At 44.3% G+C, this 72,089-nt stretch overlaps 2 protein-coding genes across 4 annotated transcripts; both read left to right on the top strand.

Annotated features, from left to right (window-relative positions):
* Positions 1-43,540: 43,540 nt before the first annotated feature.
* Positions 43,541-51,144, top strand: LOC136522420 (serine/threonine-protein phosphatase 7 long form homolog). 3 transcript variants are annotated; one of them, XM_066516238.1, is made up of 10 exons: positions 43,541-45,491; positions 45,570-46,359; positions 46,442-46,728; positions 46,799-47,063; positions 47,148-47,421; positions 47,498-48,012; positions 49,097-49,600; positions 50,175-50,321; positions 50,489-50,596; positions 50,758-51,144. In XM_066516238.1, exons 1-10 carry the CDS (start codon positions 45,232-45,234, stop codon positions 50,803-50,805), a joined length of 3,198 nt encoding a protein of 1,065 aa, XP_066372335.1. In that variant the 5' UTR covers positions 43,541-45,231; the 3' UTR covers positions 50,806-51,144. The 3 variants fall into 3 exon arrangements, 2 of the variants coding, with proteins under 2 accessions (XP_066372335.1, XP_066372336.1); XR_010775888.1 differs by lacking the exon at positions 50,758-51,144 and having other exon boundaries at positions 50,197-50,321; XM_066516239.1 differs by lacking the exons at positions 50,489-50,596; positions 50,758-51,144 and having other exon boundaries at positions 50,186-50,322.
* Positions 51,145-51,604: 460 nt separating this feature from the next.
* On the top strand, positions 51,605-53,818 carry LOC136524797 (phenylalanine--tRNA ligase beta subunit, cytoplasmic-like). The gene is made up of 7 exons (XM_066518042.1): positions 51,605-51,848; positions 51,923-51,956; positions 52,054-52,142; positions 52,246-52,375; positions 53,050-53,165; positions 53,268-53,334; positions 53,471-53,818. The coding sequence occupies exons 1-7, from the start codon at positions 51,697-51,699 to the stop codon at positions 53,651-53,653; spliced, it is 771 nt and encodes a 256-aa protein (XP_066374139.1). The 5' UTR covers positions 51,605-51,696; the 3' UTR covers positions 53,654-53,818.
* The last annotated feature ends 18,271 nt before the right edge of the window (positions 53,819-72,089 follow it).

Genomic DNA, 72,089 nt, shown 5'->3' with positions numbered 1-72,089 from the left:
TTTGATTCTACAAGGGAGAGCGACAACGGTCGTGGGAGACCGTGTTCCCTTCCTCGTAGAATCGGAGCTCTTCCTTGACCAAGTACGGTGCCGTCCGGTGGAGAAATGCTCGCCGAGATGATCACGTAAGCAAGTTCAACTAGTACGGATGGTTATTTATTCACATGTCCCGATATCGTCGCAGTAGTCCGTCAATCACCGTACTTTTTATTTTAACTTTTTATGAAATGAAAAACTTAAAAAATAGTTAGAAAATTATAGAAAATCCATACTAGTTGAACTAGCGGACCGTGTTCATGTCGGCGAGCATGTTCTCTGCCGAACGGTAACGAACGTCAAGGAGGAGCTTTGATTCTACGAGGGAGAGCGGCAACGGTCGTGGAAGACCGTGTTCCCTTCCTCGTAGAATCGGAGCTCTTCCGTGGCAAGTACGGTGCCGTCCGGTGGAGAAATGCTCGCCAAGATGATCACGTAAGCAAATTCAACTAGTACGGATGGTTATTTATTCACATGTCTCGATATCGTCGCAGTAGTCTGTCAATCACCGTACTTTTTATTTTAAATTTTTATGAAATGAAAAACTTAGAAAATAGTTAGAAAATTATAGAAAATCCGTACTAGTTGAACTAGCGGACCGTGTTCATGTCGGCGAGCATGTTCTCTGCCGAACGGTAATTAACGTCAAGGAGGAGCTTTGATTCTACGAGGGAGAGCGACAACGGTCGTGGAAGACCGTGTTCCCTTTCTCGTAGAATCGGAGCTCTTCCTTGACCAAGTACGGTGCCGTCCGGTGGAGAAATGCTCGCCGAGATGATCACGTAAGCAAGTTCAACTAGTACGGATGGTTATTTATTCACATGTCCCGATATCATCATAGTAGTTTGTCAATCACCGTACTTTTTATTTTAACTTTTTATGAAATAAAAAACTTAGAAAATAGTTAGAAAATTATAGAAAATCCGTACTAGTTGAACTAGCGGACCGTGTTCATTTCGGCGAGCATGTTCTCTGCCGAGCAGTAACGGACGTCAAGGAGGAGCTTTGATTCTATGAGGGAGAGCGGCAACGATCGTGGAAGACCGTGTTCTCTTCCTCGTAGAATTGGAGCTCTTCCGTGGCCAACTACGGTGCCGTCCGGTGGAGAAATGGTCACCGAGATGATCACGTAAGCAAGGTCAACTAGTACGGATGGTTATTTATTCACACGTCCTAATATCGTCGCAGTAGTCTGTCAATCACCGTACCCAAACGTAGTATATATATAAATATAAACGATAATCGATTGTTATGTGTGTACACTCCCATTCTTCTGTTAATTTGCGGAAATATCATGTGAATTACTTACCTGCCGCAGTAAAAGAAGAGAACACAATGACCATTAAAAATATCATTGTTTAGAGATATAGATAATTTTATAGTTTCTTAATTTTATTTGTTTATAAAATGAGAAATTTATAGTGTATTAAAAAAATGAGTTTAGAGAGTACATGGCAACTGCTTCCGGGTCCTCGGCCTCTCATGGGTTTCCAAAGCGACTTAGGCCAGGCCTCCCTCTCATTCCATGCGGCAAGTGTCGTGATGAGACGAAGATTGTGATGGAGTACCGAGTGAAGAAGGAGGGTCCCAACAAGGATCGTATCTTCTACAAGTGTTCGGATCACAATGTGAGTTATTTTATCGTATTTAATGATTATGGTTAGTTTATACCTATTTTCATGATGGTTGTGATTAAAGTTCTAATTTTTTGTTTTAATTTTAGTGGGATGGCAGTGGACGATGTTCAGGCTTCTACTGGGAGGAAGAGTATGTTGAACTCGTGCAAAAATATCTTGCACAACAGGCAGATACGGCGGCTAATGAGGCAGTGATCCAGCCGAAGAAGCCCAAAGATGTTGCACAATCGGGGGATCTGTCTGTTTTAGTTGAGATTGGTCGCGAAATCCTTATGCTCCTGAAATATATTTTAGCTTTAGTTCTTTTAGTGGTAGTTGGGATTGTCTACATTGTAGCGATGCTTTCATAAATTTGTACTTTTTGTGGTGGCACACATATTGTATAAATAATTAATTATGATCTAGGTTTTAATATAGTATTTATGTCATATAATACAGATGAGTCGGCATTGGATGTACAATGCTGATCGCCGCTCCCAAGAGTTCATTGACGGCGTGCATTCTTTGTTATGTGCGGCCGAGGCAAACAAACGCGACGGTTTTATGTGCTGCCCATGTGCCATATGTAAGAATACGGTGGAATATCCTTGCTCAAAGACTCTTCATTCACACTTGTTCAAGTCGGGTTTCATGTCAAACTATATTTGTTGGACGAAGCACGGAGAAACCGGTGTTGTAATAGAAGAAGGTGAAGAAGAACAATGGGACGACAATGATATTATTCCCGATGGTGCGTGCTTCAATGATACTGCAATGGGAGAAGTTGAAGAAGAGGTAGCCGCAGAAGATGATCAGGCTGATGATCTTTGTCAGGTCATTTGTGACGCACAAAGAGAATATGAAAGTGAAAAGGAGAAGATCAAGTTCGAGCGGATGCTAGAAGATCACAAGAAATTGTTGTACCCAACTTGTGATGCAGGGCAGAAAAAGTTGGGAACCACACTAGAATTGCTGCAATGGAAGGCAAAGAATGGTGTATCTGACAAGGGATTTGGAGAGTTACTAAAAATCCAAAAAAAGATGCTTCCGAAGGACAATGAATTGCCCGCCACTACCTACGAAGCAAAACAAGTTGTCTGTCCTATGGGGCTAGAAATCGAGAAGATACATGCATGTCCTAATGACTGCATCATGTACCGTGGCAAAGAGTACGAGAAATTGGATGCATGCCCGCTATGTCATGCATCGCGGTATAAGATCAGGCGAGATGACCCTGGTGATGTTGAGGGCGAACGTCCGCGGAAGAAAATCCCTGCCAAGGTTATGTGGTATGCTCCTATAATACCATGCTTGAAACGTCTGTTCAGAAACAAAGAACATGTAAAATTGTTGCGATGGCACAAAGAAGACCGTAAGGTAGATAATATGTTGAGACACCCTGCTGATGGGTCCCAGTGGAGAGCAATCGACAGAGAATTCCCGGAGTTTGCAAATGACGCAAGAAACTTAAGGTTTGCTTTAAGTACAGATGGTATCAATCCTTTTGGAGAGCAGAACAGTAGTCATAGCACTTGGCCTGTTACTCTAAGTATCTACAACATTCTTCCTTGGTTATGCATGAAGCGGAAGTTCATTATGATGCCTGTGCTCATCCAAAGCCCGAAGCAACCTGGCAATGACATCGATGTGTACCTAAGACCACTTATTAATGAACTTCTCATTTTGTGGAATAAAGAAGGTGTACGTGTGTGGGATGAGTACAAACAGAAACACTTTGATTTGCGAGCATTGTTGTTCGTAACAATCAATGATTGGCCTGTTCTAAGTAATCTTTCAGGACAGTCAAACAAGGGATATAATGCATGCACACACTACTTCGGTGATATTAGAGGTGTATTCTTGAAAAAATGTCGAAAGATCGTGTACCTTGGCCATCGTCGATTTCTTCCTGCAAATCACCCCGTAAGAAAAAAAAAGGCAAGCATTTTAAAGGGAAGGCAGACCACCTGACCAAGCCTCGCAACCGAACCGGTGAGGATGTACTCGATATGGTCAATGATGTGAAAGTCGTCTTTGGAAAAGGACATGGAAGCCAACCTATTCTAAACGACGCTAATGGTCACGCACCCATGTGGAAGAAGAAGTCCATATTTTGGGACCTACCCTATTGGCAAGTCCTAGAGGTCTGCAGCTCGATCGACGTGATGCACCTAACGAAGAATCTTTGTGTGAACCTGCTAGGCTTCATGTGTGTGTATGGAAAGCCTAAGGACACATTTGAAGCACGACAGGACCTGCGTTGTTTGAGAGAAAGAGACAACCTGCATCCAGAGAAGACAGATGATGGACGCCATTACTTACGTCCTGCTAGCTACACTCTAAGCAAAGAGGAGAAGGAAATCATGTTTGAATGCTTAAACAACATTAAGGTACCATCTGGATTCTCCTCGAATATAAAGGGTATTATAAATGTGCCAGAGAAGAAATTCTGTAACTTAAAGTCCCATGACTGTCACGTTCTCATGACGCAATTACTTCTAGTTGCATTAAGAGGAATTCTACCTCCAAATGTACGTCTAGCCACCATGAAGCTATGTGCATTCCTCAATGTAATTTCTCAGAAGGCAATTGATCCAACTGATCTAGCTAAACTATAGAATGATGTGGTTCAATGTCTCGTCAGCTTTGAGTTGGTGTTCCCTCATTCCTTCTTTGATATCATGACACACCTCCTAGTTCACCTAGTCAAGGAGATTTTCATTCTCAGTCCTGTGTTCCTACACAACATGTTCCCCTTAGAGAGATTCATGGGAGCCCTGAAGAAATATATTCACAACTGTGCTCGCCCAGAAGGAAGCATCGCCAAGGGCTATGGAACAGAAGAGGTCATTGAGTTCTGTGTTGACTTTATTCCCGACCTTGACTCGATTGGTGTTCCTGAATCGAGACATGAGGGGAGACTAAGCGGAAAGGGGACACTAGGGAGGAAAACATATATTGGTACGGATGATGATTATTTCAATAAAGCGCACTACATAGTTTTATAGAACTCCTCTTTGGTAGATCCGTATATTGAGACACACAAGGATCTCTTATGATCCGAGTTTCTAGGAAAGACTGAAGCTTGGATTACGCGTAAGCACATGGAAACTTTTGGCGGTTGGTTGCGAAAAAAATATCAAGGTGATGAGAGCATCCATGAGTAACTATATTTATTGGCTATGCAACCATCATGGCATATCGTCACATACAAAGGGTATGAGATAAATGGGAACATATTCTACATAGTAGCCCAAGATAAAAGGAGTACCAACCAAAACAGTGGTGTCCACATAGATGCCACAAACCCGAATGGGAATAAGCAGACATATTATGGACGCATAGATAAAATATGGGAACTAGAATATGCACCTACTTTCAAGATCCCATTGTTCAAGTGCCAATGGGTCAAGGTGACCGGAGACGGGGTAACAGTAGACAACGAGTATGGAATGACAATAGTAGACCTTAGTAATATTGGGTACAAAGACGAACCATTCGTCCTTGCCAAGGATGTGAATCAGGTGTTCAATGTCAATGATATGTCCACCAAACCAAAAAGAGGGAAAAACGATAATGACTCAACTAAAGAGCCAAAGCGCCACATAGTTCTTTCAGGGAAAAGAGTCATCGTGGGAATTGAGGACAAGTCGGACATGTCAGAAGATTATGAAAAGGATGACCGAATTCCACCCTTCAAAGTGAACAAAGACCCTAGCATCTTGGTAAATGATGAGGACACTCCATGGTTACGACGCGATCATAACCAAGGGACATACGTAAAGAAGAAGTTCACTACTGTGCCCACTTGATGATATAGTGATTTAATATAGTGTGTTTGAGATATTGTGTAATAATTGTGAATTCAGATGTTTATTATGTCATGTTTCAAATTAAATCAATGTTTGATTTGGTGGGATTTCTCTCTCAAAAAGGTAAATTAGGATATTGAGTGATGAAAAATTAAAATATTAACGTTAAAATGATGTGAAAACAAATTTCCTGTCCAAAACCAATAGTTTTAATAATTATAATTAAACACTACATTTTTGCATTAACGAAATAATATATATTAGTTACATTATGTTTTATAATTGTAACATAAAATAAAAAAAGTTAGGTTATAGATTTTTCCTATGTGCAATAAAGAAAAAGAAAATCCATATTTTTAACAAAATAATTTTATGCCTTTTATTTAATTTACTATGTATTTAACAAAAACTATTACATTTCTATTGTATTTAACAAGACTATTGCTTAAAACAGGCGGGAAACGAAACTGCAGGCCACCTTTACGCCGGCCCGGCTCACGTCGTCGTCGTTAGCACGCCGGCCCACCTCATGTCATCGTCATCAGCACAACGGCCACCGCGCCGACACGTATATATACATCATTTGTATTCATATGCATGTATATATACGTCGCGGAGCACCGCCGCCCTCGTTCGCCCATGCATTTCTTTGTACGGCGGAGCACCGCCGCCCTCGTTCACCCATATGTATAGACATATATACGGCGGAGTGGAGCACCGCCACTCTTGTCACACCACCCTCTCTCGCGGCCTAGTCGATCAACATTCGTATTATCGTTATCGTTAACTCTAAACAATCACACCAGGGCGAACCACGCTGTTGATGTCACCGACGTGGTTCGCCCTAGTCACCGACGCAGTTCGCCCTCAGCCGTTTATGTATAGCCCTAATTCGCCCTAGTACCGACGCAGTTCGCCCTAGTGTGGCGAATTGCATCCATGATCGAGGGGCAAGATTTAATAATGCATATTGTTCGTAGATTTTACGCATGTAAGCAAAGATTTGACGTACTATATATTGGTTTTGTTTTTTGAAGCTAGATGGCCGACCCGAGAAACATGGATGAGGAGGAGTTGATGATGAATTTGATCAACACTGGCACTCAAGTTGCCGGCGATGATGGTGCTAAAAATAACGTGCAAGAGGATGCAAATGACGGGAGTCAGTACTTAGCTCTTGAACAAAATGAGCAACAACATATTGGCCAAGTATATATTTTTTATTATTAGCTATATATATTATCATATGTCTTATGTGTGCTCATGACATTAAAAATAATGTTTATGTTTTGTAGCCCTCTGGATCGACATCAACAACTACAATGAAGAGTAAAAATGTTTGAGGTCCCAAAAAGCCATTAGAGGGCCGCTTCATCATCTCAGAGTTCAATATGGATACAGGAGAACCGGGGGGGACGAATAAAATGAAATTCGTGCACCACTGTGGTTACCTTGTATGGGACCGGCTCCCGATCAGTACCCGCGAATGGAAGAAGAAGACCAATGTTCCTCATATCAGTTTTGTCTCCGATCGTGACAAGATATTAATTTGGAAAGATGTCTTGGTACATTTCACGCTCCAAAGAGATGATTATGATGATATAATAGATGGTGATGAATTGAAGGAGCGAGTTAGGGATTGGGCAATGAAGAAGATGGCCACCCAGTTTCAGACTTGGAAGAAACACCTATACACGACGTATGTCAAGAAGAACATAGCACCAAATTTTACTATCCCAGGCCCGATCTCAAAGCAGAGGCCCTATTGAGATGAGTTTGTACAGTACAAGACTTTGGAAGAGGGTGTGAGTCGGGTGATAAAGAACCAACGTAATACCCAACAGAAGACATACCACCATAACTTGGGATCAGGTGGCTACCCGACTGCCATTAAGAAGTGGAACAAAATGGAAGTAGACCTTCTTGGCAAGGGTATCAGACCAGAATCACTCGAGTGGGGAGAACGTGCAAAGAATTGTTTTTTCACTCATAGGGGAACACTGGACTAGGAGATAGGGAAGTGCGTTTATGGTGCAAGACTGCAAGAAGCAGCAGAAAGATTGTTTTATGCTCAGAGAGCTACTGCTAGTGGTGCGTTCAGGCCCAACAGAGAGAAGAATGAGCTGACATATGCCATCAGGACTGTTGAACATGGTGGCCGAACTAGAGGCAAAGGAAGTGTCTCGTGGGAGCATGGATTCCCTCAGGACAGACCTTCCTATAGAAGTCGCCAGAGAAAGAAGGAAGAAGAGGCACAGCGGCTCCAGAGGTTGGAGGAAGCGATGCGTGAAGCACAGGAGCGGGAAAAAACCTTGAAGCGAGAATGCAGGAGGAAATCAGAAGGCAAGTGCAAATAGCAGTGAGTGCAAGCAAGTAGGCATCAGAGCCAGGAATCAACATTAGCCAATCTGTTCAGTTGAAAAGCAGCTGCGATTCCACGGAGATACCAAATCAAGGGGACATAGGACTTCGCTTCCCTGTGGATGACATCACTGAACCTTGTACATCGTGTGAGCTACACATTCCGAAGGGGAATTCCACAATCAAGGTGGCTATCGGTCTTGTTAATCCTATCGACCGAACCAAGACACCAAGGATTCATGGGAATATAATCCAAGAAGGATATGCTACCATCTCGATAGATAAAGCTGAAAAAGGTTTTAGTAATTTGCCTCTTGACATTCCTGGAGGTGACAGTGAGAAGACTCTAGGAGAAGCGGAGAAGACATTCATTCTATGGCGCAAGCGCTACATCATCATTCCAGGGATGTCGGCTCCACCTCCTCCTGAACTACCTCACCATAGGTACGTGCGGATGAAAACACTACATCATTAATTTGTATTGGCTTAAATAATTAACAATCTGCTCATAATAATATGTCATTTCTTTTTTTTGTAGCAGATCCTCCCCCAACCTAAATCCAATTGTTCAATCGCCAGATCATCATAGTGCTCTGTACGATGACATTGTGTTGGAAGGCGAGGCTACATCTACACCATCTCCAAGGAGGTCTCCAACGCCGCAGCCGCCACCTCCAAGGAGGTCTCCAACGCCGCTGCCAACACCTCCAAGGAGGTCTCCAACGCCCCCCCCCCCCCCCCCCCCGCCTACCAAGAAGCCTAGCAAGAGGCCAGCCCCGCAAACGAAGAACCAGTCCCCGCCGACAAAGAAAGCCACCATGAAACCAAGGGCTATTCCCAAAATAATATCTGAAGAAGGAACTGATGCATATAAAAAAGATATGTCTAGATTCTATGACAAACTTAAAAAGAATCAAGAAGCAAGGAGAAACTCGGAGAAACCGTACTTCTTCGTAGCTCCAGATATTCTAAGAAAAAGGGTGTCTTCTTACCAGCAACAATAGCGGGAATCTCGTAAGCCGTTCAAATCAACATTGCCGGACTATGACCGCACTCTCACCAAGTCAATTGAGGCGGCACAGAAAAAGAAGCGGGCAAGGAAAGGAGTTGCCCAACTCGGACAACAAGCGCACCAATCAGTCCCCCCGCTAGTTGTTGGTAATGAATATGGTTCGAATTTAGGATTAATACATCAGGCAAACATACCTCCGGATGTCGATTTGGATCACCTTGGTGAATTTATTGATGAGATTGGTCTCGACCTTTACCAGATGTTTGGTGATGGAAATATTGAGAGTGCGGCGGAGGTTGATATTTGGAAGAAAAAATTTGTACTAGGCCAGAGTCTATACAACCCTCAAGCCTTATCTGATCTGGGGACGCAAATGTACCTGCTAAACAAGTGATACATGCAGGCATCTACCGGTAGAGACTTCTGCGTTGGTGTCAGAATTAGAGACGAACATTGGTTCCGTGGCGATGATGTTATGTATGTTGACTTTGCAGAATTTCATCAACTGTGCCACCTGACCTCTCTGGACGAAGTTATCATTAGCTGCTATTGCCTGTAAGTAATAATTCTTTTGATCTATTATTAAACTCATCATATGTGTGTATATGCATATAAATTATCCTAACAAGTACTATGTATATGCATATTTACAATGACAGAGCTCAGAAAGGAAGGCTGCAATTAAATTTATTTTGTTGATCCCCATATAGTATTCAAAGACCCAGTTACTCCAAAGACTAATTGGAAGTCTGAGTCAGAGAGTAACCTCATGAACTTCTTAGTGAACCAACACCACAAGAAGGATACTCTTTCCCTACAACTTCAAGTGAGTGTTAATAATGTCGATCATCCTTAATGGCTCATATGTTGATTCTAGTTAATTAATGAGTGTTATGCGTTATATCCTATAAACACATGCAGCAATCACTGGATATTGATGGACATCGATCTGGTGAAAAGTCACTTGATAATCTATGACTCGATGAGAAAACCACAACAAGACTACCAAGATATGATAGATATTATCTAGAGGTAATTTTGGTATCTCTAGCAACTATATATACACACAAACATGATGATTAACTATATCTGATGACGTGGCAAATTTTTTATTGGGCAGTGTTTGGAAAACCTTTATTGAGAAGCAACACATGGGAAAATGCAAAGCGCCACTGAATGTAATCCCTTTGAAAGTAAGTCCCCTAAATCGCATCATCTTTATTAATTAAACATATAGTTTTCACCGGATCACCAGATTGGATGACAAATCTTTTTCTCGTAAAGTGGTGTCTGAGGCAGGAACAGGGGAACAACTACTGTGGTTACTATGTTTGCAAGTTTATCAAGGTGGTCTCCCAAAAAACTCCTACAGAGAGACTCAAAGTACGTTAAAAATACACTATATATTCATTTAATTATTATTATTGATTGTGTTACTATGTCTTTATATATATATGTACATATATTAATTTATTTTCCTTTAATTCAAACCTGTAGACTCGATGGTTGGAGGAAAAGGTCATACGGCAAGACCAAATCAAAGCAATTCAAGAGTCTATAGCCGGATTTTTTAATGAGCAGGTCATCGATTCCAAGGGCGAGTTCTACTTCGACCCAACACTGCCATGGAAGCCAAGCTAGAGGATGAGAGAAAACTTGTTATATCACAACAACTGTAATGCAATCTTTTTGTAATATATGCACATGAAATAATATAATGTAAAATACACATGCATGCATGCATGTAAATATATATATATATGATATATATATATATATATATATATATATATATGTATATATATATATATATATATATATATATATATATATATATATATATATTTCTATGCTTGAATTGTGTGATTTAATACGTTCATTGTGCTTGAACCGAAACATACTATACGCGCGTATAAATGTATAATTAGCAGCGTACGATACGACTTCGAAAACCTATTTTGAAAAGAAAACAAAAAAATGAAAAGAAAAGAAAAAAGAAAAAAAAAACCTTTAGTCCCGGTTTATATTACCAACCGGGACTAAAGGTGCCGGCCACCGTGGCATGTCAGGAGGCACCTTTAGTCCCGGTTGGTGTTACCCACCGGGACTAAAGGTCCTCCTTTAGTCCCGGTTCCTGACCCGGGACTAAAGGACCCCCTTTAGTTCCGGATGCTTGCTCCCGGGTGGGGAATCGGGACTAGAGGGGGTTCCCCACCGGGAGTAAAGCTCTGTTCTCTACCAATGTTTGTTTCGCTAATGAAGTAAATTACGTTAATATTATTTCTCTCCTGCCACATTCGATATATTTCACCTGCGTGCTGTTGGCCACACGAGTGACGACTGAAGTTTCAGCACTGCCGATGATTGTATGGTTTGTAGGATTAGAACAAATTACGTAACTGACCAAATAATCAAAATCTAGTTTTGTTACCGCTACAAAACATTCCTAGAGATAGAGTCACTTGCATGTGTTGGACCTACATGTTCTTGCATCGGTTTTAGTTAAAATTTGGCAAGGTAGCGAAAGAATTTAGTAAAGAAACTAATGCAAATTAGATCAAATTGCAATATGATAGTACTGCAAAACAAATAACATAATATAGATGCCTTGTATTTTTTAATAGATTGAAAATAGTAATTGCATTTGCATTTTGTGGTGGTGGCGTGGATAGATTGCACAAAGAGATTGAGGGATGATGTGGTATTTAGTATAGAAGATAGCTTGCATGTCGAGATAAAAATATATCGGGGTTTATTTTTTAAAAATATATAGATATAGATATAGATATAATTGATATAGATATAGATATACTCCCTCCATCCTGTAATATAGTGCATTCTAGCATTTAAAATTTATCCTTAAATACAATGCATTCTAGAGGACAAAAACCAATTTTACATTAAATATTTTCCATTTATCAACCAATCACCATTAATTATGTTGATAATAGCGTCTGATTAGGAAATAAAATGAGGGTACATGCGTCTTTTATGTTCTCTCTTAATTTGTCTTAAAATTCCTAGAATACACTATATTACAGGATAGAGGGAGTAGATATAGATATAGATATAGATATAGATATAGATATAGATATAGATATAGATATAGATACCAAGTGTCCGCTAATCTCCTATATATATTCAAGTGGTAGAGCCAGGAAAGTTAGGAAGAAGGTGCTAGACAAGAGAAGAGGTGGTGCACATTGATTTACCAAGGTTAGTCCTATTTTTCTCTTAGAAATACCTAGGTTCTATTCTATAGGCAAGACTAGCTGGTGTTGGAGCCAGGTAGCACCAGTTAGTTGGATCGTTCACTGGTCTGTACTAAGGCACACTTGTGTTGGTCACTGGATTACCAAGCTAGACTGGCCTTTGTATCAATTAGTTGGTGAATTCGAGCATATCAAGTGCACATATTGCTCCTAAAATATTGGAAGGGATGGAGGTTGTGTGATAAAAGAAGCCTTACACGTGATAAGTCATAACTCACGTAAATTTCTGCACAAATTATGTGCATATATATTTTTCTATGATTCAAACCCAGGACTTCTACCTCTATGCATAGAGCCTATACCATGTGTCCATGTCTGGTTAGAAGAGAGAGATGCTATTCTTTTTACTTTAGATCTCCAAACTTTGCATAGAGCAAGTGTATTTGGCACTTAACAGATTATATTTGAAATAAAATTTGTCAAGTAAAAAGTTACAGATCTCACCACTGGTACAGAACAAAGCTTTCCTCCTGGTGGGGAACCCCCTCTAGTCCCGGTTCCCCACCCGGGAGCAAGCATCTGGGACTAAAGGGGGATCCTTTAGTCCCGGGTCAGGAACCGGGATTAAAGGGGGACTTTTAGTCCCGGTGGGTAACACCAACCGGGACTAAAGGTCCTCTCAGCTTTAAAAAAAAATCCCTTCCACCGCTGCGTTCCGTGAGATTCGAACCCAAGACCTCATGCATTGCCTCGCGCGTAGCTTACCACCCCACCTACACAACACATCTAACAAAGGATGGGATGCTTCCCTTTTGAACTAACCCATCGGGAGACCTTTAGTCCCGGTTGGTATTACCAACCGGGACTAAAGGGTCCTTTAGTCCGGGTTGGTGTTACCAACCGGGACTAAAGGTTAGAGACTTTTAGTCCCGGTTGGTGGCTCCAACCGGGAGTAAAGGTCCACCTTTAGTCCCGGTTGGTGTCTCCAACCAGGACTAAAGGTCCCCTGCCACTGTGCCGAGCACAGTAGCCATTGGGCAGGGACCTTTAGTCCCGGTTGGAGACACCAACCGGGACTAAAGGTCTCTCTAGTCCCGGGCACAAAAAATACCGGGACTAGAGCCCATTTTGACCTCGGATGAAAGGTATGTTCTCTACTAGTGCACAGAGCACTATATATAACTTTAATACCCTGAATATTTTTAGAAAAAATAAAATATGAGAGATTCTATAAATATTTTTTTGCGAGAACAACTGGGATGACCCCAATTGGTATTCTAAATTTATTTATAAAAGAAATGGAGTGTTTATATGTGTATAGAAGCATAAAGCCTCCCTTCCCCAAAAAAACACAGAAGTACATAATTTTTAACAAATATTTGGACTTCGTATGGAAATCATAAATGAAGAAAATCAAGTACAAAGATTATGTCGAGCTCTACAATTTTAAACTATTTTTTCATCTTCGGACTTCGTATGGAAATCATAATAGTTTGGATGGTTGAGTGGGACTTTCCCTATATATGAGATTGTGTCATTGTTTGGATGGGAGCAACTTGTGCAAATGCAAAGAGAACGTTCAAAGGCTGACAAGTGGGGCAATTAACCCAAGAAATGCTTGTGTCCCTGCTACGGTAGAATCGTATAACATTTTATGAGCTAGATCGTTTGGATCTGCTGGAGTTCTTTTAGCAACTTTATTAGCTCTACCCAATTTAAACATGGCATTATAGTAATACAAAAATAAAAGGAAAGCTTATAAATGGGTTGGATTTGCGAGAGCCTGTTTGATCACATACAACTAACAGTGAGCTGCCAAAATTTACTTGAATATTTGATTGGATCTAGCTAACGGACCAGCTAACCAGTCTCTTACCAACTGTACCTATCAAACGGCTCTTTGTTTACATAGCGAGAAGAAACGGTGGTAGACGGAGTGGGTCTCACCTAGTCACACCGAACTCCATGAACCAAACTGGGGAGCGTCCAGAGAATTTATTTTGGTTGATTGATGCTATGCATGGGCCTAGGGTACGGTGCCAGATGCATTATTTTTAAACCTACTATCATAGTGCAAACCAATGCATGACATAATAGACAACAAATTGTAACTAGCTAGCTCTCAATATCTGATGGCTGAAAATGTATTTGATGAAGGTCTATAGGATGTGTATGTACATTGCTCTGTTGTATTGTAGCACTAGCAACATAATTTGCGCACACTATACTAAGCTAGTTTCGTCATATGAATAAATGATAACAAGAACAAATATCACATTGACGCATCCATGTGGACAAGCAAGGAGCATTCATGGGCGCAGATGATTCAGTGGTTTTGGGAGTTCCCATGATTAGCATGGAGGGGTTTGCAACATGAAATGGTGGAGGAGGATGAATTAAGGATAGTTATGTACATACTACAAACTAGATTATCTACAAATTAAAACTACATGAAACTGGGGTGTTACAATAGCATCACGCCAATATGTACTGCTCCCAGCATCCATTCCCTTCAACCATCTGAACTACTCCACACCTCACTTGTAGCAAGTTAAACTTATTGAAAACAAAATGCTTATTGACATCCGTGGTTCTTTTTCTAAGTGGATGATAGAATGCAATCAAATAAAATATATTATGTGCCAGGACTCATATAAATAATGTTGTAAGGAGGGGAGTGATGATCTGGCACTTGGCGACACACTCATCCTCCTACAAATTGTAAATGCCCTCATAATCCTAGAAAAATGAAAGAAGTTGTTGGTGTATGTGTGTTCGTCCGTTCCTAGTCATCATATACTAATCAATGTTATTGTAAACCGGTGGTCATTAGTCTTTGTTGACTTGTTAAAAAAATTCTTTGTTTTCCATTATGGTCTCAGGTGTTCGCAGTTCAGACATCAGTAATATTAACCATTCATAAGGCCTAAAGAAATGGCATAACAAATAAAGTTGGTGAAATATATTACCTTTTCTTTTAGCCCGCCAAGATACAAAGTATCTCACCACTTGCATAGAAATCATGATAGTTTGGATGGTTGGGTGGGCTTGCCTTATATGAGCTTTTGTCATTGTTTGGATGGGAGGAACTTGTGTGAATGCAAGAAGAACGTTCAAAGGCTGACAAGTGGGCCAAGTACCCGAGAAATGCTTGTGTCCCTACTACGATAGAATCGTATAACATTTTATTTGTTGGATGGTTAGGTGGATAATTCAATCCGGACTAGCTGGATCGTTTGGATCTACTGGAGTTCTTTTAGCAACATTCTATTAGCTCTACCCGATTTAAACATGGCATTATATAGTAATAAAAAAAAAAGGAAAGCTTAAATGGGTTGGATTTACGAGAGCCTGTTTGACCACACATAGCTAACAGTGAGCTGCCAAAATTTACTTGAATCTTTGATTGGATCTAGCTAATGGACCAGCTACCAGTGTTTTACTAACTATACCTATCAAAGCTGGCTAGCTAATAGTTAACTCTACTGATTCAAACGGCACCGAAGACTCCCTTCATTTGTTCTTTGGCTCTTGATCTGGACGGCACCATGCATATATAACGACAAGAAACAGTGGCAGATGGAGTGGGTCTCACCTAGTCAACTCCAAACTCCATGAACCTAACTTGGGAGCATGGCCTTCGTGGGCGCAGATGATTCAGTGGTTTTGGGAGTTCCCATGATTAACATGGATGATGAGGGGTTTGCGACATGAAATGGTGGAGGAGGATGAATTAAGGATAGTTATTACATACTACAAACTAGATTATCCACAAATTAAAACTACATGAAAATGGTGTGTTACAATAGCATCATGCCAATATGTACTGCCCCCGGCATCCATTCCGTTCAACCATCTGAAGTACTCCACACATCACTTGTAGCAAGTTAAGCTTATTGAAAACAAAATGCTTATCGACATCTGTGGTTGTTTTTCTAAGTGGATTATAGTAGAATGCAATCAAATAAAATATATTAAAGGACTCATATAATGTTGTAAGGAGGGGAGTCATCTGGCACATGGCGACACACTAATCCTCCAATCCTAAAAATTGTAAATTCCCTCATAATCCTAGAAAAATGAATTAAGAAGTTGTTGGTTTATGTGTGTTCATTCGTTGCTAGTCATCATATACTAATAATGAATGTTAATTGTAAACTGGTGGTCACTAGTCTTTATTGACTTGTTAACAAATTTTCTTTGTTTTCCATTACTAACCATATGGTCTCAGGTGTTCGCAGTTCGAACATCAGTAATATTAACCATTCATAAGTAAAGGAATGGCATGGAACAAATAAAGTTGGTGAAATATATTACCATTTCTTTTAGCCGGCCAAGAAACAAAGTATCTCACCACTCCCATGTGACATGCGTGTGGTGTCATGTATGTCCATATATACAAAAGAAGACAGCTGTTTTGACAGCTTTTTATGGGTTGCTTGAAGACTATAGTCATTGTGCGTTACTAAATACACAAAAATCTTTGGATGCTATAATAAATTATATTAACTTATATAGATATATTTAAGGGCGTTCCTTTTAGCTGTATGGTTATTCCCTTCTTCTTCGTATTGTACGTGTTCCTTCTCCATTTCAAGTAGACTCTTATATTACTACAACTTTCTCTGCTAGAAGGATGTCTCGCATATCGGTGATTGAACAGCTCTCGATTTTGCGGCAATCAAGAGGTGAAATTACAGAGGTACGCCTATGAAATCAAGAGTAGTTACTTATTTTTGCTAGATCTGTCAATGAATTACTAGATCTTTTCTCTTTTCCATAGCTAGATCAAGTATTTGTTAATGATGCTTGGAACTTGATTTTCCCCAGCACCACTCTCTCTGCCCTAACGAGAGATATACCTGGTCTGGTTCGCTTTGGTTCCAACAACAATTTCTCTGGGCACATGAAGAAGTGCTGTCTCATGTGTAAACGCTGGTCCAAAGCGTGGTGTTCCCCTGACCAGCGCGTGAGTCCGACCTTGGGATCCTCATAAATGCCCTTGATCAATGCCGCCCCCCTCATTAGCCACATTGAAAATGCTCTCCGATCCGTGAGGCTGCTGGGCACATGGCTTTTGACTGGGACGATAACTCCCGCTTCTTCCACTCATTAGCTTCTAGCCGAAAATGCCGCAACTTCATCCAAACCCTCGAAGCCGAGGGCATCGTGCACACCACCCATGCAGCAAAAAGAACATCCTCCACCAGTTCTATGGTTCGCTCCTTAATTGGCTCAACAACTCCAGTCTCTTGGGACTTTCACCTATGTGATCTCGGCCCTGATCTCACTGTGTGGCTGGACATGACCTCTAAAGACCATTTTTTATGGAAGAAATTTCCAGTGCTCTCTATGCTACGGACACAAATGCTAGCCCTGGCCAAGATGAGTTCGGTCTCTCCTTTAATCGGGCAATCTGGTCTTCTGTAAAATTGATATCACACACCTTATTGAAACCTTCTTCCATGGCATCTTGAATCTGGATGGGCTGAATCGCACGTTCCTGGTCCTTCTCCATAAAAAAGATTGCGCGAACACTGCAGATGCCTTCAGATCCCCTCAAAATTGCCCCATGAAACTATTCCCCAAAGTCCTTGCTAACCGCCTTCCGCTGCTCATCCCTACCGTGATAGATGCTAACCAAACTGGGTTTGTTCATGGGCGAAATATCGTTGAGAACTTCGTTTATGCTGCAAACCTCCTGAACTGTTGTCATAGGCGACGTGCTCCCACTGTGGTCCTTAAGCTCGACTCGAAGAAGGCCTTCAATTATGTGGACTAGAGTAGCATTGATGCCATCCTCGAGGCACGTGGCTTTGATTCCCGATGGAGAGGTTGGATCTCCGGCATCCTCAACACTGGCAGAACGGCCGTTCTACTTAACGGGATCCCTGGTTGTTAGTTCAATTGCCGTCGATGGCTTCAACAAGAGGATCCTATCTCTCCCTATCTACTTATTATCATGGTGAACGTTTTGCAATGCATGATCATGTGCACACCGGCTCTACGCCACCCAATTGACCTGTCTCTCCCTTGTCCTGTTCTGTAACGCCCCGGGTCCAAACAGTTCAGATCCATTCTACACACTGAGTGAACTACACCTACCACCATCCCACTTACGCTTTTGTCCTCGCTTCGCATAAAAGGATTAACCCGAGGATGATGGAATGGACTCTGGAAGCCTTATATGTTGGTCTAACCCACTCTAAACAACCAAGGAGGGACACAAACCCCCACAATATCTCATTAACATGCACATGGGCCACTCTGGGCCAAACTCCAAACTAGACCGGATGTGACATAGACCCCCCCCCCCCCCTCAAAAGGCCCGACGTCCTTGCGGCCCAATACACCCAAAACTGGGCAAACGATGACCAGGAACGTTCCCTCTTGGCACACGCGACCGTGCGTCCAGTGCCGGCACATGTGTCATGCCGTGCACCCCGCAGGGCCTACACGCGCAATGAACCCCATGTCCGAGAACCTGACCCGCACGCGCCCGTGGCTGCGAAGGTCGACTCTGATAGCATTTGTAACGGCCCAGGGTCCAAACGGCTCAGATCCACTCTACACGCTGAGTGAACCACACCTACCACCATCCCACTTACGCTTTCGTCCTCGCTTCGCGTAAAAGGATTAACCCGAGGATGATGGGATGGACTCTGGAAGCCTTATATGTTGGTCTAACCCACTCTAAACAACCAAGGTGGGACAAACCCCCCACAATATCTCATTAACATGCACATGTGCCACTCTGGGCCAAACTCCAAACTAGACCAGATGTGACACGTTCTCTAGTATATGCAGATGACACCCTCATTCTTGTGGATTGAGGTATTCATGCCATTAGTACTCTGAGTGACACTCTTAGGTCTTTGTCCTAGGCCATGGATCTTACCATCAACTTCCGTAAATCAATGTTCATTCCTATGAACATCGAAGAGTTAGGGCCTCATCGATGGCAAACATCCTGGGGTGCTCTGTTGTCTCCTCAGTTCCCACATACCTGGCCTTCCTTTATCCCCATATAAACTGAAGCTTGTTGACTACCAACCTTTAATTACCTCCGATCCTTTGATAGATACCTCGCCGGGTGCAAGTCCAGGCTTCTCAGCTATGGCTGGAGAGTGGGGATAAACTTTCAACGCAATGCTTTACATGCTTGTTATGCTACTCCCTAAGACTTCTAGAGATGCCATTGATAGTAGACATTGGGCGTTCCTCTGGACTAGAGACGACAATTCGACAAATGCCATGGATCAAATTGCCTCATCACTTGGGATCCAGGTTCTAGAAGATCAAAATCATTGTCTTCTGATGAAATTTGTCCACAAACTTCTTGGCGCTGACATTCTCCCATGCAAGTTGTGGTTGCTTAGATAGGATGGACATTGATCTAGTCGAGCAGTCATCCGATTCCTTCCATGCTTAGATCATTTGGGAGGAGCTGCCTCGCTTCAAGGTGCTCACCAAGGTTCATGCTAGCGATGGGCTAACCACCTATTTTTGGCTTGATAATTGGCTGGACCTGGCTTCATTGCTGACATATACCCCGCCTTGTTCTCAAACTCCATCAAGCCCAACCAAAATGTCTATGAGACTCTCGCTAATGGTCTCCACATCTCTCTCAGGCCCCACTTTACCCCTGCTGCTCTCGCCGACTTGCAAGACCTGAATCTAGCCCTTGCCTCTGTGACCCTCAGAAATTCTTCTGGCCTCAAGGTGATGGATGCCTTTCCATCCTTTCTCTTTTTTAAAAAAATACTTTCCATCCTTTCTCTAGCCAATGTGCCTACTCTATAATGCAGGCCAACATCCCCAAACTTCCTATGATTCAATAGATTTAGGGCTACAAGCTTCCTTGCAAGCTCACGGGCAAATCTCTATAAGAATACTCAATCTCTTGAGGATCTGCACTGCTTGAACTTCTCTGGAACCCTCGAAACCAGTGATCATATGTTTATCTCCTGCCCGTTCACATTCAGACTTTGGGAGATTTTGGGGATTAGTCCCAGGGGAGACCAGTCCTGCCCTTGGTTGCTTAGATCGTCCCTAAACCTTCCCCAAGAGGTGGGGACTGGACATGATGCTGGTGTTGTGGCAGAACTAGATCACTAGGAATGGTATTGTTTTTGATTGTCTAGATCACTAGGAAAGGAAGTTGAGAAAGACCTGTCACTTCAAGAGGAAGAAGTGGTTTTGGTTTAGGACTTCTTCCAATCACGATGTAACTCTTTATTTTCTTGATCTTTTTTCTTCTCCCTCTCTTTATTTTTATTCTCATGCCCTCTCGCTCTCCCCGGCATGCCACGGATGATTGTTGTATTCAGGGGCGAAGCCATGATAAATGGTCGCTAGGCTCGGTGCTCAAAGTTACCTCTTATAGTGTCCCTCTAATATAATACCATGCATAACATCGAATATAATGATAATAACTACATATTGTGACAAAATAATTACAAACAGTAGTTACTTCTTGTAGTGTCCCTCGATTGCGATGACCCTACATCTTGTGAAAGCGAACTATCACATCGTCGATTGGAATTGTGGCTAAAAATCCTTCTTCTATGAAGCATATGATACAATCATTCAAAAATCCATCTCAGATATGGTTTCTCATTATTACAAATGCATCATTCGTCCCACCTTGGCCTTTGTTGCAATCTCTGAACAAGTAACAATATAAACAAAACCATCTATCGTCCTTTTCAGTATACTCTTGTCTATCATATTTAGTGAACCATTCATGTTGACACCATCGTGGAAAGCCTACTATCACCGTCCTTGGAAACATAAAACCAGGTGGTGGCTTACAAGGACCTCTAATCAAATATTTTCTCCTTATGTCATTTTGCAGCTTTTCACCTATGTAATTAGATATAAAACCAGGTGGTGGCTAGTTTACAAGGAAGCTCATCAAAACTTACCTCCTCTCATTAGATCTGCAAAGTGCGCTCAATAGTACAATTAGTGTTTGTTATAGTGACATCTGCATCTCTTCTTGTTCATGAAGTGTCACCATTATTATTCACATTATCACCGACTGGGGTAATTTTCTTTTTATAGAATCCTTCCAATCTGCTTTATTTGATTGCCTATCAAATTATTCATACAATAAAAAATTATAGAAGATGCTAATGTGCAAGCATTCATTAGTGTAGTTAAAAGTCACTACGTACCCAAGCCATACTAAAGTAGCATATAGATACCTGGTCTAAATGAATGAGCATGTTTTGCTGGAACGCAAGGAACATAATGTACTGTCTGATTTCTGAGTTAGAATTGTATAGCTGAAAAAATAAAACCCTATTACCCTAATACCTCACAGTAAAAACATGATCAGTTGATCGTTATTAACCAATTGCAAATTTGGAGTATTTGGGATACCTCGTCCAGCCGATGAGCACTTGAGCATGGAGGCCATGGTGCTTATTGCCGGCTGCCGCTGGTAAGTTTGTGCCACTGTGCGTCATCCGCTAGGTGTCAGCTAAATGTCCCTGTTGAGGATTTGCAATGCGAGAATAATGAAGATGAAATGTTGCGGCCAGGTTGTAGCGCTACAACCTGGCCGCACCCTTTCATCTTTATTGTTCTCCAGTTTGTTGAGTTCTCGAAGTATCGCAGGTCCGTCTTGATATTTTGGAGCTAAGCGTTTCTCAATAGTACCGTTGAAATCTTTTCTGTTCCTACGGTAAGGGTAATCCTTAGGTAGGAACCTACGGTGTCCCATATAAACTATCTTTGAGTTATTTGACAGATTTACCGCATCAGTGTCGTCCAAGCACTCGACACATCCAGTATAGCCTTTTGTCTTCTCTCCGGACAACGAACCTCGACCTGGCAGGTCGGTGATTGTAGCGATAGGTACTCCCTTGATCGTGCCATGTTTCTTTTTGTACTCGTCCTAAACATCCGGCACACCCTTTTCAAATATCTTCACTAGTTCATTGATCACTGGTTCTAGAAACACATCGATGTCATTGCCAGGTTGTCTTGGCCCTTAGATCAGTAGTGGCATCTGGATGTACGACCGCTTCATACATACCCAAGGTGGAAGGTTGTATACACAGAGCGTCACTGGCCAGGTGCTATGATTGCTTCTAACCTGGTAGAAAGGATTCATCACATCTGTGCTCAAAGCAAACCAAAGGTGCCTTACCTCTCCACCGATGTCCTTATAGAACATAGTATTGATAGTCCTCCAGTCATGCCCATCGGCGGGGTGCCTCATTATTGTATCTTTCTTACGCTCTTCGCCATGCCAGCGTAACAGCTTGGCTGACTTTGCACATGCAAACAGCCTATGCACCCGGGGAGCTATAGGAAAATACCAAACGACCTTTATGGGACCTTCTCTGATCTTGGTACCCTCATCTGACTGCCCTTCCTTGTACCGTGGAGCTTCACACTTGGGGCACTTGTCCAAGTCTTTATATTTTTCTCCACGGTACAATATGCAATCATTGGAACACGCGTGGATTTTTTCAACCTCGAGGCCGATGGGGCAGATCATTTGCTTGGCCAAGTATGTCTTTTCTGGCAACTCATTTTTTTCTGGAAGCATTTTCCTTATTATACCTAACAACTGATCAAAGCCTTTATCACTCAATTTGTTTGTCGATTTGAACTCTAACAGCATGATGCTGGCTTCCAGTTTGCTCATTTGACAATTCCTATACAATGGTGTTTTGCCATCTTGTCTCATTTTCTCTAGCTTTCTCAGCTGTCTTTCACTAAGACATCCGGTCTCTACATTACGTAGCAGCTAAGAAATGCCATCGTTATCCTCAGTGTCGTCAGCTAGCGTGTTCCTAAACACATTATTAACTGTGGCCATAGGTTCCGTATTGACACCGGGTTCATCGCCAGCATCGTGGATGGCTATGTCAGGCATGTCGACATCATCATCGTTTTCCTGCAGAACATTCACACCAACCTCACCCTGCATAGCCATATCGTATAGTTTGGCATGAATCCCATGTTAATCAAGTGCGATCGTATAGACTAAATTTAACGAAAGTTCCTTTGATTCTTGCAATCTTTGCATGGGTAGAAGACAGGGTTCCCATTCCCAGCATGGGCTTTGGCGTCGGTGATAAACTGGCTGACGCCATGCATGTACCGCTTGTCCATTCGGGACAGATGCATCCACTCTCGATCCATCTCTGCACAAAAAAATACTAAGACAATAATTACAAAGAATTAATAAGAAATCGAGCTTCATGAACAACAATTATAGCTCGAAAGTACCATTTTTTAAAAACATTATTGTACACTAATTATTGGAAAATTGAAATTGTTAGCCCCGGCCCTGTAAATTGAAAATCATAGTAAAAAACAATTATTGCACAATAATGAAGAACATCTATTCTACTCTACTTTTAAGAACTAATTATAGCATCACATACTAACAATGATGATCTTGAACACCATGGAATAATTAGCTAGGAATTTAAATGTGTTCATAGACATCAACCGTTTAGATGATGAATTCGCCAAAATTTGAGCCTTGCACAAATGTCCAATTGGAAAAGTGCTCTATAGAATGGAGAAAAGAACTAGAATGAGAATCAAGCAATGTAGCCATCAAAACGAAGCTAATTAAGAAACAAAATCAAAGGAGTGGATGTTTGTTACTAACCTTAAAGCAAAAAGATCAAGCCATTCGTCAAAATCCAAGCACTAGCTTCATGGTGAAGAGTAGCCGCAACAATGGAGGGAAGGGCCCAAACGCGCGCCACTGTTCTTAGGATGGAAGAGAGGAGGAAGGAGAGGACGACTGCAGCCTTTTTTATGTTGTAGGTTTATCACCGTCGGTTCTTGGCTAGAACCGACAGTGATAGAGCTCAATCACTGTCTGCTCTTGGCTTAAACCGACAGTGATGAGTGGCCGCCAAAACACTGCCGGTTCAAGCCATAAACCGATAGTGATGTGGTCCTTCACTGTCGGTTTTAGCCTAGCCCCAATCATTTTTTTCATTTTCAAGCTCATAACCGGCAGTGAAGGTACATCACTGCCGGTTTTTACAAATCCGGCAGTGATAAGGCCGGCAATGATGTGCAAATATGGCATAGTGAGCGGAGAACGGAGGCAAGACAACATTTGGTATTCTGGGCCTACGAATGGACCGTTGGATGGGGTGAGGTCTGAGGAGATAGTTGGGCTGCTAGACTACCGGGATCGCACATATTTTTATCGGGGTCTAAGCCAGATAAAAATCACTGGGTATAGGGGCGACCGGAAAATCATTGGTGTTGGCCAAGCCCGTCGAGTCAACGTATCTTCGCTCCTGGTTGTATTTTGTACTGTGCTTTGCTGCACTCTCGGTCAATGAAAAAGTAGGTGGGGATCTCCCCCACGAAAAAAATTATTCCATGACCGTTCATGCACAACTACCCCTAACAACGCCCTCCCTACTACAATAATGATTTTAGGAGACAAACCTTTCTATTAGCAAAGGAGGTCAAAATATGTTGCTGCCTCTCAAAATAAATGCTAAATTTCAGAAGCAGACATTTCATTTAAGGATACAGCCGAGAAATGACCGCCCAAAAATGCACAACTACCCCCAACAATGCCGACTTAATAGATGGAGTATCGTCCTCCAAGCACCAAAATTACATAAATAGCCTAACATCTTTGGCACCTGCAACACCATAAATCCAACATTTGAAACTTTTCTAGAAATGACCATACACTTCACGGTCTTGTTTACCTATACACAACAGAACTCCAGTTGTCGCATCCATGAGTTTATTAAATGCATGATAGTCTATGAAATTTGTGATGGAACACTTGTAAACAGATGCACGTAATTGCTGATAATACTATTTGAGGCACAGGAGTTTTTAAGCTATCTAAAAAAATCTCTCATATGGTGTAGTAGTTTGTTCAGCTTTTTTATTTCTGTTCTATCCTTCTCATTTGTCATGTGTTGTACAGAACATGAATGCAAATGATGCTCCACTAGATATCGAGCCCTTGACTGCAGCGGATCCGGGGGAACATGTCGTCTGCACACCAAGAAAAATTCTGTTGCATCCAGCATATAATGGTGGATGGAAGGCTCTCCGCCGCTACAGGGAAGATGGAAGAACCGATTTAGTAATGACTCATTCCTTCCTTAGTTTTTTCATGATATTATCGATTTCCATTTTATATGAAATATTTTCCATGTTTTGATGTTTGTTTGATGTGTTATGTCATCTCTCCTTACCTACTAGTTTACAAAAGAAATGATTTATTTCTGAATGTCTCAAAATGGAATATGGGGTTATTATAATTTGTTTTTGCAATTATGGAATTATTTACTCAGCATTGATTTAATAACATCATCATATTTGACATTCCAAGGAACCTGAACTTGTCACTGCAAAAGGTTTATATGAAATTTATTGTCTAGTAACTATTATTTGTTACCGGGATGTAACTTTTTTCACTGTAAATCTAGTAATATACATTCAAAAGCTGCACCCCAGGTCATTGCTGAATTCAAGTTTGCTATGGATTCTATACAAAAAATATATCTTTTTGTGTCAACTAGAGGTCCATCATTATTAGTCAACAAATGAACTTGACATTGGAAAAAACCAAAGGTAGGATGATACTAATCTAATGCCATTGGTCTTTCCGATATGTTGTTTGCTGAGTCAGATTTATATTATCACTATATTCTAACAATCAGCAAAGCAGGATTATGATGGTATCAACTAAATTTGTTCATACTTCATCAAATGCCTTAAAAACTAATATGTTCCTCCTGCTAAGAGGCACATATAATCAATTCCTAGCACTTAAGAGAGGTCAACCAATTTATCTTGTTCATATGAAGAGAAAAGAAAGGCTCTCACTCTCTTTTTTTCAGCATTAAAAAAGCGCTGTTCCTGCATAACATCAAATCAGTTCCCACCGTACAATAATCCAACCTTATGTATACATTGTCATCACTGCCAATCACAACCAATGCAACTCCAGTGCACTTATTATCCCAAAAACTGAGACCTCCAAGGAACTCCACCCATGCATCACCTACTACACATATATCCCGTTTCACTTAACTATGAATGTCACTGGTGCAGCTTCGACTTTGCCCTGATCGTCACCTTCAACATGCTAGCTATGACAGCGCACATGCATCCTAGCCTCCATGCCAACAACTTTATCTAAAAAAATTACCTCCACAAAACTAGGATCATCCCTGGCCTATTCGCTTATGTAGGTATTTAATTTTATCAGAGATTAGAGAGAATTGTGTTCATGTTTAACGAGTTTATATGCAACCACCATTGTTTAAATGTCACCATCTCATCTAGCCTATGATTAGTAGTTACCATCCTGTTCCAATGCTTGAAATGATTTTGCTCATATATGATGTTGGAATTTATCAGGCTATATAACCTTTTTTTTGGAATCTATCAAAATACAATTTGCTGATTGATCTATCCATATTCAGATTGGTGTGCACAACCTGAATCTTTTTTTAGACAATGGAAGAAATTTTGGTTTGTCCTCTTCCTAGGATGCATTAGACGAAACTTATTACAACTGCCTGCATATGTCCCAAGTTACATGTGAACTAAAACATTACAATCACTAGAACAATAATAAAAAGAGTAGAATCAAAACTGAAGCCAACCTATGAAAAAAATCACTCCATCAGCCAGTTGATTGAAACTATGACCACGAAACCAACATGCCACCACTTGATAGACAAAAAACCATTGCCCACAGCTATAACAGAACTGAGATAGCCTGTGAATTTCTAAGGCGATGCCTACAAGGAGGAGCATTACACCACTGATGCTGACATCACCCATTCTAGCATGGACTAGGTGTTTACCAAGAACCCAAGACGCAAGATGGAAGCCATGATATGTGCCTCCAAGGAAGAAGTTGGTGCCTAAGGACAAAAGAACTAGGACTCTGAATCCTTGCTTTCAAGATCCATTTATTTTGTAACATCTATTTGGAACAGAGATGCTACCATATTGGTCTAACCAATTTTCACACTTCCTTTGCGTCTTCTTTTTTTTTTTTTACGTCCTTTGCGTCTTCTTGTTCCTCAGCTACACATATCTATCTTGTTTTCATCCATTGTCTTTACTAATCACTGTGAAAACCCTCTACTATGGTGTATTCATGGTGAATCTTACATTTGTTCCCTGTGATTGTGATGGGTCCTATTACTGAGATCTCCGGTATAATTATTGATGTTATGTTTTAGCCATGCTATTTTACTAGGTAGTCTGATTATCACAAAGGCACCTACAAGTTTAAATTTTGACGTTGTCTCACCAAGATATTTTACTATTACCACGAATAGACATTACATGTGAATATTTTGTCCACTCTTTCTATTCTGCTAGTCTTATATATAAATTTGAAAAATATATGACTACAAAACATGAGAATACAACAATTAAGTTGCTCCTTTAAAGGAGGTTCAATAATGGAATATTATTAATCATATGTGGAGGGATTAAAACATTATGTGATAACAATGCCCACTATTCTATGGTCATATTAACCACAGTGTCGTCAGACTATTTTTAGACAACTCCATGTTCTTAACTATTGTGTACATCATGTTTCTGTTTTGTAGACATACAAGCATAAGACTCATGGCAGATTTCGCTCCAAAAAACAAGTTCTTAATCATCTCGATTATCTATTGGAAAAAGAAAAGGTAATAAAAGTTCTCTGAACAAACTAAACCAACCACATATAGTTTACTCCTTAGAACTATATATGTTGGCATTACCATGTGTCTATTTTTAGGGCTTTTCCTTTTGTTAAATTAGTTGACACTACTAAATATGTTCAAATTTATTTGTCCTTGCAGGAGTCAGCTGATCTGGCTAAACAGTGTTCTGGTATGCAATTAAACTATTTTGAAATTACATTCGTTCTTCACTCCATGTATATAGAATAATATATTGTCCGCAATATCTTACCCCACTGGTGTAAGTAATATATTGTCATCTCTCAGACAAAATATAATGGGCTTTCATAAATTATTTCTATGTTGATTATATGTGTGTACGTGTGAAAGAACTTTTTTAACTACCAGATAACCCTACAGAAGATTAACTACGGCCAACATAGAATGTATGTGGACATGTGATTCCCTGTGGTCATAAATTCTGAATAATGCAGTAGTGCATGAATTATAGAATTTTAAATTTCATTTATATTCTAGTACATATATTTTTGAAAGAAACCAGGTGGTTTCAGAAATGGGTGATGGGATACAAGCTCTTAGGTATCATCCCCATCGGCCGATGTCAGTACCCAGGTTTTTTGACACTGCACCATTTCTTGTATCCCCAAGATGCCATAGGAGGGTAACCAGAATCAAAGGCCGCCAAAGGGTGGTGTCAAGAGTCTGTGGAAGATTGATGTTCTGAACATCTTCATCTGTCGCAGCCCCAATCAATGGGATGTCAACCATAGACCAAAGAGAGGAGATTGCATTGCACCCAAAAAAAGTGTGGTGCATGTATTCAGTGTCATGTTTGCACCTTTGGCATATGTTGTCTCCGAGGACATGTTTGGAATGCAAGTTGACTCGGGTACTTAGTCTGTTTTTGGAATACAGCGATGCGAAGCCTTCTTTGTTGGGACAGCAGTGTTCCAGATACACCTACCATGTGAGTCTGCTCTGCAGTAGGAGGTGAACTATAGAGCAGCGTATGCATCACTTGCTGTCTGGTATTTTTTGCCGGTAAGCTTCAGCAGCCGGTCATCAAGGTCATCGTCGAGGCATGCTCAACGCGTGCTGCATCTGTTAGTTGGGGATGAAGACTAAGGATTCAAACCGCATCTGAAAAACCTTCTGCAAAGAAACATTAGTCCAAGTGTGGGAGATAAGAGCAGGGTGGGTGTGGGCTATGGGACCATTCAGAATCCAATGATCGGTCAAGAAGGAGGTGGAGGCGCCTTTATAGCCATCTACATGAGTGATAGACCTGTAGATATCAAGTTCATCTCCTTTGATCCTCCAGAGATAGGAATTAGCATTGCCGGGGAGGCTTCGAAAACAGAGAACTCATGGCATATCCAATCCTTCCAGGGAGATGGATCACTAGAGAAGAGTTTATCACTAAACTTCATGAGCAAGCAGCGATTTTGAAGCTCCAGGTTTTTCAGACCCTGCCCACCCTCAAGTTTGCCAGCACAGATGGATTACCATGCGACAAGGCATTTGGAGCCATGGCACTTGTCTTCGCCATTCCAAAAAAAAAGTCACAGCAGCAACGATTGATACCTTTCATGACAGTCTTATGTAAACCTATGGCACACATATGGTGTAAGCGCAGGAGCTCAGAACAGAGGCTAGAGAGTGAAACACCAAGCGCCGTTAAGGAGGAAGGCCTTCCGCCCAACAAGATATCCGTCTCAAGCGGAGATGACTAGTTTGCAGTCAGTGACAGATAGCTTATGATGGGAGAGAGGGAGAGACCAAGGTAGGGCTCGCAGAAGGAGGATAATATACAGTGGTAATATTTTATGGTAATTAATGGAGAGGCCGGTTGCTAGCTCGAAATCTTCTAGAGTTTGCTTGGCGGTAAGCACAGCTTCATGAGTAGCATGAAGAAAGATAAGTGTATCATCGACATACTAAAGAATAGGGATGGGGGAATCACTGGCAATCGGGTGAGCAAGATACGGGAGGAGGGAGTGTTGTCGTAGAAGACGGCGAATGACATCTGCCATGGTGATGAAGAGGTAGGATATAGGATCCCCTTGGCGAAGCTCGTTTCCCTACACGTGATCCAATTCCAGGAAGATTGCCGATTTATCAAAGGTGGGAAGATTGAGCACCCAAGCACAACAGGAGTCAACCGTGGTTGATTTGCCATGAACAAAGCTGGATTGATCCTGTTAGCATAATGTAATTATAGTAGGTTCTCCCTTAATTGTAGCTGTAATCTTGCCCCTGTGCGGATGGCTTGCATGCCACCCCGGCTGCCTATATGTACCTCTGTACAAGATATGGAATACAATCAATCATTCCAATCACTCTTACATGGTATCATTCGCGGTTATGATCCGCTACACTTCCGCACCCAAGCCTGCCGCCGATCCGATCGCCCCGCCTTGTCGCTGACTCTGTCGCCAGGCGCCATCACTGATCCAATCTCCAGTGCTCCCGCAACCGCTGGTTCGCCACGCTGCCCTTCCCTTTCCTGATGCCGGACGACAACGCTGCCGCGGCCGCGACTGCCCAGGAGGCTGAAGACCGTCGCCGCGCCGAGGAGACCGAGGCCGCTCATCACACCGAGGAGGCCTGTCAAGCCGAGGAGGCTCACCTCCGCACCGCTGCCATGGACGAGTACAAGTCCGCCCACGAGGCTCTCTGGGCGCAGGCTACCGCCATCGTCAACGTCCGTGTCCTGGTCCCCGTCGTGCTCGACCAGGCCGCCAACAACTACAACAAGTGGTGTGGCCTGTTCGTCATCATCCTCGGCAAACATGCCCTAACTTGCCATGTTCTCGAGGATGAGTCCTTCCCTTCGCGCCCGGCGTGGGTGCAGACGGACTGCACCATCTTGACATGGATCTATGACACCGTCTCCAATGACCTGCAGTAGTCGCTGATGCTGCGGCAGCTCTCCGCTCGTGGTGCCTGGTGCTATCTCGAGGACGAGTTCCTCAGCCAGCGCGAGTCTTGCGCGCTCCTCCTCGAGACACAATTACACAACTTCCGTCAAGGCTCCCGGAACATCAACGACTATTGCCGCCGCCTCGAGTCCATGGCCACCTCCCTCGCCAAGTTCGGCGACCCGATCGGCGATCGGCAGATAGTCCTCACGCTCCTCTGTGGCTTGAACGGCCAGTTCCGCCACATGATGTCCATCCTCAAGATGCATCGCCCGTTCTAGACCTTTGTGGAGGCTCGGACTCATCTCTTGCTGGAGGAGATCGAGCATGAGGCACGGCCACCATCGCCGCCCTCTGCCCTCATCACCACTGCGCCTCGCCCAGCAGCACCTGGACCTTCGGCACCACCGTGCCGGGGGACGTCTACACCTCCCTCCGCATGGCCTCCTGGTGTCCCGTCCTCGCCCAACACTGGTGGTGATGGATGCGGCTAGACCGGTCATACAGCCACATCTGGACGGTACACACCCACGGATGCGTGAAGGACGGGTGAGGTCCTGGCAGGGCGCCACCAGCGGGTGCAGGGGGGGCCACCGCGACCACCACAGTCAGTATACAGTCTCATGGTCAAGTGCAGAGGCTGAGTATCGAGCTGTGACAAATGGTGTCGCTGAAGCTTCTTGGCTATGCCAGTTACTAATTGAGCTTCGCCACCCCCTCACTGCGCCATGTTGGTCTACTACAACAAGATTAGTGTTGTTTATCTCTCCACCAACTCAGTCCAGCATCAGCGCACGAAGCATGTTGAGATTGATCTCCATTTTGTTCGGGAGCGGGTCGCCCTTGGACAAGTTCGGGTCCTTCATGTCCCTACGACATCCTAGTACGCTGACGTCTTCACCAAAGGCCTCCCCACCTCAAGTTTTGATCCAGCCTGAATGTTCGCCATGCTCCCGATCAGACTGCGGGGGAGTGTTAGCATAATATAATTATAGTAGGTTCTCCCTTAATTGTGGCTGTAATCTCGTGCCTGTTCGGTTGGCTTGCATGCCACCCCGGCTGCCTATATGTACCTCTGTACAAGATATGGAATACAATCAATCATTCCAATCACTCTTACAGATCCCTGCTTATGAGCAAGCGAATGAGTGGCTATAAGAATTGGTCAGGACCTTGGATACGGCTTTCATGAGGTAGTTCTGAAGAGAGATGGGACTAAAATCAGAAGGGGTATGGACAGAGGCTTTCTTTGGAATGAGAATAATGAATGAGCAATTGACATGCTACAGCTCAGCACTATGGGAGTGGAAAGCCTGCTGGAAGAGAGAGAAAAAATGGTGGGAGAGACCACGTGCCCGGCAAACTTGTAGAAAGATGGCCCAAAACCGTCGAGTCCCGGGCTAGTGGGGTGCATTTGCCAAATGGCATAGGAGATTTCAGAAAAAGGTTGAAAGGGGCCTTCTGGTGTAAATGGAATTCAAATTGAAGTGCCAAACAGGTGTGCATGCAGTGCCAAGGAGGTATCTCAAGAAGTTGACAAGATTTTGCACTTTCTGTACATGCATAGTGACCACACATCCATCATGCTCAAGGTCTAGAATATTATTCCTCCATAGGCGCTGAGTGGCACAAGCATGGATATATTTGGTGTTTGATCGCACTCAAGCGTGGCACACACCTTTCTCCTTTGCTTCCAATGGAGGAGCTTTCTTTAACAGTATGAGCCAGGACTTTCACCACAACAGATCGAAGAGTCCGTTCAGATGCAGTGAGGAGGCAGATTTCTTCTATGGCATCAAGTAAGCGGAGGTCAAGTTTGCAATCATTCTCCCACTGGGAGCAAGAACCATAGTGTTTTAGCCAACCTTTGGTGGCCGCCCTTGTGCGCTTAAGTCGACAGACAATGGCAGCGTGGGGTGGGTAGGAGGGTGAGGGAAGTGCCATGCATTCGCGATGGACTCCATGAAGAAAGGGTGTTGCATCCAAGAATTTCCAAAACGGTAAACGATGGATTTTGGGACAGTAGTGGAAATTTCCATTTTTAGAAGGACATGATCAGACATGGTACGGAGTGCATGAAGAGAGACTTGTGTTGGGAAGGAGGACGTCCTAGGCTAGGCTAATCACCACACGATCTAGATGCTCATGGGTTGGGGTATCCCACTTGTTTGAGTAGGTGTATTGTGTGATAGAACCATCCAATTTATAAGAGCACAAGTAATGACTACTGCCGGGACAGCTGCCCACGTGTACTTGAGACCATATAAATCCGGTAGTCTATTGAGTACCACGAAGGGCCTCAGTTAATCAACATCACAACCAAGATCGTACATGGTTAAGCAATAACATACATCACACATATATGGAGTTCGCAGCGGAAATAGATCACAAACCAAGTTCACAAGTAGCTATTACAATACCAGGTTCAAATCCGATAGATAAAGCAACATAGTTTTGAAATAGCTACATTAACATAAGTTCAAATATACTGCCAGTACGATAATAGCATCCATAAACAAAAGCATGAGAGGTACATTAAGATCATGACCGAGCCCACCGGTCTCTACTCATCACCATCCATAGCTGGACTAAAGCAAGTGATACAGTAGCCCTCATAATAAGTATCACCTGCAACAACATGGGAATAGAACCATGAGTACTCAATTGTACTCAGCTAGACTAGTTTTTAATCTTTTCTATTGTGTGATAAATTACTTATGTTGTGAACGGCTGTATGATCTTGTTGCTACGATAATCATACCAGAAATTAGTTGCTTAGTGAAAGTTAAAACTTGCCTTCTCTACCGAAGAAGAGATATGCACGTACTCAGTAAAAAGAATTAAAAGTTGATCACCATCTTGCCCCTATGTCTTGTATGTTTAATAAACATGTTTCATATGTATAGGGCTGCACTTAAGCACTCTTGCTTTTGCATCATGTCATCCTGCAATTGCATCCCATGTGTATTCCTTTTTATTTATGCAACATATTCATGCATATAGGATCAGAGGAGGGAGCACCGCCGTTGGAGTACGTGGTCGTGGAGGAGAACCCTGAGGAGCAGCAGCCCGAAGAAGGCGAACAGGTCCCTGAACAGCTGCCGGTGTGCCCTAACCACGGTCCCTCCAACTTCGTCCAAGGCAAGCCCCAGAGCATCTCTATGCCATCTCCTATCTCTATTTTAAGTTGCACTTGAGTCTATATGTTATATATATTGTGCATTAGGTTGATAGGAGTTGAATGGAACCCTTTGCTGCATATCTCACCTTGTCCAGAAATAATTACCTACAACCTTCCAACTAGTAAGGATCGTTTTATGCTTAGCCATGCTTAGACCGGTAGAAGCCGGGTGATTTCATGCCACCGGCAAGATGTAGGATGGTAACATATCTCTTTGTTTACCTATATGAATCATGTGAAGGTTGAGAAATGGAGACCGGGCGGGATCCGGTGTTGTCTTTGTTGCTGTTGTTAGGCAGGCTTGGCCTGTATTTGATCCCGCCTGTGTCATTTAAGGACCGCTTCGTTGCTTGGACCTTGGTCGACATTGAATGTACCTTCACATAATGGCCAGATAACTCGTTCCGACCGTGAAACCGATTAGTTCGTTCGTACTGAGTACTCGACTACTAGCATTCCTTGGAGGGGAGCATTGAAGGGATGGGACTGATCCAAGACCATATTTGCTACGGGCAGTTCATGTGAGGATGCAAGATCACGAGTTTTGCGAAGCAGTCCAAACTTACCACCGAATAGAAGTGAATGGTTATCCAACGCGAACTAATGATCTGATTCGTACAGGTGTGTGATACGGGCTTTACCTAGCTGGATGTAATCGATTCAAATCATCGTCTCTCCCGGATAGTGAGAAACTTGCCCTTGCTCTAGCAATCGTAGTAAATAAATGAAACGTGATGTTGACATGTGGAATATAAATGGTTACTACTGTTGTTCTCTCTAATCAAATGTTTGATGCAGGATAGTGCAAACACAGAATACAGTATTAAATAGCCACTGTTAATTGCGGCTAAAAATTGAAAACAAGGACTTATGTTTGTAGCTATTTTTGCATGTTCATGCTATCCAGCTTACTCCACTATGAAAGCCTTCCATATCCTTGTAGTTATTTTATTTTTTTCATGTCGGGTAACTCTAGCTAGGTACAACTGAGTACTCAGGATTCTATTTCCCATGTTGTTGCAGGTGATACTTATTATGAGGGCTACTGCATCACGTGCTTCAGTCCAGCTATGGATGGTGATGAGTAGAGACCGGTGGGCTCGGTCATGATCTTTATATACCTCCCTCATGCTTTTGTTTATGGAGGCTGTTATCGTACTGGCAGTATATATGAACTTATGTTAATGTAGCTGTTTCAAAACTATGTTGCTTTATCTATCGGATTTGAACCTGGTATTGTAATAACTACTTGTGAACTTGGTTTGTGATCTATTTCCGTTGCGAACTCCATATATGTGTGATGTATGTTGTTGCTTAACCATGTATGATCTTGGTTGCGATGTTGATTAATCAAGGCCCTTCGTAGTACTCGAAAGACTACCAGATTTATATGGGCTCAAGTACACGTGGGCAGCTGTCCCGGCAGTAGCCATTACTTGTGCTCTTATAAATTGGACGATTCTATCACATATTGTCTAACAAGGATCAGGGGCAGCTCAATGAGACAGAGGTCATAAATGAGCCAAGGGATGTCCATCAATGGAGCAATGTCTTTTAATTCGGCAAGGAAAGAGGGACGGAGGTCAGGATTAGCTGGAGCACAACATTCGTTATGACTAAGGATTTATTTATGTAAGAGCAGCTCAAGGTAAGTGATAGAGTAAAAGAAGTTAGAGAGTAAGAGGAGTAACTAAAATGCTGATCTGGAGCTGCCATGAGTGTCTAGGGCTTGCAGAGTTGTTAGTGCAGTAAGGGATATCCATCCGCTTGTTTAACATTTGATTTTTAATGCAGTAAGGATTCCTCCAGAGCTGCCATGAGCGTCAAGGGCCTGCTGAGAATTGAGGCAGCGAGGGAGAAAGGTCCAGAGCTTGGCAGCACTTGGGAAGACAGCATGTGGGTTTTGCTGAAGGAGGACGATACTTGGGCAAGCAGAAAGAAGTTCGGCAAGAACATTATCACATTTCGCAGAGTCGCCCTGTTATAGTGGGGAATGTCTACCAGTGCCGCAAGAGGAGCCGTGGCTGAACGGTGGACCGCGGCATGGCGCGCCAGCGCGCGGTCACCAGCGATGGCTCGATGCACCTGGATGCTTTTCAGCGCACGTGTGTAGTTATCAAGATCCGATGGTTTAGGAATGTGAGTCTTATGACTGTCATCCCTTAATGTTAGCCAAGGTTTGTAAGGACTGGTGAATAAGTATTGAACATGTTTGCTTAATGAAGATTAGCCAGAGATTGAGTTAAGTCTCTCTCGCTCTTTGGTGCCCTAGCTCACACTCATTCATAATTCCTCGACGCCGAGCAGGCGTCACAGCGTCAATGCTAGGCTATCATGCCTCGCCCTCCAGCATCCCACTCCTATCCCCTACGCAACAACCCTAGCTCCAACAATTTGGTAGCAATGTCAGGTGCCAACACTTCTGCAGCCGCCGTCATTTCCACCACCACCACTGTCGTGCCACTTCCTATCCCATCTGCTCCCATGATCACCACTGCGTCGCTCACCATTTCACAGCCTCCACTCACCCAGGTTCCAACCGACACGCTCACCGCACTCACCATGGCCATCTATGGCTTGTAGTGCCAGATGAGCGAGCTCGCCACCTGCATCGTAGAGGTCGAGAACCGCCCGACCGCATCCGTTCCACTGCTCATTCCCTTCGGCATGCTGGGATACGGGGGTGTTCCGCCACTCCTGGCCACTAGCACCGTCATCTCGGAGGTTTTCACCAACCAGCCGGCGGTAACCAAGCCAACGGTTCCCTCGCTGCTAGTGCCGATCACTCAAATCCCCTTTCTGCACTCGCCATCGCTAGTTCCATCCTTCTTGTTGGTGGTGCACATCCCCCACCCACCACCCTCCGCGGCCGTGCACATGCCACCGCTGCTTCCCAATGACCCACCGAAGTTGGCGGGTGTCGGTGTACCATGCTACCACAAACTTTCATTCTTGGCCTATGATGGAAAAGATGACCCCTTTTGTTGGATCAACCGATGAGAGCAATTCTTCCATGCTCAGCAGATGCCCGTAGCCGATGGAGTTTGGCTCGCCTCCTTCCACATGACAAGCACAGCCCAATAGTGGTACTACGTCCTAGAGCGGGATGCCGACGCACCCGACTAGGAGGAATACAAGCGTCTCTGCCACCACCGCTTTGGGCCGCCACTTTGGATGAACCACTTGGCAGACCTCATGTGCCTGCCATTTTCCTCCGTTGAAGCGTACCAGGAAGCATTCCAGGCTCGCTTGGCACACGCAGGCCGCCTAACCCCCTACCAGCAGGCGCAACTGTTCATGGGGGGTTTACCCAAGCACATTCGGATCGATCTGGAGCTTCATGATCCTCAAGATCTCTAGTGCAACATGTCCTTGGCGCATGCCTACAAACGCCGCCATGCGTCCACGATGCACATCCTGCCATTTCTGCCACCACGGCCTGCTCACACCATGGGGCGCCCCCCTGGGTGTGCCGGCCACATTGGCGGTCTCCATGGGGGTCAGGGACACCTACAGCCATCTTCCTCGACACCACCGCAAGCTCGGCCTTTGCTACAATTGTGAAGAACACTACGTTCACGGTCACAAGTGCCTCTGACCCTTCTACCTAGAAGTGGCAGACTATGAGGTGGACGAGCCCGTGGCCGAGGAGGAGCCAGTGTTCGACCCTGAGACACCGATGATCTCCCTCATTGCCATTGTGAGGATCCGCACCGAGGACACAATACAACTCTATATCACCATTGGCAATGAGCAGTTCGTTGCTCTCCTCGACTACGATTCCACACATAACTACATCCTCGGCGATGTGGTGCGCCGTGTTGGACTACAGAGCCACCCATGTCCCGGATCTAGCGTCATTATGGCCAACGGAGACCATGTCACTCGCCATGGCCTGGCTCACGATGTTGGGGTCCATATCATCAATGAGGTGATCTCCATTGACTGCTACTCCATCCCGATCGATGGCTATGACATGGTGCTTGGCATCACGTTCCTGTCCAAACGCTCGGCCCCATCTTATGGGACTTCGATGATCTATGCATGGAATTTTGGCATAAGGGCCATCGGGTTTTTGGCGCGACATCGGCTCCACTCGGCACGACGTCCAATCCACGCAGCACCTTCACTCTCTCTGCAGCAATGAGCCCGCCATGTTCAACCAGCTCTTGCACACATTTGAGGATGTCTTCGTTGAGTCGTAGGGGCTGCCACCGGCATGGCCCTGTGATCATTGCACTCACCTACTGCCCAACACGGCGCTGGTAGTAGTGCACCCATACCGATACCCACAGCTCTAGAAGGATGAGCTAGAGATACAGGGCGCCGCCATGCTCGAACAAGGGATCATACGGCCTAGCACATCAGCGTTCTCTGCGCCCATGCTTCTCGTCAAGAAGCACGATGGATCTTAGCATTTTTGTGTGGACTATCGCACCTTGAACCAGCAGACCATCAAGGACAAGTTCCCAATCCCTGTTGTCGAGGAGATGCTCGATGAACTCCATGGGGCACGCTTCTTCACCAAGTTATATTTGTGCTCAGGGTACCACCAGGTGCAGATGCATGCTGGTGATGTTGAGAAAACAGTGTTCCACTCCCATGAGGGCCACTTCACGTTCTTGGTGATGTCGTTCGGCCTCGCGAATGTGCCGGCAACATTCTAGAGCTTAATGAATTCCATCCTCTGGCCATTCCTTTGTAAGTTTGTCTTAGTGTTTTTCGATGATATACTCATCTACAGCCCGTCATGGTCATCACATCTGCAACACATCAATGCGGTCCTCACCGCACTCCGTAATCACCAACTCCAACTCAAGCGCGCTAAGTGTTCCTTCGCGACATCGTCAGTGGCATACCTCAGCCATGTGATCTCGGCCGAGGGCATCGCCATGGATCGTGAGATGATTGAAGCCGTCACCTCCTAGCCACAGCCGCGATGTGTGTGTGACCTACGTGGCTTTGTTGGGCTCGCTAGGTACTATTGGTGGTTCATCCAGGACGACGATGCGATTTCAGCGCCCCTCACCCAGCTGCTCAGGAAGGAGGGCTTTGCCTAGATTCCTAAGGCAACCATGGCCTTCGACACCCTCAAGTGCGCACTCTCCACCACCCCCGTCCTCCATCTGCCCGACTTCAATAGGCCATTCACGGTGGACTGTGATGCCTTGGGGTATGGGTTTGGGGCGGTCCTCCATCAAGGCGTCGGTGCCCTCGCCTTCTTCAGTCGCCTGTTCGTGGCTCATCACCTGAAGCTTGCCGCCTATGAGCGGGAATTGATCGGGCCGGTGCAAGCGGTTCGCCATTGGTGTCCCAACCTTTGGGGCCATCACTTCCTCATCCGGAAGGATCTCTGCGCTCAAGTTCATGCTCGATCAGTGCTTATCAGTGGGTGAGCAAGCTAAGCTCTTCAACTATGATTTCACTGTTGGGTACCGTCCAGGCCACCACAACACCGTCGCTAATGCTTGTCCCGATGGGGGATGACAACGCACACCTCAGCGTGCTTACCAGTACCTCCTTCAAGCTCTTCGAGGACCTCCGCCGCGAGCTGCAAGATGATGTGGACCTTTGCGCCCTCCGTGACTCCATGGTCGCCGATCACGGGGGAGCTATGGCATGCCATTGATGGGTTCATCCTGTGTGACTCCCACTTGTTTGTGCCCGCTACGTCCACCACCCTCCCGGTGGTTCTCCAGTTGGCGCACTCTGCGGGCCATGAGGGCATGTAGAAAATCTTGTAGCGCCTTCACCAGGACTTCTTCGTCAAGCATGATCCCCGGCTAGTGCGTGAGTTCATGAGCACCTACCTCACTTGTCAGCGCAACAAGACAGAGACCCTCCAGCCCATAGGTCTGCTCCAACCCCTCGACGTGTCGTCCAAGGTCTGGTCGGACATCGCGCTTGATTTCATCGAAGGCCTCCCATGCGTCCATGGCAAGAGCGTCATATTGATCGTGGTTGATCAGTTCTCCAGGCATGCTCATTTCATCATGCTGAGCCACCCCTGCACTACCACTTTTGGTCACCAAAGCCTTCTTCGATGGCATCATCAAGCTCCATGGCTTCACCAACTCAATTGTCAGCGACCACGCCCCCATGTTCACTAGGAATGTATGGCGCGACATCATCAAGTTCACCGACGTCAAGCTACGGATGAGCACAGCTTTTCATGTGCAAACAGACGGCCAATCCGAGGTAGTGAACAAGACAATTGCCATGTATTTGCGGTGCATCACCGGCGATCGGCCGCGCGCATGGCTCGACTAGCTTCCCTTGGCTGAATACTGCTACAACACTTCCTATCATTCGGCGCTCCGGACGACTCCATTCGAGGTAGTGTATGGCTGGCCTCCACTTGCCCTACTGCCTTATACTGCGGGTTCAGTGCACATTGACTCGGTCGACGCCCTACTGCACGAACGCGACTCGTTCCTTGCGGATGTTCGCGTTTGTCTGCTATAGGCCCAGGAGTACGCCAAGAAGCACTATGACATTCATCATCGGCAGTTGGAGTTCGCCGTCAACGATTGGGTGTGGCTCCACATTCTTCATCATCGAGCGCAGTCCTTGGTGCCGAGAGCGCGTGGCAAGCTCAGCCTGCGTTTCGCCGGTCCGTTCCAGGTGGTGGAGCGTATCGATCCAGTCGCCTATCATCTACATCTACCGGACGGCGCCCGCATCCATGACGTGTTCCATGTCGGCATGCTGAAGCTGTTCCACGGAACCCCGCTGGCTGCACCACCTGCTTTGCCGCTGCTCCACAACGGGCGCCTACTACACCGCCCAGCATGTGCCCTACGCGCAGCTGTGTCGCGGTGCCTGGCACGTGCTAATCCAATGGGAGGACATGAACAATGCCAAGGCTATCTAGGAACCCTTCAAAGAGTTCAAGACTCGTTTTCCCTCCTTCCAGCTCAAGGACGAGTTTTTCATTGAAGGGGGAGTGATGTTATGGTGGGGAACGTCTACCTGCGCTGCAAGAGGAGCCGTGGCTAAACGGTGGACCGTGGCACAGCGTGCCAGCGCGCGGTCACCATCGATGGCTCGATGCACCTGGATGCTTTTCAACGCGTTATCCCTTAATGTTAGCCAGGTTTGTTAGGATTGGTGTATAAATATTGAACAATTTTGCTTAATGAAGATTAGCCAGAGATTGAGTTAAGTCTCTCTCGCTCTTTGGCGCCCTAGCTCACTCTCGTTCATAATTCCCCGACGCCGAGCACGGCGTCGTAGCCTCATCGCCGGGCTATATCAGGCCTTGCCCTCCGACGTCCCACTCCTATCCCCTATGCAACAACCCTAGCTCCAACACGCCGTCCAGACCATGGCATTCTAGAAAATGAGATTGAAGGATCTACCCATAGGAAACCAGGATGCCATCATCAGAGGTTGAAACACTAGTGTTATTACAGATGCTAACATCAGGTGGGGAAACTGGTCAGGAACAAGCTGCTGACGCAGCGACCAGCATCGACAGACATAGCAGGTCACTGGCCGAGGCAGGGGGGGGGGGGGGGGGGGGGGCCAACAGGGGCCATGGCCCTACTTAATGTTTGGGCCCTATTTAGTTCCCTTCCAAAACGTTAAATTTTTCAAGATTCTCCGTCACATCGAATACGAAAACGCATGCATGAAGCATTAAATATAAATAAAAAATAAAACTAATTACACAGTTTAGACGAAATCCACGAGACGAATCTTTTAAGCCTAATTAGACTATGATTGGACACTAATTGTCAAATAACAACAAAATGCTACAGTGTCGTTTTGCCAAATTTTTCGCAATCTAAACTGGGCCTTGGTGCAAAACAAAAAATACTTCTGTGTATAATACGGTCCAAGCCTATCAACCCATGTACTACGTAGGAAGCCGAACAGTCTGTGTACCTGGGAGTTGTGGGGTCTGACTGTGACCGTTCGAGGGGCGAGGGGCGAGGTGCCGAGGGCAATCCGCGAGACCGCGATCACGATTCAAGATTCACGATAGTGCCGCCGCCGCACCCCCGCCGCCTGGCCGTAAAGGCACCATGGTTATCAATTCCGTTCCGTACCGAAACGCCTCGTACCGGTGACTAAAACGGTACAGAACATCTTGTATCCCGTACCGGCTTCTATCTCGGACAGTTCCGGCCAATCTCGGCCATTCCGGGCGGAACTGCCAGTGCCGTCGATACCGGCGTCTGCAATCCAAATCCAGAAATCAAGGAGGAAGCAATCTAATTTGGGACAGGAAGAAAGCCATCGAGATACACTATCTCTTGCCTCAGCAAAGATTGAGGGGGAATATTCAAGATCAGAGAAGAAAAAAAATCAGCAAAAATAAAGAAGAAAAACACACGGCGCGGGAGACACGGACGGACTGCAGGCCGGTAACAGCTTCAGCCTCCAAGATCTCACGGTCCAGCGGAGGTACACGGCATCGGCGGCTCATCTGAGGACGGTGCGGCGGCTGCGCCTGTGTGCCTCGCGCCATGCTCAGCCTGGGGCGGAGCTCTTCTAGGCTAATCAGCCAATGCGTCGATGTACCCTTTCTTTGGATTGATGTAGGCTTTTTTTATGGGCCAACAGAGCTACGTCTTGGGTTGTTGTTGGGCCTACAATTATTGTGCTTCATATTTGTCTAGTTCATATTTACTAAATGTACTAATTTATAGATATACAATATATATATATATATTATTATTAATAAGTTGAACTCCGGAACCGTACACCGGAATGCACCGGTATCGCTAGGTTCCGTTCCAATAGATAAACCGGAATGGTCACGGGAACGGGATTGACAAGTATGAAGGCACCTCCGTCCGACGTTGAGGTCCACGCTCTCCGATCTGCTGTCTGCAGACTGCAGTCTTCCTGTGATCCTATCTGCAGCACGTCCAGGCATCACCATTCATCATCCGTTCAGGACTTCAGTCGTCGTGTACGTTCTATTCTAATTTTTTTATGTTCATCAGTTTAGAGCCAATGCCTAATTGGCTAATTAAACTTATTTCTTATATTGAAGGATAATTATCACTACCGCAAACGTCAAATTTATCGAGTGTTTTTATGTTTGCCGAGTGCATTCCCTCGGACACTCGACGAACATGTTCTTTGCCGAGTGCTACACTAAAAACACTAGATAAAAAAAACACTCGGCAAATAAAGTAGTGTATTTTGGGAGTTTTGGGGGCTAATAACGAGTATAAATATTTACAGGGTCTCCAGTCACTTACTTGAACTAAAAAAAAGCTGTAATGTATTCTGTTTGGTCCATGTAAGTATGTATTGGGTCTGTATCCACTTACTACTTTTACTACAAACTCTGTAGACAAGTCTGTTTTGTGCATGTAAATGTGTACAGAGTCTGTTATCAACAGTTTGATGTTTTTTTTTGGAAATCAACAGTTTGAGTTGAATGGTTAAGTCAATGCAAAGAAGAACCTTCAGTAGTCATATTACAAATCGTTTTCTTATGCTCCAGAAATATCAATTAGCCATAGAATAGAATACTTTGAGTGCAGATCCCAGGTTAATTTGCAAATCTTCTTGGCAAGACAAATCATAAACAAGCAGTTTGGTAAATTTTTAAGTCACTTCATACTTAGTCAAATCACGCGGCCCAGTAGCAGCCCAGAGGCCCGAGGTGCCTAGCCCAGCCCAGTCAAAGCCTCTCTATTACACACGGAAGCTTCAGTTGCAGTGGAGAGTTTAGGCAGTCAGTCACGGAAGCTCCAAGGACTGCCAGACTGCCGGAGGCGGCCCTCGCCGCCGCGCCACCATCTACTGGTCTGCCTCCGCTCGCGGTCCGCCGGTCAGCCTTATACGCTCATTGCTCGTCCGACATCTTTACCATTCTCCGCCTCCGCCCCCATTGTTTTGTGCGGATCCCCTAATTCCCTAACCCTAATGCAAGAACGCTTGCGCTGGGTTTCTAAGCACTGCTTGGTTCTTCCCAGTATTGAGATCTTGAATGAACTAGAGGCATTTAAACCTTGGTATTCTTACTTTACTGCTGTATAAAGGGTAGGGACTGGCCTCCATTTACCGTGCAGAGGAGTAAACAGATTTTTATTTGATTTGATCTGGTTCTAGACTAATAGAATATTAAGGGCATCTTGTGGTGATTGTAGTTGATGTTTTTTGGATCAAACTACATTTGATCTGGAAAGCAATGCTTACTCCGTGCAGAGGAGTAAACAGTTTTTTATTGTGTTAGCTTACCTTTTTATCCATTATTAAATTGTAGGAAAGCAATGCTTTTGCTATTTTTCTGTAATCGAATAGGCTCATATGATAACTGTGATGATAAAATACTATAAATCGTGTTAAGTTATTATACTGGTCTGGCTCTTTGAAATTATTGATCGAAGCGACATACTAAGACTTTATACTGCAAGAAGGCTAGACACACTCCTAAGCATTACTGCATTATCATAGCAAAACCCCAGCATTATCCATGTAATCCAACCATGGTTTTACACAACAAGAATCACATGTTTATTTTTGTGACTAGTATTATTTTGCATGTTCTGTTCAGCTGCATTCTTGTGCTTAGGATTGACATTTTAAGAAACGATATGCACTAGCCATTTTTCCTATAAAGTACCAGCTTTATTCTCTTCACTCCATCAAGTTCAATCCACTAATGTGTTTGCTTGGGGTTCAAATTTGACACAGAGAAGTTGCTTTCGCCTGCAAGTTATGTCCAAGCTTCGAGATTGGGCAGGCCTCCCAGATGGCCTGCTGCACTCCATTGTTGAATTGTTGGGGTCCTTCCCTGATCTTCTTGCCTTTGCAGCCACCTGCCACCCCTGGCGCTCTGCCTTCTCATCTTACCCATGCAAATCTACCTTGTACACACTCTTTCCGCCTCTCCTCCTCAACCCAAATGTCTCTTTCTGCTCCCCTCGCCCTTTTCCAAATGTTGCCAGAAACACCTCTGTATCCAAACGCCCATGTTACGTCACTGATCTAAACCAGCCAAGAAGATACATTACTTTGCTCTCAGATTCCTATGCTTTCTAGCGATTATGATAATAACCATCCACCAAGTGCTTTGCATAAGTTTGCATTTAGGGGTGCTTCCTTTGGCCATGTGATCTTCTCCAACAACAACATGTTTTCTTTTTGACGTATTCACTAGTATTGAGGTTTCATCTCCACCACTGCCAGTTGTTGAAAACATTGAGCTCTACTACTATGGTGCTACCCTCACTGGTTCTCTAGCATCTCCCAACTCACATATCATTGTCTCCACTCAGTCCTCCAACTTCTTTTGGCGTGTTGGTAGTGACTCTTGGTCAAAATGCTCTCCTCGCAATGGGTCACTCGTCGAATTTGTAGTCTGCAAAGGCCAAGTCTTTGGTTTGGGACTCTCATGTGTAATTTTTTAGTTTGGGCATGTAAAATTTTATGTATTATTCTATGTTGGGACCTTTATTGTATTGTGTAATATTTAAGTTTCGACTATTATGCCTTTTGAATGTACTTGTTAATATGTATTTGTATTTTCAAAAAAATCTTTGTTTTTGTAGGATGGCCGGCATGGAGCTTATCGACCCTGTTGTTGACCAGAGGCACCGCTCCAACTTGCAGGACGGGCAGCTTCCCGCAGCCCTACGTCTTCGTACCCACGACAAGTTGTGGTTACTTGACCACCGCTGGGTTCCACGGTTTGTTTAATTCGTACCTTATACGTTACAACTGTACTTGTTACAATTATTTAATCTATAATTTTGTTCCCATTACAGGCTACGTGCTGCTGGTCTGCTTCCGTTTGCACGCCTGGTTGAGCGACACAGGCATATGAGTGCGCGTTTTCCAGTGGACCGTGCACTCCTCTCTGCTTGGGTGGACCGCTGGAGACCGGAGACGCACACGTTCCACCTCCCTATAGGTGAGATGACCGTCACTCTACAGGACGTCGCCATGCTCTTCGGTCTACCTCTCGACGGTACCCCGATCGGCCCAGTTGTCGTGCCGGCGGACTGGGACGAGCAACTCCTGCACCGTTTCGACGGTGTGTTGCAGCCGGCGGAGGGAGAGCCTGAGCAGTTAGGCTTCCACGACCGCCACGGGCCTCCAAAGGCTTGGTTGTCTCAGTTCCGTGCGGAGAGGCTCACGGACGACGAGGACGACTTGAGGGTGCTGCGACACTTGGAGGCGTACCTGCTTTGGTTGTTTGGTTGGGTACTCTTCACCAGTTCCCACCACGACACCGTCGACAGGCACTTCGTCCACTACGCGGCGCAGATAGCGTACGCACCACTTGAGGCGATTCCCCAGTACAGTTGGGGTTCGGCAGTGCTTGCAGCTACGTATCGGGCTTTGTGTGACGCTTGCACTCGGAGGACGTCGACAGGTACGTTGGCTGGTTGTCCGTTGTTGCTGATGTTGTGGTCGTTCGAGCGGTTCGACATCGGTAGGCCGACCCTGTCGTCGTACAAGCCGTACGCCGACGAGGTGTACGTTTTCGACCTGTTTGGTGAGGCCGATGAGCTTGATGCCCCAACGATGGGCACACTCTGGTTGTCCCGTGACGTAAGTACACCATCTTCATCTATTTGTTCATGCATCTGACTATTATGCTTTTAATTTTCATCAAATTTGTTGCTCTTTGCAGCCTAGGTGGGCAACGGGTAGAGGCACGTACAATGCGTACGTCGCTGCATTGGACCAGCTCACAGCTGACAGGGTTCGGTGGACCCCGTACACAGCAGCTGACATACATGCCCGTGCTCCGCGTGGCTTGTCGGAGTTGTGCTACCGAGACCAGGAGCTGTGGTGCACGAGGAAACGACTGGTGTTCGACATCTTCGTCGAGCCATATTGTCCAGAGCGGGTGGCACGTCAGTTTGGCCGTGCGCAGGTCTTTCCCCTTCCCCGACTTGAGTTTGACGGGTCCCACGGGTAAGTCTTGTTCCATTAACTGTTCCTCTATATGTTGTCATAGTGTTATTTATTATTAATTATATTGTAGGTATTCAAGGAAAGGTCAAGGTATAGCGTTCGAGCAATCGTGGGTGGATAGGATGGTGCTTTGGGTCAACGCTTGGGCACAGGCTGCTGCCGACGTGCACGACCTTGGTGGGCCATTCGACGAGGGCACGTACCAAGAGTACTTGCGTTGGTTCCACGGAGCCACACGCGTCCGTTGCTTCCCCGTGCCAGTAGAGGCCGCGCCGCACAAGGCCGAGATCACCGACACGTTCGTGATGGAGCCACCAGCTGCTTTCCATGCGCTGGTAAGCGAATTTCTTAACTACGTTGTCTATCCCTACTTTGCAAAGGAAGGGTAATACATGAGACAATACATGCCCGGCTTGTAGACAGATATCTGTAGTGACGTGGGCAACGAGCTGCTTTCGTATGCCCAGAGGTTCGAGCAGACCCCGCCAACGGTTGGTAGGCTTGAGTTGGTTGCCGCCCTTCGACGACTGGGGCAACGTTGCTTGGCGGGAGTTCGCCGAGCATCATGCCGCCCGACCACAGATGTAGTTGTTGACGTCCACCAGGGTGTGCCTCCACCTCCTCCTCCACCACCTCCAGTCGTAGGATTTGGAGGATGTTCTGGTCCTTCCCAGCAGAGGGTTCCAGTCCTAGGTAACTCTATGATAACCTTCCTTATTTCTCATGTACTATGCATGTAGCATGCTCTATCTGACCTTGTATTTTTTAGGTACACGTGCTTCATGCAGTGACTACACGGAGGGTACTAGCAGCCTAGCCCATGCCATGTCGCAGCGCGACGACAATGCCATCGCCATCGCCGCCGCCGCAGCGGCGACGGATCCCTCCCCGGACCCGACACCGGCCCCGCCGGTGGTCAAGTGGCCCGAGGGCGGCGCGCTGACACGGGACTGGGTGGCGGGGCTTGCGTCCACGCTGGACTGGTGCTCACGGCACCTCCGCACGGACCACCTCCCGGAGGTGCTCCCGGCCGCGCTGGTCCAGCGCCTGGTCCTGGCTGCCGCCGCCATCCTGCACCGCGAACCTAACCTCGTCCGCGTCGACCCGCGTCCCGGCCAGGCCGTCGTCGTCGTCGGGGACGTCCACGGCCAGCTCCACGACGTCATCTTCCTGCTCCGCGACGCCGGGTTCCCGTCCGAGGACCGCATCTTCATCTTCAACGGCGACTACGTCGACCACGGCGCCTGGGGCCTCGAGACCTTCCTGCTGCTACTCGCGTGGAAGGTGAATTCTGCTGCGGATCCTCCAACTCGTTGTTAAGCTTCATGCGTGTTTCGATTCCATTTTGTTTTGTTGGATCTGCTAGATTTATGGGCATAGATTGATACATAGCTAGGCAGTTAATAGATTTTCCATAGGTAGTGCAAACTGGCTCAGTTAACTAATAATGATGTCTCCCCTTTGGTTGGATTGGACTTATATATAACAATAGATAAGACAGGTAATAGATTTTCCATAGGTAATGCAAGCTAGCTGGGTTGTTTTCATGGCAGTACTGACTCTAACGAATAATGATGTCTCCCCTTTGTTTGGATTGGACTTAATAGCAGTTATAAGTTTGCTCATTTTGCACAATATGCAACTAAATGATATCAACATAGAATTATGAGTCTTGATCCACACATTATTTATTTTTGGGAGTATTTGTTCTCATTTCCTCAGCATTCAATGGCTGAAATATCAATGATGTGATATATATTTAGACATTTGACTGTTATTAACTCACACAATCATATTTGGATTCCATTTTTGTTTTGTTGAATCTGCTAGATTTATGGACGTAGATGGATTGATAGCAAAGCCAGTTAATAGATTTTCCATAGGTAGTGCAAACTGGCTGAGTTAACGAATAATGATGTCTCCCCTTTGTTTGGATTGGACTTATATAACAATAGATAACAAGACAGTTAATAGATTTTCCATAGGTAATGCAAGCTAGCTGAGTTATTTTCATGGCAGTGCTGACTCTAACGAATAATGATGTATCCCCTTTGTTTGGATTGGACTTAATAGCAGTCATAAGTTTGCTCATTTTGCACAATATGCAACTAAATGAAATCAACATAGAATTATGAGTCTTGATCCACACATTATTTATTTTTGGGAGCACCTGTTCTCGTTTCCTCAGCATTCAACGGCTGACATATCAATGATGTGATATATATTTAGACAGTTGGCTGTTAACTTGCACAAGCATGCTTGTCCTCCTTTGGCATTCTAAAAGTGATCTATAAAAACTTTCAGTTCAACAATCAAACAGGGTAACAACATAAATGGTTGCTAATTATTGGTTCTTGTTTTCTTTCAGGTGCTGCTCCCTAATTGTGTGTTCCTTCTCCGAGGAAACCATGAATCCAAATACTGCACGTCAGTATATGGTTTCGAGAAGGAGGTAATGACTAAATACAAAGATCAGGGCCCTCAAGTTTACCGAAAGTTTTTAAGATGTTTTGAGGACCTTCCTCTAGCGACAATAATAGCAGGAAGCGTGTACACCGCACACGGAGGTGTCTTCCGTGGAACGATTGTAGTGCCATCAAAGAGATCAAAAAAAAGAAAGAAGGGTCACAAATACAAGGCGGATTTTACTGTTGATGTCACAGCCATGAAACTTGGATCCTTGGATGAGTTATTGAAAGCAAGGAGAACTGTTCTTGACCCTCCTTCGGAAGGCTCAAATTTGATCCCTGGGGATGTGCTCTGGTCCGACCCTTCCTTGCAGATGGGTCTTTCACCGAATAAAGAACGAGGCATCGGTTTGCTTTGGGGTCCAGATATCACTCAACAGTTTCTGCGGACAAATCATTTGAAGGTTCATTTTGTTTCGTTTATTACTCTTCCTGTTATATTTCAAATTGTTAAGAACAATCAATCATATGAAAAAATTGCAACGTATGAGAGCTCACTATTTCCAAATTCTATTTCATGTTGCAAATCTGATGGTGCCCACAAAGAAGGCGTTATAGGTTGATTTGTATGTGTATACCCCCGGCCTAGTCTGTGGTTAGTTGAGGATTATATAAAACTCTTTAGTAGCTTCAGGTGACAAGCATGCAGTAACATCCAGCGTTTCTCTTTTTGAAAATTGTTGTGTGGTATAGATGTCACCTAATATGTTGATGCAGTGAATGTGAGATATTACTTATTAACATACTTGAAGTGAGTTACATGATTCTAATTTCTTTTGTGTTAGTGTTCAATGATATGGCTTACTTAGTATCAATGGTTATCTTTGAACTCGGTCAGTTGGTAATGGTATGTTTTGTCCCGCAGCCCGTTGAGCATTTAGCTCTAATGCTCCATAATAATATTTGAAAGTTAGCATCATGGTAAAACTGTATTTGCTTTAAGTTCACATGCTTACTTCATCTTTTCATTCAACAAAGCTAATCATCAGGTCACATGAAGGTCCAGACGCAAGAGACAAGCGACACGATCTCTTGGGAATGGATAATGGATATACAATTGATCACGAAGTAGAATGTGGGAAACTAATTACTCTCTTCAGTGCACCAGACTACCCACAATTTCAGGTGATAATTTTTTGCTGTTCATCTTCGATATTGAATCCCTTCCTGGCTTTTTGTTGCAAGTTCTGTAAGAGATTTACTCATATATAAGTTCTGCCTTTTTTTTTTGTATCCTTTGCATATTATGATGATAATATGGTGTTAACTCTTTGTTTCTGAACCTTGTATAGGCTTCAGAGGAGCGGCATAACAATCGTGGAGCATATATTGTCCTTAATCCACCTGATTTTGCTACCCCTGTTTTCCATAGCTTTGAAGCTGTAAAGCCTCGACCTGCGGTATGTGACTCAATCCTCAACAATATACTCAGGAGTACTTGGTTCTGTGATGTGAGACTTGGAGTTATTATTTCTTAATATGGAAAACAATCAATCTGGAGTGGGGGAAACAAATCAACTGACTCGGAGTATCTTCTTTCTTTGTTTTCCTATATATGCAGGCCCATCCGTTCTATGATTTCGAAGAAGTGATCGACTCAGATGAATAGTTGAATTTGGATGCCATGGACAGTGGCACGTCGAACCTGTCATGATAGCTTCTCATGTACCTTTTGTATTCATCACACCAATTGTTGCCAAGGAAGCGTGGCATCAAGGTTTTTGTTGTAGCTAATGCCAACGTAGCAACGTTGCAGGTTTCTGGGTGGCCTCCTCTGTCCTGTCAAGCATGCCAATCTGATTTGTTGGTTCGGTTTAGGTTGATCTGTATCTAAAATTAAGTACCCAGAAACATGATATCCAAAGATTGAATGTGGGAAACCAGTGGTCGCCAAATCTTAATCTATAAACCTTCTTGTTGCTGAAAATGCTGATGCATTCGGTCATTCAGAGGAAGAGGAAGATATGCCCATGGCATCTCATGTTATCTGAAGAAGCGTGCGTATATCTACCGCCTTTAGATCATATATATGTGACGCTTGTGTAAATAAAACACGCATGTTTGGCCAAAACCTAATTGTTGACGGCTAAAATTGTACGTTCTAGTAGGGGCAGAGACATGTTTCAGAGACTGCTTGCAGATTGATCGATCAGAAAAAAGAGATTCGAGATGAAACATGCATGTTTCAGGCTTTCAGCTTTGCATTCAGTTCGATTCAGCTATCACGGACACGCGTTGGTAATAAAATGACACGACTGGTCATCATCAGAGAGGGCAGGCAAGAGTTTATTGGCGTTTCAACTGCCCTCTACTCTGCATCTCAGAACCTGAATGTGGCGAGCAATTTCTGCGTGTGATCTGGTTCTATCCTGAACGACCGCTGGCGCTGAGCAAATAGGGGCCGGCCTGTTGTCCCTTTGTTGGGCATCGTTGCCAGTTCTAAGCACTCGCCTTTCCAAAGCAATCAAAAGACTGAGTTTAGATGGGTCGTTGGGCTTAGATGGGCTGCATATCGTGCGGCCGGCCGACGTCGCCCCGGGCGAACCCTGACGATTTCGTTCCCATGGAAGGCCTCCCAGACCGCCGCCGCCGCGATGCCGACGGTGAGCGTCGGCCGGGACCGTCTCTTCGCCGCCCTCGGTCGGACCTACAGTAAGTTTGTTTTCCTTTGCTCAGTTCCTCCAGCTCTCCACTCCGCGACAACTCGTAACCCGTCCTCTTGGCAGCAACACAGGAGGAGTTCGAGGCGCTCTGCTTCGAGTTCGGCATCGAGCTCGACGCCGTATCCCCTCCCATTCACTCACTGTGCTGAGAGTGGCGTTGTCTGAATTTTGAGTGTTTTGGGGTGCGTGTGCAGACGACGGAGAAGGCTATTATTATCAGGAAGGAGAAGCACCTCGAGGACGATGACGAGGTCATCTACAAGATAGAGGTTGCCGCCAACAGGTCAGCAGATTTTGTTTTCGTCAATGGAATCGAAGTTACTAGAATACTAGGTAGGTATACAGGAGTTTGGAAACCCGGTGAAAACTTGGAACAATGTATGCAGATATGATTTGCTATGTCTTGAAGGATTAGCAAGAGCTCTCCGCGTTTTCACGGGGACTGAAGCAAGCCCTGTATTCCAAGTTTCATCCATCCCTCGTGGTTCAATTCTTCAGATGCATGTTAAACCAGAGGTAAGATCATGTTCTTTGGACTCGCAGTGCATTTCAAATAATTTCCTAGAAGAAAAGGCTAGATTTCTTCAGTTTTCCATCTCTAGGTTGTAGAGAAAATTGTACAGCAGCACTGTTTGGTGTATGTTATAACCTGCCAATGCTCTCGAACCAGTTGATTCTTTTTGGGTTTTTGGATTGGATATGGACTGTTATGTCTAAGGAGTAATAGAGAAATGATGTGTTTAACTGTCGTTTTTTCTCGAACTACGCAGGAGAGCTGCGCGTCATTTCATTAAGGTAGAAGAAAAAAATGGGTTTGGGTAGCCCCTACCCAGTTAACTGTCGTTTTGGACGGTCCTTAACTGTCGTTTTTCAAGGAAAAAAAAGAAGCAATACCCTACTGACATATTCCATGCCATTATTATTATTATTTTTTTGGTGCATGCTCTTTGTAATGTTTTATTATTGTCGTGAAAACCATTATAGCTTGAAGCTGGTGCTAAATGTTAAGACATTAACATATTCATGATTTTCATATTTGCCTGTTATTATTACTAATTCTAGAAGCTATGTATTAACGGATTAGTGTTGTATTTGCTAATGTTGATGCTGATCGTATTCTCCAGAATGATATTATTTGCGTTCTTATTTTCTTCCAATGTAAGCCTTGATTTGCTGTTTTTTTTTTTCAGACTTCAAAAATTAGACCATACGTAGTTTGTGCTGTCCTAAGAGGGGTAACTTTTGATGAAGCAAGATACAACAGCTTCATTGATCTTCAAGACAAATTCCACCAAAATATCTGCCGGTATAGCTTATCTTATTGCTTTTTGCTTTTCATTGTATTGATATCAGGATTGTACTCAATACGATGATTAATTAACTCAGACTAGTCCATGATGGATAACAGGAAGAGAACTCTCGTTGCTATTGGCACCCATGATCTGGACACTCCACAAGGACCCTTCTCATACGAGGTAAAATTATCACAGTGCTGCAGTAAGTTAATTTTGTAGCTCAATCTTGGGTATTATCTTATTCGCCCTGCGTTCATGGCAATCTCTGTCATGGACTTGCACACTGTTCCTATGTTTGTTCCATACGCAAACATAGGAGGTGTTGTCGTCCCCGGTGGCGATCGTCTACAACACTATAATGCTGATCAAGACTTGGCGCCCATTACTGAACATGAAGCTAAAGCCTACAGCGGAGGAGATGTTGGCTCTGATTTCGGCCTTGGCTCTGATTTCGGCCAGTGCTCATTTGCTCTCAGTCTTTATGCCAAGTTCCTGTTAGCTTAACGTCTTGTGAGACTGTGAATTTGTTTCGCATAGCGTATACTTGATGGCTCCTTAGTTGAGTTAGTGTCTTTTGAAGCTGTCGAGTTCGGTTTAGCTTTTATCTTGCTTGTTTTCACTTTTCAGTATGCTACTATGTAAAACTGGTAACCCCAGTCCTGGATCGTTGGTATTTGTTACGCTTTCTAATAAAGCTGGGTGAATACCTTTGATTAAAAAATCAAGACCTTGAAGATATTATCGGGGTGCGGCGTTCTTGTTTCCCTATCAGGAGAGGTCCCGTTACCGAATGGGCACCATCAAGCATACTCATCTCTTAGTTCTTACGATTATAGAATGTGATTGTATAAAGCAGCTTCCACGGAGCCTACAGTAACGTCTAGATCACCTCGACGAGAAAGTTCTAGATCGCCGTCTTCAAGGTAATCTCTAGTTAATTTCTTGGTTTCTTTTTTAATTTAATATAAATGAACAGGAGCGCCATTGTTGTTGCCTAAAATGCTAGTTTTGGCTAAATCATTCTAGTATTAGTTATCACAAGATGTGACACGATTAGTGATAAAAGCTTAAATAATGAAGCGTACAGAACATCTAGTCAACCACGTACAGAAGAGGCTTCGCATTAATGAGAGGAAAACACTGTTGACTGGCTGGTTTGGGCTGGCTGAAACCAACAAGCGAACAGGCTGTTTAACTTTTGGGACTGCACGTCACCATTCTTGTTCACCAAATTAAAACCCCCTTGAACGAAGTATGCTTGTGTTGGCATCCCGCTTAACTGCCTAGCTATACATGCTTATTAGTAATGTTAAGTCGAGAGGTGGCAAGTTCACCACCACTCGTGCTTATAGTACATGCTTAGTAATGTAGAAGTCGTGTAGTACCATGCACCATTGATACCCTTGTTGTACACTTGCGCCACCTAAATCCTTATTTTGGAATTCACTTTTGAGGCACCTAAACACGTAAAAGCAAGTTTAGGCATCAATAACGCACTTCACTCTCTATTTCCTCATCAATATTGACGCTTGTATATATCTTTTTTGTTCCCTACATACGAATTTAGGAGGCATCCAATAGTAATATCTGGATAATGGACTATGGCATCCTAAGTCTTTAATTTGACATTGATTTGCATGCATAAATATGTGATCAGAGAGCCAGCACCGACAAGGCCGTCCCTGGGGGCGTGCAGCCGGAGCGGCGGCACAGGGCTTCCAATTTTGAGGGCACCCGCAATAGGTGACTCATAAGCTAACTCTAAGCATTTTTTTTATATTTTAATAAAAGAGAGAGAAAAGCTAGCTCTTGATTAAAAGCTAAGCTCATACAAACATTCCAAGAACATGCGAAAGTGTCATGTGAATCTAATTATATTATAAGTCATTGCTAGAAGCTAATATTATTGGAGAGGTTGACTTAGAGCTAATAGTTAATTCTTACTATTGCGGGTGCCTAGGCCTCCAAGTATCTAGTACCACTGCCGATACGGCTGGTATTTGTTTGATCGTTTCGTTGGCGTTGGCCCAATAGCATCGCCAATTAGCCCAATAAAAAATGATTTTCTGGCCGACCGCACGGACGTCGTTTTGTCTCCCTGACTCTGTGATCCCAATTCCCAAACTTCTTCGTCTCGACGTCTCCTATCGTCCTATCGCCCTGCGCCCTATTAGCCGCGTACGGACTAACAGCAAAGAACTCTATATGGAGTCTTCGTGTGATAATCTTGAGGCTGCCCTTAAAAAGGATGGAAAATCTGATATTCTAATGACCATTCCTGTGACTGTTGCATCGAGCGAAGCTTTTCTAAATTGAAGCTATTGAAGTTCTATTTGCGTTCTACAATAACACAAGAAAGACTTAATGATTTGACTATAATAGCCCTTGAGAGCGAAATGTTGGAGAAGATTGATTACGAGCATCTCATTGAAGATTTCATTTCAAAAAACACTAAAAAAATGATACTAATCAAGTAAAGATTATGCAACATAGGTACCATTGTTGACATATCTTATTGCAATGTAATACATTATATCGTACATCTTGTTTTAGTCCTATTTTTCCTAGGCTAGTAGGCCTCATTTTTTAGTTTCGTACAAGGCCTCGAATTTCCACGGGACGGCCCTGTTCCGACTCGTAGAAATGCGGCATTAACGAATAAGCTGGTGCCATTCAAATTGAGAAGTAGGATGGAGTGCTTCGATTCAGACCGAGGAGTGAGGACTTGATGAAAGTTACAACCAGCAGGTTCGTAATATCAGTGTGCTTGTCTGCTTGATGACTTCTTCCTTTTAATTTGGAAATTCCAACGATGCTGGCTCTTAATGCCAACTCTCTATGAGGTGTGACTTCATTGTAGGATCGTTCCCAGACTCTGCAAATGATTGGTCGTTATTGCGGCTCGTGGAAGGATGGATGTATTGCATACCCTTTCTTCTGAAGCTAATCTCCAGTAAAGTCATCTGATTGAATAATGTATTGCATGCCCTTTCTTCTGAAGATAATCTCCAGTGAAGTTGTCTAAGGTGAGAGCTACTACTAGAGCCCCGTTTGGTAGGGATTCTAGTAGCTCCAGCTTCCACTGCCATTTCACTTTTTTTGCACTGTACATTGGAGTCGAATTTCACTCTCTTTCTGCAAGCTCCTACTGGCTCTGTGAGAGTGAGAGGAAAGAGAGAGAAATTCGGCTCTAATGAACAGTGACGCAACAGTGAAATGACAATGGGAGCTGGAGCTGCAAGAATCCCTACCTAAGGGGCCTAGGAAGGAGCCGACTGCAGGCCCTGAGTTTGAGCAGAGAGCAAGTCTTATACTGCAACCTGAATAATTTAATTTAATTAGCAGACAGAGCATTGTGCTATTGTTTTCTTTTTGAAATGTAATGTTTTTGAATTTGCATTGTGCTCAAGGTAATAAATAGCGTATAGCGGGTTGGTAATGGATTGACGTCGAGGTAGCGGATTGCGGATAGCGGGCGATATTGCGGATGATAAGTTCTAATAGCGGCACTTGATAATCTCACATAATTTTAAATACATATATCATAAATAATGAGTATAAATAGACATTTAATTGCACTCAAAGAACTGATGTCTCACATATTTAAATTAATAATACAAACATGGTGTTCCACGCATTAAATCATCACATTAAGAGTTTGCAAAGCAACATATTATTTGCTTCCACGCTACTGCAGCCTGCTACGTGCAATTGTGGCCCGCAATATCGCTTGCTATTCAGAATTGCGGCCGCAAAGTTTAGAGCGCTACTTCGTAGCGGTAGCGGCAATGGGACGTTACTGCTATTGCGAATACAATTGCGGCCGCTACCACCGCTATTTATTACCTTGACTGTGCTCTACCACAAGAGAAACACAAGTAGTAGTTCCATGATGTACTATTTTCCTACATGACAGCGGAGCGAGGATTATACTATCATAAATCATCAGCATATATAATATCGTTGTTGTCCGGCAAGCTGTTTGAATCTGCTACTTCGTGTGCACTGACAGGTTTCAGTTTTTGTTCAGTTCAGGGTAGCATCACCATCACAAATAAAGTCCAATTAACTACCGGACTTGCGCTGCACACGCCAGCATTAGGACAATAATAACTAGGTGGTTCATATATCCATCCATACGCTCTGATTTGGCTCGACACCCAGTACTCGACGACCACTAAATAAAATCAGAGTGAAGAGAAGGAAAACAAACTGAGGCATGGATCGAATGAGTGCTAGGTCAGGACAAAGGGGAAGGAACTACACGGACCTGAGATCGACGGCTTCGTCTTGCGTCTTCCGACCTTGCACGGCAGCGGCAATGGTGGCTTCAGTCCACGGGCTCCATCAAGTGTGCTTGAATCGGATGAGGCGATCGGTGAGCCGACCACCGAGGGAGGGGAGGGGCGGGCGGCGCCCTCATTGACCATCTTGGTCGAAGCCATTTTTCTTTTTTTTTCGCGACCGTGGCTTAGCACGTATTTCATTAGGAGGGGTAGACAAACAGTGGCAAACAAACAAACTGCCCTACTCGAGGTAACCAAGAGTTTCCCCGAGCACGAGCAAACACAACAGAAAAACTAAGGAAAAGCGAAAAGAAGCCAAGAGCTAGGCGAACTAATTAGAGCAACAGCAATGTATATGGGTGAACCAGTCCATAAGACTGGGTCCCACAGCAGGTGGCAATAGCTATTTCACACGTCACAATATATTTGGCTCATCTGTCCATAGGAGTGGGGCCCACGATTAAATAAAATTCTCGGTCCTCGACCTCCCGTTTCCTTCGCGTGAGTTGCTGGAGAGCTCCGTTCGCCGCCGCCGCCTCCGTCACCTCCATCCCCGATCTTCGTATGGGGCGCAGACGCTCGGGACGACGACCTCACCGGGGCGCGGACGCCCAGGATGGCGACGATGCCGGGGCGCGGACACCCGGGACAGCGCAGGTCGCCGGGGCGCGGACGCCTGGGACAGCACAGCTCGCCGGGGCGCGGATGCCCGGGACAGCGACCTTGCCGGGCACGGACGTCCTGGACGGCGACCTCGCCGATGGCGGCCTCGCTGGGCGCGCGGATGCCCGCGGCGTCAACCTCGTTGTGGCGCGCGCGGATACCTGCGGCGGCGACCTCACTGAACACGCCTTCCGGCTTGCCATCGACGATGGATTTGCCGTGCAGGGGGCGGCAGAGCTGTTGGCCAGAACGGAGAGAGAACCGGAGGAACATAGAAATTGATTTTTTATTTCTTATTGGCAGTCCATAAGACTACGGGTAACTTTAGCTATAGACCACTCTATTGCTAAGTCCACAATGTTTCAGGTAGCTGATAGGAAATATTTTAATCCTATGGACTGCCCTTATGGCCACACTGTGGTTGCTCTTAGAACAGAGACAAAAGTGACTGCAACTGAACGAAACCAGCCTTCACCCAAAGCGAAGCTTCTTCTAGGATGAGGTGCGCAATCGCCGCCGCACTGCTGCTCTCGTTCCTGAACGTCCGAGCATTCTGCATTTCTGCTCCTTCCAAAGCGACCAGCAGACGAGCATAATCAGGGAATCAAACCGTCTTGGTCGAAGCCATTTAGGAGCGGTGAAATAATCTTGGGCCGGTCAAAGGCGATCATGAGCCCAAACACGTTTCCATAGACGCCGTGGGGCCGGCTCAAATAAAAGAGCTTTGGCGAGCATGTTCGGGAGGCCGTATCGTATCGTGGATTATTTACTGCTGGCTGGTTTGGTGTGAGAGAAAAACACTGTTCCCGACTGAAAATTTACGATCGTTTACGAGCAAGCGAACAGGCTGGTTCCGGTCCCAGCAATCCGTCCAGGACTTGGGTGGGGCCCAAATAATAGACAGCAGGCTTTCGGGGCTGTTTACAACGCGTGAATTTCACAGGATTTTAAAGAAACAGAAAAAAAAAATCTCGTGTTTCAAATAGACCCTCAACGGCGGCAACAAGCCATCGCCAGCCCGCGACCAGGATTCTGCATCAACACGGTTATTTTATACTACATATTATTACACTTCTTGAAGCCTCATGCAGGCAATGCAGCACAATAAACAAAAGCATCTATAGTGTTTGGTTGGTATAAGGAAACGCAAACGCAAAGGAATGGAATAAACAGCGCTAACGCAAATATGGTAAGGAATTACTGGATTTGTTTGGTTAGCCTTGATAACGGTAACAGGGAAGCTACTAGTAGACAGGAAATCGCAGTCAGATTCTACTTGCATCTTGTCGTTTCGTTTTTCCTTCACTCAACTCGACGACCGCGTGACCGTGATCGCGTGAGTGGTGAACAAGGTGGACCCTCTGTGCTCAGGCTAGCGGAGACGTATCGGATAGCGCCGTGGTGGGAGCGTCGCTTTTTGTGAAGTGCCGTATCCGATAACAGCGCGCGTTATCGGATTACACGAGGCTTAAAACAAACAGCATGCAACGGCTTCTAATACCCTCCGTAAACAAGTCACGTTACAATCATCCAAATCAAACACTATCTAAGTGCCTTCAAATGTAGCTCCACAAATAATAAAAAGAAAAACACACACAATTTATGCCAGCCCGGGATAGTACCACACGCAAACCAGCACAATTAATAGAAGAGCACCCAAAAGTGGAGACCATGAGCAATAAAATAGTTCAGAATAACTCCACAATTGTAGAACACTGTAAACCGCTACAACTTACAACGCAATGGATTCAGTAAGTTAGTTGCATGCCCACTACCATGTCCTGAAAGACCAGCAAGCCAAATGACAATAGAGAACCGTACGTCAGTGCTCAAACGTTCAACGCATAAAGAACTAGGACTATGGCTAGGCCAGTCATTTGCACTAAATGACACATGACAATACAGTTATCTTATTTGAACAAGTGAATCTGGAATGCCGAGTCAACAAAATATTACAGCAAATGGACTTAGCTAAGAGATCGATCATATAAAGACAGTAATTGAAATTTCCAAGGGTTTGCAGAAACTCCAGCTAAACCAAAGATGGTCATAGCCCAATATCGTAAACCAAACTAGGCAACACCCAAACAGCATGTTCGCTTGTTGGTTTCAGCCAGCCCAAACCAGCCAGCCAACAGTGTTTTCTTCTCACAGCAAACCAGCACCAACCAGCCCAAACCAGCCCAGAAACCAACCAGCGAACAGGCCGAAAGATTATCTGGTTGATGGGGAGTATTAGGATACACAACGGGCCTCCAAGTTCTACAAGGCACTGCCTCACCAAGCCTGACCACGGTCCACGGTTTATCTTTCTCATCCTTTTTAGATCGACTGGGTAGCGACATAGATATAGTTATTCTTTCCTCTCATCTTTCAGGGCCCGTGCAGTAAAACGCTGGGTTGCTCCAATTAGGGCGTCCGCAACCGTTGGGCCAAATCGCCGGCTGAGCCGGACACAAGACCAAATAAAAAAGAAGAATACCAAGCTGCACAGCATGCATGGAAGAGAGATACAGACACAGCTTTTCTGGGCAAACGTGCAAGTCTAGCGCTTCCGCACTTGGTGCCTGTTCAGTTTTCAAAATTTTACAAAATTTTGAAAGGTTTCCTGTCACATCAAATCTTTAGACGCATGTATGAAGCATTAAATATAAATAAAAAATAAAACTAATTATACAGTTTAGACGAAATTCACGAGACGAATCTTTTAAGCCTAATTAGACTATGATTAAACACTAATTACTGAATAACAACGAAAGTGCTACAGTATCATTTCCCAAAAAATTTCACTAACTAAACAAGGCCTTGCTAGTGACTTGGATGCCCTTAAAGCTTTACAAAGATGGCGTCATTTCCCAAATTCTCCGCCTTCACCCACCTAGCCGATACGGTGGAGAAATCAAGCCTGAAAACGGATTTGAACTGAATTAGTCATCAACTACAAAGTTGAATATCTCATCAAGATCTACAAGTTTGGTTTTGGTCATTTCTCCATCCGAGTTCGTTCGAACAATTACAAAATTTGAATTTCAAAATATGAAAATTTCAAACAGAATTTTCGGATCACAAATGATTTCAACTGAAATAGTCGTCAACTACAAAGTTGTATATCTCATCAAGATCTACAAATTTAGTTTTGGTCATTTCTTCATCCGAGTTCATTCGAACGATTCAAAAATTTTGAATTTCAAAATATGAAAACTTCAAACAGAATCTTGGGACCGTAAATGATTTCAATTCAAAAAATCATCGACTACAAAGTTGTATATCTCATCAAGATCTACAATTTTGGTTTCAGTCATTTCTACATCTTAGTTCGTTCAAACAATTCAAAATTTTGAATTTCAAAATATGAGAACTTCAAACACATAGATTATGTTTTAAATAAATTCGGGATCGTATTCAAAACAAAAGGTCCAATATATAAAATTCAAAAAAGTGTAGATAAATATTGCAATACAAATAAATATTTATCAATAAGTAACTTTGATCAATAACTTTTTATAAATATCTAAAAAAACTAAAGTATTTGATCATGTCCACTTTTTACCCCTCAGCTCTTGCCTTTTATCAAACTTTAGCACCCCAACTATCAAAACCATTCAATTTTAACCCCCGAGGCGGTTTTTAGTGGTTTTGATATGGCTCTGGGTCAAAATTAAGGGTCTGTTTGGATGATGCGGTTTTTTAAAACTGTAGCATCACAAAACTGTGGTTTTATAAGCTAAAGAGACACAAAACCGTGGTTTAGAAAAAAGAGGTCATGAGCGGAGTTTCTAAAACTCTAAAAAAAACTACAGTTTTGACAAAACCATAGTTTTAGAGAAGATTGGTTGCATCTAAACACCCAGTAGCTTTTAAAAACCAAAGTATTTTGTAACACCATAGTATTTCTCCAATACTTCAAAAATACTTTGCATGCAAATAGGGCCTAAACGGTTTTGATAGTTGAGGTATCACAACTGAACGATTTTTAGTTAATGGTTAAAATTAGACAAAGACAAGAGTTTAGGGTCCAAAAATCGACTTAATCCTATATTTAATATATTCCTGTTTATATACAATTACATCTAACTCCTATATTGCATTGCTTAAGTTTTTCTTCATTGCCTAATTGTTTTGAGATTATAATTGCAAGGCATGTCTCACATTAACTTTAGATAATGGAAAGAATCTAGCTTCATCCTCAAACAGAAGAGTCAGATCACACTTAAACATTCATACAACCACGTAATGAAAAATTCACATAGCAATCCTAAAAGCAAAAGGCCATCTGTAAGAAGCAAAAATGCTAGCAAGCATGGATGATGTAACAACCCAAAAATCCACACACCAAAAATCACAACTACAAAATTTTTCTTAAAAACTTCCATGTGATGATGAGTGTCATGTATAGAAACCCAACCTAAGAGATGCATTAGGTCTAACCCCAACCCAAGTTAACACATAAGCATGGCATGTCATTAGTTAATTGTGTTTATTTAAATTCTAACAAATAAAGTATTGCATACATTGTTAATTCAAATTGTGATTTGGATTTCCATTTGCTTTATGTTATGCTTAACAACTCCATTAAAGTAATAAACCATAAAGTAATTATTAATTAAATCAAAAGAATAAATGCTTAAAGAGAAAACTATTTCTATTTTTGTATAACCAAAAGTACACCTATTTTTGTTATACAAAATAGCTAAATAAATTCTTAATATATATATATAAAAGAATGTTGTGGGCCTCATATAAAAAACTCCAATGAATATGGTGCACCAATTTGGAATCCAAATTTCAAGATCAAAATTGAATTCAAATAAAGAAGAAGGAAAATAAAACAGAAAAAGAAATGGGGAAGAAGAAGGCCTCACAGGCCGGCTCGGCCTGCTCAGCCCACTGTGAGCCCTGCTTCGCGCGCAGCCAGCCCAACTCGCGCAACCGAGCGACCGGCCCAGCAAGCCCGCACGCCGCTCACGCCAACGCGCCTCCCCGCCTTCGCTTGCTGTCACTGCCGCCGGGCCCCACGCGTCAGCCGCACGCCGTCCACAGGATCGTCTTCCTCCCCCGACCGCTCACGCCGATTCCCTTCTCCGACCGAGCCCCGACAGCACTGGCAGGGGTGGGCCAGGGGGTCATGCCCGGGGCATGGCCATGTTCCCTTGGCGTCGCACCCACGCAACCACTCGCGGCCGTTGGATGCAGCACGCGCCTCCGATCGCCCTTGATTCCCCAACTGCCGATCACCGGGCTCGCCGTTCCCCCGCTCGGCTATAAGAGCCCTGGCCCCGGTTGCCCTAGCGCCCTGAGCTTTCAACGCCCCGCAGCCACTTTGTGGCCATCCCGTGCACACCCGAGCCAGAGAAAAGCGTGGCCACCACCGGTGCACCTGACCACCTCGCTAGACTAGAACGTAGCCGTAGAGCATCACCGTGATGACCGGAAGATAGCCGTGTGGACCAAGTCGACGATAGTCAGCCGCAGCCCCTTAGCCAGAGCACCAGACCACCGGCCAGAGCACCGCCACCACCGGCCAGAGCACCAGACCACCGTGGCCAGCACCGCTTGAAGCACCTGGCGCCTCCTTGACTCGCCCGCCCTGTTCGCTGGAGCCACAGGAAACTCACGCTCCCTGCCAAACATGCTCTTGACCACCACCACAGCCTGACCATGCCACACCAACGAGCGCCGCCACGCCAAGCCGCCGACCATCGTGGCCGACGCTCTAGAAGGCCCCGACCATCACTTAGACCCCAGCATCATGATCGTCGTGGCCTGGGGAAGCATTTCCCCTCCCCAATTGGACACCAGCGCCGCCACGGAGGCTCACCGGGCGCTCGCCGCCGATGGAAGCATGGTGGGAGAGGAGGCAGGGGAATTCCCCTCGCCGGCCACACGCGCACGCACCCGGCGCACGTGGACCACAGAGTGAGAGAAGTGTGGATGCGGTTCACTGGAAGGAGAGGCGGTCCACCGTAGACCGGCGCATGCGTCCACCGTGGACCGCGAGCCATAGACCATAGCCCAGTAGAGGCCCATGGCAACGACGTGGCAGCGCCACAGCATGCCACGTGTCCGGGTCGGCCCGGCCCAGACCAGCCCAACCTGAGCCCACTAGAGCCCATTTGAGACCCAGCCCATGTTGACCGTTGACCGGTCAACGTCGACATTGACCTGGCCCCACATGTCAGCGACACCGAGTCGCTAGACCCACTTGTCAGTAGGTGATGTCATGCTGACATCGTGATGATGTCATGCGGGACCCACACGTCAGACGCCAACACAGCCAGGGTGACGTCATGCTGATGTCACGATGACATCAGCTGCTGACGTCAGCAGCCCTGGCCCCACACGTCAGTGACCCTGACCGTTGACCGTTGACTCACCATTGACTGATGTTGACTTTGATCAGACCCACATGTCATTGACCCCAGAGCCCCTGGACCCACCTGCCATAACTGATGACGTTGCTAACATCAGCAGGACCCCACCTGTCAGCTCAAAGCCTAGCCAATGATGTCATGCTGACGTCAGCATGCCACGTGGACCAGTCACAGCATGACACGTGTCAGCCCAGAATTAATTCAGCCTTTTCCATTTTCAGAAATGATTTAAACTTCAGAAATCCATAACTAATTCATATGACCTCGGAAAAATACGAAACTAGGACCAAAATTCATCTAAAATCGAGCTTTATGCAATGAACCCATGTTTGAGTACATTTGGATCTTTTGAATTTCCATTGCTTCTTTGTGCTATTCTATAGACGTCGCTAACGCGACTATAATGCGATCGTTTGTAGACTCGGAGGAGAACCGGACGGACGAGGATCGTGAGTACCGTGAGGAGTATAGAGACGACTACACTAAAGGTGCCACATCCCACCCAATCTCGTAGCACCTATTACGCATGGCTAATGTAGAACTGCTATTGATGTACTTGCTGTTATAATCAAACTATGATAGGACTTGCATGGTAGTATGCTTACTTGATGGCCTTATCTTGACGCAACCTTACCCCTGCATACCCTGCTCCTAGGTTAGACACACGCTTACTGCTTTATTTTATTTGCTTGTACTTCTACTACGCTTATACTACATTAATGTGTGGTGTATTCTGGACTACGGGGAGAGTGCTGCGTGTGTGACTTGGGTGTGTGGAGGGTGAGGGTTGTGTCGACCAAGTTAGAGTATACGACGAGCCTGGGGCAAGTCTTGCTATGGGGTGCTACCTAGGCACCCCTGGAAATGGATACCTGTGGTGGGTAAATGGTATATGAGGTGGTCCTGGGTGTGAACCTGTGATGGGAGGAGCCCGGGATGGAGGTGCTGTGGTGGCACGGTAAATGGAAACCCTGATGAAGACATTCTGGCTTGGTCATCCCTAAGGACTGACTAGTACTCAGATTCACCGGGAAGCCTTACGTACCACTCGCCCTATATGGTGCGGGACGGCCGGACTACTTGGTAGGATATTGCCACTACTGCTAGGTTGATAGCGAACAGTGTAAGGAGGTACGGGGCGTGGAGGATTTCTCCCACACCCTTCCGAGACTTCATGGAGACCTTGTGGACCCGGCTCATGACTCACAGTTTCAGCCACCCCAGACTAGACTTGGGGTGTACCAGGGCTGAATGGTAGAGTGATATTATCCTAGGCTAGCAAGCGGCCGGTATCAGCCCAGTTGACGACGGTCAGCAAGGAAGGCGGATCTTGTGGTTATGTAAAACCTCTGCAGAGTGTATGATTGATCGATCGATACATGTGCCGACTTGTCGGCTATGGACCTTTTCTGGGTTTCGCTTAAACTAGATAGTGAGATGAGTCCTTCTCTTCTTCCCTGTGAGAGAGTGTCAGTCGTAGCCAGGGGCTACGGGTCTTGAGACAGTGCCGAGAGGAAGTTGGCCTGTCGACTGAGCGATGGTATGGTGATGGTGTGGAGATGGTGGTATATCGATCCCAGGATCGAAACCTGACTCTGGAAAAGGAATGGAGTGGAATGTGCGTGGGAATGGTGTTAAAACTTGACTATACTTTTATATATACTTGATATGCTAAATAAATAGGAAACCCTAGCCTTAAAGGTTCCTCTTGACTATATTCAACTTGCATCCAATTTTCACAAAGCAATGCTCATAGGGTTGGGAGTGGCCAGTACAAATCCTACTGATAAATTTTGGCACACAGGTTTTGCTGAGGAGTATAGCTCCGAGGAGTTTGACGGTTGAGGGATTCGTTCCTACGCTCAAGTTTGACGATCTTATCTTCAAGCTGTTCTGAATGAATGCTACTCTTGATTCCGCCAATACGGCGATGTAATAATTTATGTAATTCCGCACTATTTGTATTATGATATTATCGTTGTATGGATGTGATATTCGACTGGAATTTGGGTAATATGATCTACAACGGTCTTATTACACTTCGACGCTGTGAATTTTCCTTCGCGGAAATCGGGATCGCTTCAGATGAGGTGCTGCAACGACTGACTCCAGGAGCCGAGCTAATGTCTACCTCTAAATAAGACTTGCAAAAAAGATATGAGCTTAGTTATTACAAATTGCATTACATCCCCTTGTTTGGTATGGTCATGGATCCCTCCTCCATGGGCAATTCTGCTTTTCATCTCATCCCTTAAACACAAACACGATTTTCATGTTTTGTTGTAGTTTTCAAAGGCCTCTGTTAGCACTCAAGCTCAGCTGCACTTCAGCCGCAGCTGTTGTTTGAGAACCACCACCACTTTTGATACTCTGCTACAGTATTTTACAGCAGCAACTGCACTACAAGGACTGAGGCCGAGGACCGCCTATATATACCTTGTTTGGCACAGTTTTTTATGGCTCCGGCTTCTTCTACACCAACAATCATAACAGTACTATTCACGGAAAACATTTTTCTCCTCTCTTGAAATGAACTAGGAGTCCAAAAACCCATATTTTATGGTTTCTCTAGCTTCAACTCCTCAAGTAGCATAGCACGCTGCCAAATGCTCCATCCGTCCCGTAATAACTGCACGTTTAAGGTTCAAAAAATTTCTCATAGGCCCAGTTTAGATGGTAAAAATTTTGGCAAAACGTCACTGTAACATTTTCGTTGTTATTTGACAATTAGTGTCCAATCATAGTCTAATTAGGCTTAAAAGATTCGTCTCGTGGATTTCGTCTAAACTGTGTAATTAGTTTTATTTTTTATTTACATTTAATGCTTCATGCATGCGTCCAAAGATTTAATGGAACGAAAAATCTTGAAAAATTTAACGTTTTGGAGGGAAACTAAACAGACCCATAATAAAAGGTCACTATAAACTATCACATCATGTCGTACCAGCAACAGCTAGGACCAAGAAAATAAAAAATTAGGAGTACAATGGAAACGGACGCTCCTCGTCTCGATCTCCCTGGACTGCTGCAGAGGTTCTCTAGAAGCTCCTCGTCGCGTGGCTGTCTCCGGTCCCCAGCCGGCGGCCGCCCACAGCCCAGCGCGCAGGGCGAGACGGCGAGTGCAGCAGCTGCAGCCCCACGTGCGTCGATGGACTGATGTTTACTGTGCAAATATTGTAGGGACAGTTTCGTCATTTTAGCTTCGTGCATGTTTAATTCCTAAAATTTTACAAAATTTTTTAAGATTCTTCGTCACATCGAATTTTTAAACGCATGCATGAAGCATTAAATATAAATAAAAAATAAAACTAATTACACAGTTTAGACGAAATTAACGAGACAAATCTTTTAAGCCTAATTAGACTATGATTGGACACTAATTGCTAAATAACAACGAAAGTGCTACCGTATCATTTCCCAAAAAATTTCGCCAACTAAACAAGGCCTTTATCCTGGGCCCTGTTTAGTTTCACTCCAAAATACCAAATTTTTCAAGATTTCCCGTCACATCAAATCTTTGAACGCATGCATGAAGCATTAAATATAAATAAAAAATAAAACTAATTACACAGTTTAGACGAAATTCACGAGACGAATCTTTTAAGCCTAATTAGACTATGATTGAATACTAATTGCCAAATAACAACGAAAGTACTATAATAATATTTTGCCAAAAATTTTGCCATCTAAACGGTACCTTGGTATTCATGTCCAAACCCAGCAAATACTGTGGGACGTCCCTCGTGCATAAAAGACCAGGCATGGTCGCATGGACACTGTTGGCACGCCGGGCTGCCGTAGATAGCCAGCCAGCCTTGGTTCAGACGTTCGGTGCACACCCCCTTGCTTCCATCAGTTCCAATGGGTAATGGCTCAGTATAGTGAGAGCGTGTTTAGTTGGAGGAAATTTTAGAATTTAGCTACTGTAGTATTTTTATTTTTATTTAGTAATTGGTGTTTAATTATGGACTAATTAGGTTTAAAATGTTTGTGTCGTAATTTCTCATCAAACTATGTAATTAGTTTTTTTTTGTCTATATTTAATGCTTCATACATGTATCGCAAGATTTAATGTGATAAATATTGTAGCACTTTCTAAAAAGTTATTTTTGAAACTAAACACGAGCTGAGCGCACTGGTGTGCGTGCGGGCTTGAAGCAGGGACAGACGCCCGTGACCCCCAAGGCCCCAACCATCGACGACCCTGACTTGACCCATGTGCTTCACAGTGCAGGCGCCCAGCATGGTCTGCTCTGCTCACACCGTCCTTGATCTGATACGTACTCCCTCCGTGCCACTGACATTGTCTTCTTGTTTTTCGAAAAATATCATTGACTAAATTTATATAAAAAATATTAATATTTATAATACATAATTAATATCATTAGATAGGTATTTAAATCTAATTTTTTAATAAATTTATTTGAAGATACAAATATTACACATATTTTCTATAAATTTAGTTAAACTATTAGCACGCACACCCATAAAGACCATCTCAATGGACAAAGGGAGTACCTCGAAGAGTCAATGTTCCATATAACTTAAGGCAAATTTTAATATTTGTACACCTTAAAACATTTTTTGCTCATATGCACTTCGAATTTATAGACAATCATATCTTATCTTCATATTAACTAATACAAATTTACATCGGCACCTGTTATGCAAAAATATTGTATTTTTCTAAATTTCATATAACTAAGAAACCTTTCTAATGTGACATGCAAAACCTTTTGTCTTATATACCGAAATATATTTTTAAATGTAATAGACTACATATATGTTGTTGTCAAGGAGTTTCAATAATTTTTAAACTAATTTACTATTTTTTGTAGTTCAAATAAATTTATGCATACTTAGATAAATTACAATTTCCATGGGTCTCAATCGCCAAGGGAAGTGCATTACCCCAAAGAAATTGTAATTTTCCTTGGCAGTTTAGAATAGCACCCAAGGAAATTCTAGTTTTCCTTGTTGGTTAAGAAATAGCCCTCAAGGAAATGGTAATTTACTTGACACTTACGGAAATGCTTAATTTCTTTGGCAATACTTCCTTTACGGTTTACTAGTACCGCCAAGGAAACTACATATATTTCTTGGCGGTTCAGTTTTCTATGTTAAGAAAATTGTTTGCCCTCGTGGTAATTCAAATCTATAGTAGTGTACTCTAAGCATCTCCATTATACTTGCTCTTACACAGTTCCATCTCATTTTTCTTAGCTCGAGTTTTCATTACCTATTTGCTTTGAGAGATTGTGAAAGACATGGATCACTTGTGTATTTTGGTCTTGTGTAATTTCCTTCCCCTAATAGAAGATCTTACAATCACTACAGTCGAAATATTTGCCCATTTTGCCTTTTAACTATGATGATCTCCATCTTCTGTGAGCAAGTATGACTTCTATTTCTCTACTATCAAAACAATTGTTGACGCTAATTATGTCACCACACCGGAGAGGAGCTAGATCGCTCGGTATAGGTGGGCTAAAGATTAGCCTGGTTGACTTTTAGGTCAGTCGTCGCCTACAATGTATATGGAGACGAACACTTCACCTGGGGCCTCCAACGATGAGCACGATACGCAAGACACATAGCCCGAGGAGCCTCGTCGGGAGTATGATATGCAAGACACTAAAAGCATCTAGGCCCCTAGTTGGGTTTCGGTAATTAATGACAATATGTGATTACTATGACTAATGTGTGTTTTGCAGAAACAAATAAGTTAGGTCACGGTAATGGAGATCGATTGGGCAATCATGGTTGTCATGCCCCTACGATGGAAATCGTTTTGGTTTTCAAAGGATGAATGACAAGGTTAAGGATGGACTAGTTCTAAGTGTCGTTTGGAGTTAGAGAGACACTTAGAGTAGTTTAGAACTTTGTTTTTCCTTTGGCCGTACTATTAACGGGGTATGAACGGGTAGCTTGACCTAGGTGAGTCTAGTGAGTTAGGTGTGGTGCACACTTGTTAAAACTAGCACTAGGTAGCTCCACAACAGCCCTTTGATCCAATGGAGCAAACTTTATTCACATATGTTCGAGAGTTGAAAGTGAATGGAGAGTCAAATACTGACCGGACGCTAGCTCCGGTGTGACCGAACGCTGGCTCAGGGTCCGATCAGTTCATTTGACCAAGGTGAAAGCGTCTGGAAGTGACCGGACGCTGCGAGGTCAAGTCATCGGACGCTGAGGACCAGCGTCCGGTCGACTCCAGTAAGGTCCTAGAGAGGGAGAATCCTGATCGGACGTGTCCGGTCAATGCTGACCGGACGCTGATCAGGTTCTGGCTACTAACCGGACGCTGCTCAACAAGTGATCGGACGCTGGGGTCCAGAGTCTGGTCGACATCAATAAGGTTCCAGTGAAGGGAAAATGTAACCAGACACGTCCGATCAGTGCTGACCGGACGCTGGCCAGCGTTCGCTCAACCCTTTACCACTGGAGTTCAGGATTACTGACCGGAGCGTCCGGTCAACACGACCGGAGCGTCCGGTCAACACGACCGGAGCGTCCGGTCACCCCGCAGAGGCACATAACGGTTCGTTTTTCAACCGGTGTTATAAATTGTAGGATCTACAGGAAGTTAAAGAAGGCCTAGAGGGGGTGAATAGGCCTGTAAAAATTTAACTTAAAAGTCTATTAGAATAGAGGGCGGCACTGCCGGCCTTTCAGGGCGGCACTGCCGATCTACGAATATAAATCTAATACAGTTGTGATTTTACAGAGATAAACCTGACCCCACTAGCTGTTTACTCCTACAATAGAAAGACAATATCCAGTTTAAAGACTGAATACCATAGAAACTCCACACAAGAGTGGATCAAGCAACTAAACCCTAACAACAGCTAGCAATGAGCTAAAAACAGCAAGTAAACAAGATGAAACACTTAAGACACAAGATTCATCCCGTGGTTCAGCTCACCACAAAGGTTTACTTAGGTCCACGTTGTTGAGGAAGCCACAAAAGGCTTGGGCTTGCCACAAAGGCTTGTCTTACCCTCGTTCTCAAATCAAGAGAGTAAACTCTTGTGGTGAGAGGTGATTTATTAGCTTTTGAATAAGGTTACAAACCTCGCAAGGCTGCCACACGAGTTAGCAAGCGCAAGGGTGATGCCTAGCCGGCTAGGAGCAAGCTCTAAGAGTAACAAACCCTAGAAACACCAGCCAAACATGAACCAAATGCTCTTAGACTTTGGGAATTAGTGGATCTTCTCTCCAATCGAGTTTTGCTGCCTTTTCTCTCAAGTTTTGATGGTTGAAATCAAGGATTTGCTTGAGGGATGGTTGAGCAACAATGGAGAAGAGAGGTGAGCTTTGGTTTTGTCTTGTTTCGAGCTAAATGACTTAGTGAGGAAGATGACCATTGTGGGCTGGGCCTGAAGGGTATAAATACCCCTCGAGCCCAACGGTCAGTTAAGGGCGGCACTGCCGCTCTTAATAGGGCGGCACTGCCGCCCTAGCCAAAACAGGTAAGATGATATGAAATTTGGCTGGCTGTTTTGACTAGGTGAGAGGATGTAAATCTGTGAATTTGAGCATCTGGTTCAACAGTTGACCAACTGTCCTAAAATCCCTCTTAATAGTATGGCTTTTCCTAAACTCAATTTCAAAA

The sequence above is a fragment of the Miscanthus floridulus genome, chromosome 18, assembly GCF_019320115.1.
Source record: "Miscanthus floridulus cultivar M001 chromosome 18, ASM1932011v1, whole genome shotgun sequence".
Lineage (NCBI taxonomy): Eukaryota > Viridiplantae > Streptophyta > Magnoliopsida > Poales > Poaceae > Miscanthus > Miscanthus floridulus.
Note: the sequence above shows the minus strand (reverse complement) of the source record. Positions and strands in the feature narration are given on the sequence as shown.

What these genes read in the sequence shown, in the direction of transcription:
- LOC136524797 (XM_066518042.1), top strand. Translation starts at nt 51,697, where the DNA reads ATGGGCTGCATATCGTGCGGCCGGCCGACGTCGCCCCGGGCGAACCCT. An exon ending in CGCCCTCGGTCGGACCTACA is followed by an intron (nt 51,849 to 51,922) that starts GTAAGTTTGTTT and finishes TCCTCTTGGCAG; the next exon opens with CAACACAGGAGGAGTTCGAG. An exon ending in TTCGAGGCGCTCTGCTTCGA is followed by an intron (nt 51,957 to 52,053) that starts GTTCGGCATCGA and finishes GTGCGTGTGCAG; the next exon opens with ACGACGGAGAAGGCTATTAT.
- LOC136522420 (XM_066516238.1), top strand. Translation starts at nt 45,232, where the DNA reads ATGTATTATTCTATGTTGGGACCTTTATTGTATTGTGTAATATTTAAG. An exon ending in CACTCTGGTTGTCCCGTGAC is followed by an intron (nt 46,360 to 46,441) that starts GTAAGTACACCA and finishes TGCTCTTTGCAG; the next exon opens with CCTAGGTGGGCAACGGGTAG. An exon ending in CTGTAAAGCCTCGACCTGCG is followed by an intron (nt 50,597 to 50,757) that starts GTATGTGACTCA and finishes CTATATATGCAG; the next exon opens with GCCCATCCGTTCTATGATTT.